The sequence below is a fragment of the Rutidosis leptorrhynchoides genome, chromosome 1 (genome assembly GCF_046630445.1).
Source record: "Rutidosis leptorrhynchoides isolate AG116_Rl617_1_P2 chromosome 1, CSIRO_AGI_Rlap_v1, whole genome shotgun sequence".
Taxonomy (NCBI): domain Eukaryota; kingdom Viridiplantae; phylum Streptophyta; class Magnoliopsida; order Asterales; family Asteraceae; genus Rutidosis; species Rutidosis leptorrhynchoides.
The window spans coordinates 718,314,535-718,386,623 of NC_092333.1; the positions used below are offsets into that span (position 1 = coordinate 718,314,535).

General features: G+C 33.7%; 1 protein-coding gene across 1 annotated transcript; it reads right to left on the reverse strand.

Annotated features, from left to right (window-relative positions):
- Positions 1–3,906: 3,906 nt before the first annotated feature.
- Positions 3,907–32,684, reverse strand: LOC139854590 (uncharacterized). Its single transcript, XM_071843890.1, has 15 exons — positions 32,318–32,684; positions 31,652–32,212; positions 31,475–31,561; positions 31,329–31,399; positions 31,157–31,233; positions 30,889–31,033; positions 30,157–30,318; positions 29,922–30,058; positions 28,860–28,926; positions 28,640–28,758; positions 27,993–28,077; positions 4,711–4,776; positions 4,228–4,367; positions 4,046–4,118; positions 3,907–3,939 (listed from the first exon to the last, which is right to left on the reverse strand). The coding sequence occupies exons 1-15, from the start codon at positions 32,682–32,684 to the stop codon at positions 3,907–3,909; spliced, it is 2,190 nt and encodes a 729-aa protein (XP_071699991.1).
- Between the last annotated feature and the right edge of the window lie 39,405 nt (positions 32,685–72,089).

Below are 72,089 nucleotides of genomic sequence, written 5' to 3' on the forward strand. Positions count from 1 at the left end.
ATTACTCAAACAGCACTCCGTCGTAATATTTTATGTATAATACTAATAATAATAATTCTCATAACCATAAGATTAATAATAATAATAATCTTAATAATAATAATAATAATAATAATAATAATAATAATAATAATACGAAGTAATATTTGAATGATTTAAAGAAATGGAACAAGACATCGCGTTTTATAGTGTGGCCTGAATTCAGACACCATGCGATCGCATGAGTTTTCAGTGTTTTTGCCATGCGATCGCATGACCGCCTTTTCCGTTTTTGTTTGCTAGTTCGTCGACATCAAATAGTGTTTTGCTGTAGCAAATAGTGTTTACTGTAGCAAATAGTGTTTACTGTAGCAAATAGTGTCTACTATAGCAAATCATTGTAGCGAAGTCGTTTTCACTGTAGCGCTGTAGCAAAGTACGGTTTCACTGTAGCAAATCGTGTTTTACTGTAGCAAATAGTGTTTTACTGTAGCAAAGTCATTTTTACTGTAGCAAATAATGTTTTACTGTAGGAAAGTCGTTTTTACTTGTACATATATATATATATATATATATACATACATATAATTGTTCATGAATCGTCGATAGTAGTCAAAGGTAATTGTATATATGAAACAGTTCTAAAATTTTGAGACTCAATCTAACAGACTTTGCTTATATTAAATCATTTAAAGATAAAGTTTAAATTTGGTCAGAAATTTTCGGGTCATCACATATGACATGTTGAATATTTGAGTGGAGTTTATTTAAGATATTTTATGAAAATTTTGATTTGACGCTTTAACCCCCTGTGTTGGGGCCGATTTTAATTTTTGAACAAAGGGTGGGGAGCTTTTTTTGTGGTGTTACTTGAAAGAAAGAAGGGAAAAAAGTGAAAAGACGAAAATACCCCTGGTACTATTCATAAGTTTTGTCTAATAGTTAATATGGTGATTATACAAAATACACTTCGTGTACAATTTTTTATTTATTTATTATTTTTTCCTTTTTATTTTTATCAATTATCATATTGTATTAAACAAAAATGATGAATAGTACTAGGGGCAGTTTCGTCTTTTTACCTATTTTACTATAGCAACGGAATCACTGTAGCCCGTTAACACTGTAGCAACAGAATCACTGTAGCAACGGCATCATTGTATCAATGGTACTGTAGCATCTTTTTGTTTATATATTTTTTTTCTACCCGTTATAATAATTTTTTTTTTTATTTTATCCTTTTTGGTTTCCTTTATATTTTTCTCCACAAAATAACGATTTAATTGCGTTAAATTTTTAAAAGTCAATAATTTCATAGCGAAACGCGGAGATGCACGTATATTGTTAATTTAAAATAACATTTAAATCTTTGATGGGTTATACCTTTTAGTTCGACTCGAGTTGCGCTTCAACGACATCATCGTTAGCCATGAAATAATTTTACAAACTAAACGCAATAAAATACATTGAAAACCGAACCCCCGGCGCGAAGCGAGGGTTCGACAACTAGTTTACACTATTGGGTAGCTTTACGTACATGTGTCCGAACGAAATTGTACTAAAAAATTGATTAGATGACCAAGAGAGCTCCCAACGGATCTGTCTTGAAATCCGCCCAGGCCACCGCCCACCTGGGCGTCGATGGCAGCGGCTCGCCCAGGCCACCGTCTACCTTTTCGTCCCTCGTTTAGTGCTTTTATGAATTATCTCAGGACGGAAGTATGTGTATATATTGGTGTATTTGTTGATTAAATTTCTTATTTTTTAATTTTTGTTGAAGCTTCAAACCCATTTTCATGGGTTATGTGTACAAGGTTGAAGATGAAGAAACTATATCTTTTCTAGCTGTATATCGATATCCAGTACATATTTATTTTGTTTTATCTTTTTAATAATTAATCGAATTACTTATTTAGTTTTAAATTATATGTAGTTTAATGTAATTAATAATAATTAAAAATTATAATATTAATATTAATATTAATAAAAGTATTTTTAATTTAGTTAAAATAATTAAATGTGGGTCCCAATTATTGTGAAGAAATGTGTAACTGTTTGGAGTGTTTAGTACTGAGTTTAGTCCTGAGAAGAAAGTGCTGATGTGGCGTTTAGTCCTGGAGGACTAAGACGAAACCATTGGGAGCTCTCTAACATAAAGGTGCGTTCGCATCCCATGCCACCGTGTGAATCAAAGCGTGCTTTCGCTCAAACCGAGTGAATCAAATGTTGCTTTAACACAACCCTTGTATTTTATGAGAGTTTATTTATTTATTTTTTTTGAACGCCTGTTTATGAGAGTTTATTGAGTTGTTCTTCAATATTTTTTGTGAGTTTACGGGGTAGTTCTCCCCTTTTTGTGAGTTCGCGGCATCGTTCTTCCCTACATGAACTAGGTGGAGCAAAAGTTTCCTTCACACAACCCTTGTATTTTGTGAGGGTTTATTCGTTCTTTTAATATTTTATGTGAGTTCACGGGTTCGTTATCCCATTTTATATGTGAGTTAACGAGGTCGTTCTCTCCTAAATGAACTAGTGGAGTTCACATGGTCGTTTAAAGGTTGTGCGAAGGTAGCCTTAGATTCGCTCGGTTGTGCGAAAGTGTGCTTTGTTTCACACGGTGGTACGCAAACTTGAGTGAACACACCTTTATATTGGTTATCTAATCAATTTTTCAATAACTACTTCACAGACATGCACGCGAACCGATAATGTAGATTGCCATTTTTTTTTCAAAACGTGTATTTTGATATAATCATTTTTTTAAAAACTGTAAGTTAATTAACTTCCCTTGAAAATTTATTATCATAAATATAACAGTTTAATTATATTCCTGTAACGAACTTGCCGTAAAGATTGTTAATTACTAGATCGATTTAGCTTTAATTTGTTCTTTGCGTAGTAGTCAAGTTACATTTAGCATATTGATCAATAATTCTTATTCTTATAGTACAAAAAGTTAATTTCATATGGATTCACTAGATTTTAGAGCCCGTGCGTTGCACGGCAGCTCTTAATAAGAGAAATCAAAAATGTTAAAATTAATAACAAATTACCGTTTGATAAAATCACGAAATTCAAAACCTCCAATACATAGTTTTTCAATAGATAACTACATAACCATAATTTGTTATTTACATAACAACATCACCAACAGTAGCACGTTTATAAGTAACTACATAACCAAATGCCTAATAACTCGTTTTAGCGTTATCCAACATTTCATGTCGCCTTTGCAACTATAGTTTTCCATATAATGCTCTTCCCTGAAAAGATTAAAACAACCATTAATAATCCTATATCAAAAAGCTTGATCATTCATTTAAAATCATAAATGGTATGAAAGTCAATATTTTAAAAAGTTGACTTTTCACTCAAGAGTCAAGAATCATTCTTTTACTAAATAAAATCATGCTTTTTCCTACACAACAGATTAGAATTCAAGGAGTTTCTTGACTGCCCATTTGGTTAGCAAGTTAAAATTATGATAAGTATGAAAATTTAATCAACAAATTAAAAGGGTAGTAAGAAGTCAACATCCTGCAAAGTTGACTTTTTGCATAAACATCAGTTTGTCACTGCACTATAGAAGAGATTTAGGATATCTTTTTGACTATCCACTTGGTTCAACTTAAAGAAATTAAGGAAAACATAGTTAGACCTCCCAAGACTCTAATACAAAATTATAGCAATCAGACAAGATTTTACACGTTGACTTTTTACTAAACAAACAAAGAAGTAAAAGTCGTTTCCATGATTAATGATGTACCTTGTCATCAAACCATCGTCCCCGTCTTAACCATGCAGTGACCAATGCAAGTAAAAATCTTGGAGGAGTTAAGTAATTAATCGCTTTTCCACGTTCCTTTTACAACCCTCATTCGTGGAACCAGTGTTCTAGCAACCGTCTCGAGTAGTTCACAGATTATGTTAAACATTTGCTTGTTCTGAATCGTCGATCCACTGCTCAAAAGAAATTCAAAGTAAATTTTTTACTAAAAGATTTCGCATCAAAACAAAAAATATCATGGAGTGCAAGTTGCTTATATTTTGTACCTCAAGAGAGAACCATGCCGGGAGAGGCAGTATGAACTACAACTCTAGACTTTTTGTACTCTTTCAATAACGACGATTGAAGTTGTCTAAGACCACATTTGGTTAACCCATAATTGGAATAGCATAAAAAATTCATACAAAAACAACAGTCATTACAAAAGGTACAAACTTTATATGATAAGTGAAATAACTTACACGGTTGTCAAGGGTGTGCTTGATCCACCAGATCCAGCACCATCCATGTTAAAAATATGACCCACTTTATGCTGGTTACTCATCACATGCATCGCTTCACGAGTGCAAAGTATTGACCCAACCAAATTTGTAGACACAATCTATTCAAGTCATAAAAAGGAAAGAAATGTTGTATAAGCAATATGTTTGCAAAACACTTAATGTCCAACAAAAATATACTTGGAAAACGAACCGGGGTTGGGTCAAGAATAAAATGGGTTTGGGTCGAAATGGGCCATGGGTCGAAACGGGTTAGCAATTTAGCATTTTCTCAATTTAATAAAAATTTAAAATTTCACAGCATGTGTAAGTGAATCAAGATATTAAAAATGGGTTACAACATTGGAACTACAACAAAAAGGCTAACATGGGATAATTATTATTTTAATTTATTTACACTACAAAATCATGCTATACAAACTAATCTGATAGGCAAACACATACTTGTATATCTATGTCAGTGAACTCCAACAATGGTTTGAAACCTTTGTTAGTCCCAGCATTGTTTATCTGAAAAACAACAGTATGATTACAAATCAAGAACGTGATGTAGGTTCAAACTTCATTACTCATGAAGCTTTGAAAAAAACTTCGTTAACAACAAAATTTGGCCAAATTTCGAAAATCATCATGATCACAAACATCACATGAAATGCCAACCACTTTTGCCTTTTTTTTGTTTTATCTTAAATGAACTAAAAACACGTATCGTTTAATCAGGGAGCTGCATACAGTAAAAAACTAAAACAACAACAGTTAAAAATCAGACATTTGTAGCAAATCACCTTGTCAGGATCAGAAAAAACCCCGTGAGTATCCATTCTGCAGGTCAATTGTGTAACATCCCGCCTTTTTCCGTTTATTTTTCCTTTATACTATTTCAAACTCCGTTATATGTTTATAACATCTCCCGTTAATACGCGTTTCAAAATACCTTGTGTAGGTAATTTAACGCACCCGATTCAAAGTTGAGGGACTAGTTTTGCCAAGAGGCCAAAGATTTGACTAGGTCAACTAGTCAAACCTTCAACCTCATCCACTCATCATTTTCTCATTTTCTTTTCTCTTTTCTTCTCCTACTTTCACATTTTCTTTCAATTCACCACATCAAGGAATCATCATCCATTTAATTTCTAGCAAGCTTCAATTCAAACAAAATACATATTTGGAATCCTTGCAACATCCTCTTCGATTCCATACCGATTTCATCAATTTTGGGTAACTTTCTAAAATCACTAATTTTATGTGTTCTTGAGATTTTTGAGTTAAAAGGTTGTTGATTAGTGTCTATGGCTCAAGTCTAGTATGATTATGTGATTTGTATGCTTGTTCTTGTTATTTTGATGTAACTAGTTCATATTGAAAGATAACATGCTTAACCTTGAGATTTGAGTGTTTATATGTTGTTAGATGCTAAGACTTCATGTTTTAATTATGCTCCTAGTGTTACTAGCTTTATTTTGATGTAAAGTTTGATTAAGGAAACCTCCTAAACTTGATTATGAAATTTGGTGAATTTAGTTTAGGGTTTGATGAACTTGAAATGAATCTTAGATGCATTGAATGATTGCCATGTTGTTTTGTTTGCATTTAGTTGTATTGTATGCTTGATTATCTTCAAAACGGCGTATTACACATGTGCATTAATTTCCCGAATCATAATATGGCATTTATGAACTTGGAGTAATAAATGATGAGCATTAATGGTGATTTTGATATGAGTTTGTTTGGTTTTGATTGAGTAAATGCGTTTAGTTATTCTCCTTGTCAAATTACCTTTCTAATGATATATGATATGCGTTTTAAGTGTTTTCGGTGCATGAGATGTGTTAAATTGTATTTTGGTTCGTGACTTGGACCATTTTTCTGCAAACTGCATGTTTCCCAGGTATTGCGCGCCGCGCATATACCCGCGCGCCGCGCAGAATTAGAAATCCCAGATGTTTGTCTTCGTGGTTAAGTTCTGACCAGGATTTACACTTGGGTGCGCGCCGCGCAACCCATAGCGCGCCGCGCATACTGCCCAGCTCATTTGTCTTTGTTTTTCATGTCACAAAAATGTTTCCCGCTTTACTATAACCCCGTTTACCATGAAACTTGACTATTATGCTCGTATATGACTTCTCATCATGAGAAAATTGTCGGACACCCGACCCGACCCCGTTGACTTTGACTTTGACCAAGTTTGACTTTTAGTCAAACTTAACCAAACGATTATACAATCGTTCTAACATGCTTAACTACTTGTGTCGTGCATGAAACTTGACAAATTGATCCACGTGCTATATTAATCGAGTCGTAACGAGCCATAGGACTAATTGAACATCTTTGACCCTTCGTGACTATCGTTATTGATACAACCTATTTGTTTAGGTCAAGACTAGCATTGTTTCTTGCACGTTTACTTGTCGAAGTACTTTGTGGTTCGTGCATACAAGGTGAGATCATAGTCCCACTTTTACTCTTTTAAACTTACTTTTGGGATGAGAAAACATAAACGATTCTTTTGAACTAAGTGAACACAAGAACGGGAAAACAAACATTCTACATACGAGTTTAGAACGAAAATCCTCAATCCGATTATCATTAGTTACATCAGATGGTGTAAGCGAGAACTTATGTTATATGGCCATATGGGTTGACAACCCTCATCTTTGACGGTTCGCTACCGTCTACGGATGAAATATATTTTCGGGAAACAGTGTTGTTCTAGCACTAATTTATGGGGTATTCAACGGACGGAATGTTAAGCTTTGATAATTGGGTGCTCGTGAATATTAACTTTAGAATGTATTACTATTATTTCAACTTTACAAATCTTGTGGTTCGGCTTACTTTACTTTTACTCACATACTTACTTAAACCTATGATTTCACCAACGTTTTCGTTGACAGATTTCTATGTTTTTCTCAGGTCTTACACGATATGTGAAACATGCTTCCGCTCATTATTTGATACTTGCTTTGGATGTCGAGTATACATGCTTTTCATGGAGCGTCTTATGACTTTACTTTAAACCGTGTCGCCTAGATTTCCTTTGTACTTATAACCTTGTAACTTAACTTTTGGTTGAACAATTCTTGTAAACTTTGGGAACAATCTTTATTTTGAAATGAAGGCGACATATTTTGGTCAAACTTTGTCTTAAAGACTTATGACCATGCAATGGGACCTACGTAGATGACGCCGTCACTTGACGATTTGTCGGGGTCGCTACAAGTGGTATCAGAGCTTTGGTTGTAGGGATTTAGAGTTCATTTGTGTCCACCCCGAGTCATAGGGTACATAGGTGAATCTAGACTACAACCGGCATATAGACTGAAGTAGGAATTACTTGACTATTTGTGCATTTATACTCGAACTCTTCTATCATATCTAACTCGTATTCGATCTTGATCTTACGTTGATAAATTTTGTTGACGCGCCACCTTGACTTTATGAAGTAATGTTAAATGCACATGAGAATCAGGGTAATATAATTTCCGGGATTATATTACGGTGATTCACATGGACGTTCCGACATTATGACATAAAGAATTTAAGGCGAGTCAAGGAAATTTTTTTTCTCTCTATCCTTATTCCATATCATGGTTAGTATTGTTAAGAATACTAATCGACGATATTCTTGTGTCATGAAGGAACAATGGCTCCCCAAGGTCAACACAATACCCCTCTCGAAACTCTAGAACAAGCTCTTCAACGAATGATAACCACCGCCGTGGGTACGGCCGTGGCCGATCACTTTTCCAACAACACCAATCGTGGAGCCGGTAATTCAAGCGAAGGTTGCTCCTACAAGAACTTCATGAAGTACAACCCTCCCACTTTCGATGGAACCGGAGGACCGGTTGTTCTCACCCGATGGTTTGAACAAATGGAGACCGTTTTTAACACAAGCGGTTGTCGAGACCAAGATAAGGTCAAGTTTTCCACCCTCACTTTCACCGGCTTTGCTCTTTCGTGGTGGAACAAGTACGTACAATCGGCGGGTATCGATGAAGCCCACTCACTCTCTTGGACCGAATTAAGAGAAAGAATGATCACCGAATATTTTCTGCGCGACGAGACTCGAAGGCTCGAGCAGGGTCTAAGGAATTTAAAAACGGCCGGGAATGACCTCGAAGCTTATAATCAACGGTTTACCGAACTAGTCACAATGTGTCCAAATCTCATGACTCCCGAATCCCTAAGAGTCGAACTTTACATGGATGGCCTCCCTAAGAGCATTCAACACAGGGTAATGACATCTCGACCCACTAACCTACAAGAGGCTTTAACAACGGCTCGCCAAACTTTAGAAACGGCGAAGGAAATGGAAGCACCGGCACCAATGGTCGAGAACCACCCGAGTAACAACAAAAGAACATGGGAAGCCTCCCAATCAAGCAACCGCAACAATAACAACTTCACCAAAGAGCCCTTTTTCCCCGGCGACAAGAAAGGGTATGCCGGAAAACTACCTTTTTGTAACGAATGCCACAAGCATCACTTTGAAGGATGTGGCAGGTTCCGCCACCGGCGCCAAGGAAGTGGTCACATCGCCAAACATTGTGGAAGTGCCACCCCCGTCACTCAAAAGGGACCCAACCCACGAAAGTCGGTCACTTGCTACGCATGTGGCCAAACGGGTCATTTTAGGAATGAATGCCCAAATAAGAAAATCAACCCCAACGCACGCCGTTAAACTTTCAACATCAACGCCTAGGATGCCCGAGACGACGATGGACTAGTCACGGGTATGTTTCTTCTCGAAATTCTCACGTTTCATGTTTATTCGATTCGGTTACCGTTAGACGTTTTATAAACAAGGCTCTGACTCATACTCTTTGCACTTCACCTTTTTCCCCTAGACACTACTTAGGCAATTTAAGTGACCAACGGAAAATATTGTGTGCCTATAAATTTTATTGGAGGATATACGTTAAGACTTTTGACTTGACACCTATAGAACTAGGGAGCTCGGAACCTATTCGTTAAAAAGAAAATGTTTCCCCATCATCTTGTATAGATTATTGTGAACTGAGTAATTTTCGGTTGGAAACCGATACCCTCTTCCTCGTATCCATTACCTCATGATTACTTGCATGAATCCCGTGTGTATTCCAAAACGACCTCCGTTCCGGTTATCATCAATTGGGGGTTAAGGGAGACGATGTCTCCTAAGCCATTTTTCCAAACTCGCAACGTTAGTTGTAAATCTCTCTTAGTACCATTCGATTTATTTAGGACTCTGCCCGTATTCATGAACCTTCTAAACCGCGTATGCAATTTTCATAGACGAATCCGTTATCGTATTTATAGACAAATCTTAACCTATTCAAGCAAAGAAGAAAACGCGCAACATCACCATCTTACGCTCGAACTTTTGAGAAAAGAGCAACTCTATACCAAATTCTCCGAGTGGGAATTTTTGTGGAACGAAGTCCAATTTTCTAGACCATGATGTTAATGGTCGAGGCATTACAATCAATCTCCAAATCAAGCCACATGTAATCAGGAAACTCTCATGACTCAGACTTACCGCAGATTCATTTTCGACTTTTTCTCGTGATGCTCGTTCTTTACCCTCGATAACTCATTAAGGTAGAAATCTAAACCTCTACGTGCCCGAATCTTGAACGTGATTATTCACACCAACCTTGCTAGCTTAATTCGTATAGCACCAGGTGGAACTCAAATATGGAAATATTTCTACTTGAACGCCGAAAGGCATACTCTCTCGACTCAAAATCAACGTAACTAAAATTCGTTATTTTGCACGAAGAATTCGAATACTAAATTGTGGATCCGATCAATATTCTCGTCATCACGTACCACACTACATACCTCTGTTATTTCACCGTTACCGTCTGATATTACTGGAAATTAAGATAACACACAATCCAACGATACTTCACTCTTCTTTGACTTAACGCCCTTGTGTTTCTGATAATCGGCCAACTATTATTCAACCCCGAACTATACAACTACGTGTACTATCTCGTTTCTCTTTCAGACTTCAACTTTTGACAACTAGAGGCACGTTATGGCAACCTCGAAATGCAAGCTCATCCTATTCTAAGTCCTCATTTCACTCCTATCTTTATCGCTCGCATTTCCGTTTAAAGAAACTCCTTGTAACATTTCTCCATGGATAGAGAAATTCCTCATATTACATTAGTATTCGCCACGAGGGTGAATAGTCCTAACGAACGATTTACGTCTTCGAAAGACATGTTTCAAACTTGCATGGTCGCTTTTAGTAGATCCCTCTTACAACAGTAGTTACCACTCGTGTGTTCACACGCACTTTCCGAAACCCTATATGACCGCTAATGTCATACCCCTATTCGTTGGACCAAAGCATGTGGCAAACAAAACACCGAATCTTAACTCATCCAAGAAACAACAATTGAGATAATCCAAGTCCGAGAAGGGCTCGAGACGACCCGTAGTCGCCCAAAAGAGTCATACCAAACATAGATGAAAACCTCACAAATCCCAGTGTGTAACCGCATAATATTGAGAAACCGCACCTTGGAAAGGTGTAATCCATTTTGGGAAATCGAGAAAGGCTATATCCGCAATATCGAACCTTTTGAAACCTTGGGGCGTATTGGAACCGCTTCCTACCGTTTAGAACTTCCGACTCAATTAAGTTTTCGTTTACCCTACATTTCGTGTAACAAATTTAGAAACGTGTCCTGCGGAACAGGAACGTGCAATCCTTCTAGATGCACCAACTATTGATGACAAACTCCTCCTCATAGGAAAAACCGGCTGAACTTGTGGATCGTAAAACCAAGCCCTAACACAACGTAACACCCCGACTATCCAGATTCGTGGAATGTCCAAGAAAGTACCTTCAATCATTCGTAGAGTTACTACACTAGGTCTCGAGTAAGAGACATCGACTATTACTTCCAACTAAATTTCGGGACGAAATTTCTTTTAAGGTGTAGGTAATGTAACATCCCGCCTTTTTCCGTTTATTTTTCCTTTATACTATTTCAAACTCCGTTATATGTTTATAACATCTCCCGTTAATACGCGTTTCAAAATATCTTGTGTAGGTAATTTAACGCACCCGATTCAAAGTTGAGGGACTAGTTTTGCCAAGAGGCCAAAGATTTGACTAGGTCAACTAGTCAAACCTTCAACCTCATCCACTCATCATTTTCTCATTTTCTTTTCTCTTTTCTTCTCCTACTTTCACATTTTCTTTCAATTCACCACATCAAGGAATCATCATCCATTTAATTTCTAGCAAGCTTCAATTCAAACAAAATACATATTTGGAATCCTTGCAACATCCTCTTCGATTCCATACCGATTTCATCAATTTTGGGTAACTTTCTAAAATCACTAATTTTATGTGTTCTTGAGATTTTTGAGTTAAAAGGTTGTTGATTAGTGTCTATGGCTCAAGTCTAGTATGATTATGTGATTTGTATGCTTGTTCTTGTTATTTTGATGTAACTAGTTCATATTGAAAGATAACATGCTTAACCTTGAGATTTGAGTGTTTATATGTTGTTAGATGCTAAGACTTCATGTTTTAATTATGCTCCTAGTGTTACTAGCTTTATTTTGATGTAAAGTTTGATTAAGGAAACCTCCTAAACTTGATTATGAAATTTGGTGAATTTAGTTTAGGGTTTGATGAACTTGAAATGAATCTTAGATGCATTGAATGATTGCCATGTTGTTTTGTTTGCGTTTAGTTGTATTGTATGCTTGATTATCTTCAAAACGGCGTATTACACATGTGCATTAATTTCCCGAATCATAATATGGCATTTATGAACTTGGAGTAATAAATGATGAGCATTAATGGTGATTTTGATATGAGTTTGTTTGGTTTTGATTGAGTAAATGCGTTTAGTTATTCTCCTTGTCAAATTACCTTTCTAATGATATATGATATGCGTTTTAAGTGTTTTCGGTGCATGAGATGTGTTAAATTGTATTTTGGTTCGTGACTTGGACCATTTTTCTGCAAACTGCATGTTTCCCAGGTATTGCGCGCCGCACATATACCCGCGCGCCGCGCAGAATTAGAAATCCCAGATGTTTGCCTTCGTGGTTAAGTTCTGACCAGGATTTATGTAGTGACCCGAACTTTTCCATGTTTATATATATTAATTGAGATTGATATTTACATGATTAAATGTTTCCAACATGTTAAGCAATCCAACTTGTTAAGACTTGATTAATTGAAATATGTTTCATATAGACAATTGACCACCCAAGTTGACCGGTGATTCACGAACGTTAAAACTTGTAAAAATTATATGATGACATATATATGGATATATATATAGTTAACATGATACTATGATAAGTATACATATCATTAAGTATATTAACAATGAACTACATATGTAAAAACAAGACTACTAACTTAATGATTTTTAAACGAGACATATACGTAACGATTATCGTTGTAAAGACATTTAATGTATATATATCATATTAAGAGATATTCATACATGATAATATCATGATAATATAATAATTTAAAATCTCATTTGATATTATAAACATTGGGTTAACAACATTTAACAAGATCGTTAACCTAAAGGTTTCAAAACAACACTTACATGTAACGACTAACGATGACTTAACGACTCAGTTAAAATGTATATACATGTAGTGTTTTAATATGTATTTATACACTTTTGAAAGACTTCAATACACTTATCAAAATACTTCTACTTAACAAAAATGCTTACAATTACATCCTCGTTCAGTTTCATCAACAATTCTACTCGTATGCACCCGTATTCGTACTCGTACAATACACAGCTTTTAGATGTATGTACTATTGGTATATACACTCCAATGATCAGCTCTTAGCAGCCCATGTGAGTCACCTAACACATGTGGGAACCATCATTTGGCAACTAGCATGAAATATCTCATAAAATTACAAAAATATGAGTAATCATTCATGACTTATTTACATGAAAACAAAATTACATATCCTTTATATCTAATCCATACACCAACGACCAAAAACACCTACAAACACTTTCATTCTTCAATTTTCTTCATCTAATTGATCTCTCTCAAGTTCTATCTTCAAGTTCTAAGTGTTCTTCATAAATTCCAAAAGTTCTAGTTTCATAAAATCAAGAATACTTTCAAGTTTGCTAGCTCACTTCCAATCTTGTAAGGTGATCATCCAACCTCAAGAAATCTTTGTTTCTTACAGTAGGTTATCATTCTAATACAAGGTAATAATCATATTCAAACTTTGGTTCAATTTCTATAACTATAACAATCTTATTTCAAGTGATGATCTTACTTGAACTTGTTTTCGTGTCATGATTCTGCTTCAAGAACTTCGAGCCATCCAAGGATCCATTGAAGCTAGATCCATTTTTCTCTTTTCCAGTAGGTTTATCCAAGGAACTTAAGGTAGTAATGATGTTCATAACATCATTCGATTCATACATATAAAGCTATCTTATTCGAAGGTTTAAACTTGTAATCACTAGAACATAGTTTAGTTAATTCTAAACTTGTTCGCAAACAAAAGTTAATCCTTCTAACTTGACTTTTAAAATCAACTAAACACATGTTCTATATCTATATGATATGCTAACTTAATGATTTAAAACCTGGAAACACGAAAAACACCGTAAAACCGGATTTACGCCGTCGTAGTAACACCGCGGGCTGTTTTGGGTTAGTTAATTAAAAACTATGATAAACTTTGATTTAAAAGTTGTTATTCTGAGAAAATGATTTTTATTATGAACATGAAACTATATCCAAAAATTATGGTTAAACTCAAAGTGGAAGTATGTTTTCTAAAATGGTCATCTAGAAGTCGTTCTTTCGACTGAAATGACTACCTTTACAAAAACGACTTGTAACTTATTTTTCCGACTATAAACCTATACTTTTTTCTGTTTAGATTCATAAAATAGAGTTCAATATGAAACCATAGCAATTTGATTCACTCAAAAAGGATTTAAAATGAAGAAGTTATGGGTAAAACAAGATTGGATAATTTTTCTCATTTTAGCTACGTGAAAATTGGTAACAAATCTATTCCAACCATAACTTAATCAACTTGTATTGTATATTATGTAATCTTGAGATACCATAGACACGTATACAATGTTTCGACCTATCATGTCGACACATCTATATATATTTCGGAACAACCATAGACACTCTATATGTGAATGTTGGAGTTAGCTATACAGGGTTGAGGTTGATTCCAAAATATATATAGTTTGAGTTGTGATCAATACTGAGATACGTATACACTGGGTCGTGGATTGATTCAAGATAATATTTATCGATTTATTTCTGTACATCTAACTGTGGACAACTAGTTGTAGGTTACTAACGAGGACAGCTGACTTAATAAACTTAAAACATCAAAATATATTAAAAGTGTTGTAAATATATTTTGAACATACTTTAATATATATGTATATATTGTTATAGGTTCGTGAATCAACAGTGGCCAAGTCTTACTTCCCGACGAAGTAAAAATCTGTGAAAGTGAGTTATAGTCCCACTTTTAAAATCTAATATTTTTGGGATGAGAATACATGCAGGTTTTATAAATGATTTACAAAATAGACACAAGTACGTGAAACTACATTCTATGGTTGAATTATCGAAATCGAATATGCCCCTTTTTATTAAGTCTGGTAATCTAAGAATTAGGGAACAGACACCCTAATTGACGCGAATCCTAAAGATAGATCTATTGGGCCTAACAAACCCCATCCAAAGTACCGGATGCTTTAGTACTTCGAAATTTATATCATATCCGAAGGGTGTCCCGGAATGATGGGGATATTCTTATATATGCATCTTGTTATTGTCGGTTACCAGGTGTTCACCATATGAATGATTTTTATCTCTATGTATGGGATGTGTATTGAAATATGAAATCTTGTGGTCTATTGTTACGATTTGATATATATAGGTTAAACCTATAACTCACCAACATTTTTGTTGACGTTTAAAGCATGTTTATTCTCAGGTGAATATTAAGAGCTTCCGCTGTTGCATACTAAAATAAGGACAAGATTTGGAGTCCATGTTTGTATGATATTGTGTAAAAACTGCATTCAAGAAACTGATTTCGATGTAACATATTTGTATTGTAAACCATTATGTAATGGTCGTGTGTAAACAGGATATTTTAGATTATCATTATTTGATAATCTACGTAAAGCTTTTTAAACCTTTATTTATGAAATAAAGGTTATGGTTTGTTTTAAAAATGAATGCAGTCTTTGAAAAACGTCTCATATAGAGGTCAAAACCTCGCAACGAAATCAATTAATATGGAACGTTTTTAATCAATAAGAACGGGACATTTCAGTTGGTATCAGAGCGTTGGTCTTAGAGAACCAGAAAATTTGCATTAGTGTGTCTTATCGAGTTTGTTAGGATGCATTAGTGAGTCTGGACTTCGACCGTGTTTTCTTTAAAAATGATTGCTTAACATTTTTGTTGGAAACTATATATTTTTAACATATGAATATTATGTGATATATTAATCTCTTAACGTGTTTGATATTATGTGATAGATGTCTACCTCTAGAACAAGTCCCATTGACTCACCTAATAATAATGAAGAGTCAAATGTAAATTGGAATGATTTGTGGACTGATTCACAAGTTCCCGAAGAGGAACCGGAAGAAGAGTCGGAACCGGAAGAAGAATCGGAACCGGAAGAAGAGTCGGAACTGGAAGAAGAATCGGAACCGGTGGGGGAAATAATAAAACGGTTAAGTAAAAGAAAATCCTCAACCAACCGACCAAAGTTAATTATGGTCAATGGTGTTTCCGCCAAGGAAGCAAAATATTGGGAGGATTACCAATTCTCCGATGAATCGGATTCCGACGAGAATTCCGATGATGTTATAGAAATTACCCCAACTGAATTTAAAAAGGCAAAAGAAAATAATAAGGGAAAGGGCATAAAAATAGAGAAATCTAATTCCAACCCCGATGAACTTTATATGTATCGTCAACTCCCGAAGTCCTTAAGTTGTAACAATGACCCGGGAACCTCTAAACCACCAGGTTTTTCTAAACCAATGTGGATAACGACGGCTCGTATTAGGGGAACATCATATATCCCTAAAAACTTGGCAAAACGAACCAAAACCGAAGAAGAAGAAACGAGCGAGTCGGAATAAGATAGTTGTATTCATGTGGTGTAATATATGTAATATAGTGTTCTTATGCTTAATGATATATGTAAAAATTGCTTGTATTAATAAGTATTTTTTTTATGAATCTAACTCTTGTCTATTTTACAGTTTAAAAACACAAAATGGATAGACAACCCAATATTTTAAGAGACCTACCCGGAGACATGATTGATGAAATCTTGTCTAGAGTCGGCCAGAATTCTTCGGCACAACTATTTAAGGCGAGATCAGTTTGTAAGACATTCGAAGAACGTTCCAAGAATGTCTTGGTTTATAAGAGACTTTCGTTTGAAAGATGGGGGATATCACATTGGGAAACCCATAAGTTACGATGTGTTTACTTTGACGCATATATTGCGGGGAACCCAAATGCTATTTTACGCAACGGGTTAAGAAATTATTTTGACTCAATATATCCGAATATTGGACTTCGTGATTTAGAAAAAGCGGCTAACATGCAACATAAAGAAGCATGTTATGCTTACGGATTAGTAATGTTCGCTTCTCACCAAAGTGAGAACAAGAACATCGGGCTACAACTATTAAACAAAACGTTTCCACAAGTGACAGAGTCGGTAATTGGGGTAAGAAATGAGGTTTTTAGATTATTACGGGACTGTTGGACATTACGTAACCCTCGTCCCTTTGATGACGTTACAACACGCTGTCTTATCAACGGCCATAACGGTTATGTTGCACAAGACCAAGGATGGGAAGTAGTCCTAGTAAAACCAGAATGCATGACTTGTTTCTGGACGTATGAATTACGTGTCTTTATTGCCTTTGCTGAACGACTTGTGTACTAGCTAGAATTATCTTCACAACTATATTGTATCAAAGTTATTGTGTGCTATATTTCATGCTTTATGTAAAATAAGCGGTATTGTAAGTTTGTAAAATATTGTATAAAAGTTTGAACGCGAAATATTATTATAATCAGTTTTTCATATAGAATTGTAGTAGTTGAATTGTATATTAGCTACTAAGTATGAACTTAACGGGTAGGTACTACCCGAATTTAAACTTATAAAATGCTAATATGAAGAAAAAGCTTTTATAAATGAGTTCATATTATGCTACGAAATACTATTAACTACTCTTAATATTCTGTATGATTAACTTGTTCCATTTGATAATTTTGAAGGAAATGGCACCGACTACTCGACACACCGTGAATATGAATGAAGAGGAATTCCGTACTTTTCTAGCTTCAAACATAGCCGCAGTACAGGCTGCGTTACATACCAACAATAACCTTGGATCTAGCAGTACAGGAAATCGTGTAGGATGCACCTACAAAGAATTCACTGCCTGCAAACCTTTGGAATTTGATGGAACCGAAGGACCGATCGGATTGAAACGGTGGACCGAGAAGGTTGAATCGGTGTTTGCCATAAGTAAGTGTACTGAAGAGGACAAAGTGAAGTACGCTACGCATACCTTCACAGGTTCTGCGTTAACATGGTGGAATACCTATCTAGAGCAAGTGGGACAAGACGATGCGTACGCACTACCGTGGTCAGCATTTAAGCACTTGATGAACGAGAAGTACCGTCCCAGAACCGAGGTCAATAAGCTCAAGACAGAACTTAGAGGGTTACGAACCCAAGGATTTGATATTACCACGTACGAAAGACGATTCACAGAATTGTGCCTATTGTGTCCGGGAGCATTCGAAGATGAGGAAGAGAAGATCGACGCGTTTGTGAAAGGATTACCGGAAAGAATCCAAGAAGATATAAGTTCACACGAGCCCGCCTCTATACAACAGGCATGTAGAATGGCTCACAAACTAGTGAACCAGATTGAAGAAAGAATTAAAGAACAGACTGCTGAAGAGGCCAATGGGAAGCAAGTCAAAAGAAAGTGGGAGGAAAACGGTGATAAGAATCACCAATACAACAACAACAGCAATTACAACAATAATCGTAACAATTATCCCAACAATCGCAACATCAATCGCAACTACAACAAACGGCCCAACAACAACAATAACAACAACAACAACAACAGCAACTACAACAATCATCCCAACAACAATAATAACCGCAACAACAACAACAATCAGAAGCAGCTATGCCAAAGGTGTGAAAAGTACCACTCGGGGTTCTGCACCAAATTTTGCAACAAGTGTAAAAGAAATGGTCATAGCGCGGCGAAGTGTGAGGTCTACGGACCAGGGGTTAATAGAACGAAAGGAACAAATGGTGTCGGAACGAGTAATGGCGGAGCAAGTAGTGTCGGAGCAAGTTATGCCAATGTAGTTTGTTATAAATGTGGAAAACCGGGCCACATTATTAGAAATTGCCCGAACCAGGAGAACACGAATGGACAAGGCCGCGGAAGAGTTTTCAATATTAATGCGGCAGAGGCACAGGAAGACCCGGAGCTTGTTACGGGTACGTTTCTTATTGACAATAAATCTGCTTACGTTTTATTTGATTCGGGTGCGGATAGAAGCTATATGAGTAGAGATTTTTGTGCTAAATTAAGTTGTCCATTGACGCCTTTGGATAGTAAATTTTTACTCGAATTAGCAAAAGGTAAATTAATTTCAGCAGATAATATATGTCGGAATCGAGAAATTAAACTGGTTAGCGAAACATTTAAGATTGATTTGATACCAGTAGAGTTAGGGAGTTTTGATGTGATAATCGGTATGGACTGGTTGAAAGAAGTGAAAGCAAAGATCGTTTGTTACAAAAATGCAATTCGCATTATACGAGAAAAAGGAAAACCCTTAATGGTGTACGGAGAAAAGGGCAACACGAAGCTACATCTTATTAGTAATTTGAAGGCACGAAAACTAATAAGAAAAGGTTGCTATGCTGTTCTAGCACACGTCGAGAAAGTACAAACTGAAGAAAAGAGCATCAATGATGTTCCCGTCGCAAAAGAATTTCCTGATGTATTTTCGAAAGAATTACCGGGATTACCCCCACATCGATCCGTTGAATTTCAAATAGATCTTGTACCAGGAGCTGCACCAATAGCTCGTGCTCCTTACAGACTCGCACCCAGCGAGATGAAAGAACTACAAAGCCAATTACAAGAACTTTTAGAGCGTGGTTTCATTCGACCAAGCACATCACCGTGGGGAGCTCCTGTTTTGTTTGTCAAGAAGAAAGATGGTACATTCAGGTTATGTATCGACTACCGAGAGTTGAACAAACTTACCATCAAGAACCGCTACCCACTACCGAGAATCGATGACTTATTTGATCAACTACAAGGCTCGTCTGTTTATTCAAAGATTGACTTACGTTCCGGGTATCATCAAATGCGGGTGAAAGAAGATGATATTCCAAAGACTGCTTTCAGAACACGTTACGGTCATTACGAGTTTATGGTCATACCGTTTGGTTTAACTAATGCACCAGCTGTGTTCATGGACCTTATGAACCGAGTGTGTGGACCATACCTTGACAAGTTTGTCATTGTTTTCATTGATGACATACTTATTTACTCAAAGAATGACCAAGAACACGGTGAACATTTGAGAAAGGTGTTAGAAGTATTGAGGAAGGAAGAATTGTACGCTAAGTTTTCAAAGTGTGCATTTTGGTTGGAAGAAGTTCAATTCCTCGGTCACATAGTGAACAAAGAAGGTATTAAGGTGGATCCGGCAAAGATAGAAACTGTTGAAAAGTGGGAAACCCCGAAAACTCCGAAACACATACGCCAGTTTTTAGGACTAGCTGGTTACTACAGAAGGTTCATCCAAGACTTTTCCAGAATAGCAAAACCCTTGACTGCATTAACGCATAAAGGGAAGAAATTTGAATGGAATGATGAACAAGAGAAAGTGTTTCAGTTATTGAAGAAAAAGCTAACTACGGCACCTATATTGTCATTGCCTGAAGGGAATGATGATTTTGTGATTTATTGTGATGCATCAAAGCAAGGTCTCGGTTGTGTATTAATGCAACGAACGAAGGTGATTGCTTATGCGTCTAGACAATTGAAGATTCACGAACAAAATTATACGACGCATGATTTGGAATTAGGCGCGGTTGTTTTTGCATTAAAGACTTGGAGGCACTACTTATATGGGGTCAAAAGTATTATATATACCGACCACAAAAGTCTTCAACACATATTTAATCAGAAACAACTGAATATGAGGCAGCGTAGGTGGATTGAATTATTGAATGATTACGACTTTGAGATTCGTTACCACCCGGGGAAGGCAAATGTGGTAGCCGATGCCTTGAGCAGGAAGGACAGAGAACCCATTCGAGTAAAATCTATGAATATAATGATTCATAATAACATTACTACTCAAATAAAGGAGGCGCAACAAGGAGTTTTAAAAGAGGGAAATTTAAAGGATGAAATACCCAAAGGATCGGAGAAGCATCTTAATATTTGGGAAGACGGAACCCGGTATAGGGCTGAAAGGATTTGGGTACCAAAATTTGGAGATATGAAAGAAATGGTACTTAGAGAAGCTCATAAAACCAGATACTCAATACATCCTGGAACGGGGAAGATGTACAAGGATCTCAAGAAACATTTTTGGTGGCCGGGTATGAAAGCCGATGTTGCTAAATACGTAGGAGAATGTTTGACGTGTTCTAAGGTCAAAGCTGAGCTTCAGAAACCATCAGGTCTACTTCAACAACCCGAAATCCCGGAATGGAAATGGGAAAACATTACCATGGATTTCATCACTAAATTGCCAAGGACTGCAAGTGGTTTTGATACTATTTGGGTAATAGTTGATCGTCTCACCAAATCAGCACACTTCCTACCAATAAGAGAAGATGACAAGATGGAGAAGTTAGCACGACTGTATTTGAAGGAAGTCGTCTCCAGACATGGAATACCAATCTCTATTATCTCTGATAGGGATGGCAGATTTATTTCAAGATTCTGGCAGACATTACAGCAAGCATTAGGAACTCGTCTAGACATGAGTACTGCCTATCATCCACAAACTGATGGGCAGAGCGAAAGGACGATACAAACGCTTGAAGACATGCTACGAGCATGTGTTATTGATTTCGGAAACAGTTGGGATCGACATCTACCGTTAGCAGAATTTTCCTACAACAACAGCTACCATTCAAGCATTGAGATGGCGCCGTTTGAAGCACTTTATGGTAGAAAGTGCAGGTCTCCGATTTGTTGGAGTGAAGTGGGGGATAGACAGATTACGGGTCCGGAGATTATACAAGAAACTACCGAGAAGATCATCCAAATTCAACAACGGTTGAAAACCGCCCAAAGTCGACAAAAGAGCTACGCTGACATTAAAAGAAAAGATATAGAATTTGAAATTGGAGAGATGGTCATGCTTAAAGTTTCACCTTGGAAAGGCGTTGTTCGATTTGGTAAACGAGGGAAATTAAATCCAAGGTATATTGGACCATTCAAGATTATTGATCGTGTCGGACCAGTAGCTTACCGACTAGAGTTACCTCAACAAATCGCGGCTGTACATAACACTTTCCACGTCTCGAATTTAAAGAAATGTTTTGCTAAAGAAGATCTCACTATTCCGTTAGATGAAATCCAAATCAACGAAAAACTTCAATTCATCGAAGAACCCGTCGAAATAATGGATCGTGAGGTTAAAAGACTTAAGCAAAACAAGATACCAATTGTTAAGGTTCGATGGAATGCTCGTAGAGGACCCGAGTTCACCTGGGAGCGTGAAGATCAGATGAAGAAGAAATACCCGCATCTATTTCCAGAAGATTCGTCAACACCTTCAACAGCTTAAAATTTCGGGACGAAATTTATTTAACGGGTAGGTACTGTAGTGACCCGAACTTTTCCATGTTTATATATATTAATTGAGATTGATATTTACATGATTAAATGTTTCCAACATGTTAAGCAATCCAACTTGTTAAGACTTGATTAATTGAAATATGTTTCATATAGACAATTGACCACCCAAGTTGACCGGTGATTCACGAACGTTAAAACTTGTAAAAATTATATGATGACATATATATGGATATATATATAGTTAACATGATACTATGATAAGTATACATATCATTAAGTATATTAACAATGAACTACATATGTAAAAACAAGACTACTAACTTAATGATTTTTAAACGAGACATATACGTAACGATTATCGTTGTAAAGACATTTAATGTATATATATCATATTAAGAGATATTCATACATGATAATATCATGATAATATAATAATTTAAAATCTCATTTGATATTATAAACATTGGGTTAACAACATTTAACAAGATCGTTAACCTAAAGGTTTCAAAACAACACTTACATGTAACGACTAACGATGACTTAACGACTCAGTTAAAATGTATATACATGTAGTGTTTTAATATGTATTTATACACTTTTGAAAGACTTCAATACACTTATCAAAATACTTCTACTTAACAAAAATGCTTACAATTACATCCTCGTTCAGTTTCATCAACAATTCTACTCGTATGCACCCGTATTCGTACTCGTACAATACACAGCTTTTAGATGTATGTACTATTGGTATATACACTCCAATGATCAGCTCTTAGCAGCCCATGTGAGTCACCTAACACATGTGGGAACCATCATTTGGCAACTAGCATGAAATATCTCATAAAATTACAAAAATATGAGTAATCATTCATGACTTATTTACATGAAAACAAAATTACATATCCTTTATATCTAATCCATACACCAACGACCAAAAACACCTACAAACACTTTCATTCTTCAATTTTCTTCATCTAATTGATCTCTCTCAAGTTCTATCTTCAAGTTCTAAGTGTTCTTCATAAATTCCAAAAGTTCTAGTTTCATAAAATCAAGAATACTTTCAAGTTTGCTAGCTCACTTCCAATCTTGTAAGGTGATCATCCAACCTCAAGAAATCTTTGTTTCTTACAGTAGGTTATCATTCTAATACAAGGTAATAATCATATTCAAACTTTGGTTCAATTTCTATAACTATAACAATCTTATTTCAAGTGATGATCTTACTTGAACTTGTTTTCGTGTCATGATTCTGCTTCAAGAACTTCGAGCCATCCAAGGATCCATTGAAGCTAGATCCATTTTTCTCTTTTACAGTAGGTTTATCCAAGGAACTTAAGGTAGTAATGATGTTCATAACATCATTCGATTCATACATATAAAGCTATCTTATTCGAAGGTTTAAACTTGTAATCACTAGAACATAGTTTAGTTAATTCTAAACTTGTTCGCAAACAAAAGTTAATCCTTCTAACTTGACTTTTAAAATCAACTAAACACATGTTCTATATCTATATGATATGCTAACTTAATGATTTAAAACCTGGAAACACGAAAAACACCGTAAAACCGGATTTACGCCGTCGTAGTAACACCGCGGGCTGTTTTGGGTTAGTTAATTAAAAACTATGATAAACTTTGATTTAAAAGTTGTTATTCTGAGAAAATGATTTTTATTATGAACATGAAACTATATCCAAAAATTATGGTTAAACTCAAAGTGGAAGTATGTTTTCTAAAATGGTCATCTAGACGTCGTTCTTTCGACTGAAATGACTACCTTTACAAAAACGACTTGTAACTTATTTTTCCGACTATAAACCTATACTTTTTCTGTTTAGATTCATAAAATAGAGTTCAATATGAAACCATAGCAATTTGATTCACTCAAAAAGGATTTAAAATGAAGAAGTTATGGGTAAAACAAGATTGGATAATTTTTCTCATTTTAGCTACGTGAAAATTGGTAACAAATCTATTCCAACCATAACTTAATCAACTTGTATTGTATATTATGTAATCTTGAGATACCATAGACACGTATACAATGTTTCGACCTATCATGTCGACACATCTATATATATTTCGGAACAACCATAGACACTCTATATGTGAATGTTGGAGTTAGCTATACAGGGTTGAGGTTGATTCCAAAATATATATAGTTTGAGTTGTGATCAATACTGAGATACGTATACACTGGGTCGTGGATTGATTCAAGATAATATTTATCGATTTATTTCTGTACATCTAACTGTGGACAACTAGTTGTAGGTTACTAACGAGGACAGCTGACTTAATAAACTTAAAACATCAAAATATATTAAAAGTGTTGTAAATATATTTTGAACATACTTTAATATATATGTATATATTGTTATAGGTTCGTGAATCAACAGTGGCCAAGTCTTACTTCCCGACGAAGTAAAAATCTGTGAAAGTGAGTTATAGTCCCACTTTTAAAATCTAATATTTTTGGGATGAGAATACATGCAGGTTTTATAAATGATTTACAAAATAGACACAAGTACGTGAAACTACATTCTATGGTTGAATTATCGAAATCGAATATGCCCCTTTTTATTAAGTCTGGTAATCTAAGAATTAGGGAACAGACACCCTAATTGACGCGAATCCTAAAGATAGATCTATTGGGCCTAACAAACCCCATCCAAAGTACCGGATGCTTTAGTACTTCGAAATTTATATCATATCCGAAGGGTGTCCCGGAATGATGGGGATATTCTTATATATGCATCTTGTTATTGTCGGTTACCAGGTGTTCACCATATGAATGATTTTTATCTCTATGTATGGGATGTGTATTGAAATATGAAATCTTGTGGTCTATTGTTACGATTTGATATATATAGGTTAAACCTATAACTCACCAACATTTTTGTTGACGTTTAAAGCATGTTTATTCTCAGGTGAATATTAAGAGCTTCCGCTGTTGCATACTAAAATAAGGACAAGATTTGGAGTCCATGTTTGTATGATATTGTGTAAAAACTGCATTCAAGAAACTGATTTCGATGTAACATATTTGTATTGTAAACCATTATGTAATGGTCGTGTGTAAACAGGATATTTTAGATTATCATTATTTGATAATCTACGTAAAGCTTTTTAAACCTTTATTTATGAAATAAAGGTTATGGTTTGTTTTAAAAATGAATGCAGTCTTTGAAAAACGTCTCATATAGAGGTCAAAACCTCGCAACGAAATCAATTAATATGGAACGTTTTTAATCAATAAGAACGGGACATTTCAATTTACACTTGGGTGCGCGCCGCGCAACCCATAGCGCGCCGCGCATACTTCCCAGCTCATTTGTCTTTGTTTTTCATGTCACAAAAATGTTTCCCGCTTTACTATAACCCCGTTTACCATGAAACTTGACTATTATGCTCGTATATGACTTCTCATCATGAGAAAATTGTCGGACACCCGACCCGACCCCGTTGACTTTGACTTTGACCAAGTTTGACTTTTAGTCAAACTTAACCAAACGATTATACAATCGTTCTAACATGCTTAACTACTTGTGTCATGCATGAAACTTGACAAATTGATCCACGTGCTATATTAATCGAGTCGTAACGAGCCATAGGACTAATTGAACATCTTTGACCCTTCGTGACTATCGTTATTGATACAACCTATTTGTTTAGGTCAAGACTAGCATTGTTTCTTGCACGTTTACTTGTCGAAGTACTTTGTGGTTCGTGCATACAAGGTGAGATCATAGTCCCACTTTTACTCTTTTAAACTTACTTTTGGGATGAGAAAACATAAACGATTCTTTTGAACTAAGTGAACACAAGAACGGGAAAACAAACATTCTACATACGAGTTTAGAACGAAAATCCTCAATCCGATTATCATTAGTTACATCAGATGGTGTAAGCGAGAACTTATGTTATATGGCCATATGGGTTGACAACCCTCATCTTTGACGGTTCGCTACCGTCTACGGATGAAATATATTTTCGGGAAACAGTGTTGTTCTAGCACTAATTTATGGGGTATTCAACGGACGGAATGTTAAGCTTTGATAATTGGGTGCTCGTGAATATTAACTTTAGAATGTATTACTATTATTTCAACTTTACAAATCTTGTGGTTCGGCTTACTTTACTTTTACTCACATACTTACTTAAACCTATGATTTCACCAACGTTTTCGTTGACAGATTTCTATGTTTTTCTCAGGTCTTACACGATATGTGAAACATGCTTCCGCTCATTATTTGATACTTGCTTTGGATGTCGAGTATACATGCTTTTCATGGAGCGTCTTATGACTTTACTTTAAACCGTGTCGCCTAGATTTCCTTTGTACTTATAACCTTGTAACTTAACTTTTGGTTGAACAATTCTTGTAAACTTTGGGAACAATCTTTATTTTGAAATGAAGGCGACATATTTTGGTCAAACTTTGTCTTAAAGACTTATGACCATGCAATGGGACCTACGTAGACGACGCCGTCACTTGACGATTTGTCGGGGTCGCTACAAATTGAAGTGCCCACAAAGCTCTTTTAAGTCAACAAACACGAAAAGAAACAAACCGTATTCATTGATAATATGGCTCGATTGTTTGAAATGGTAAAATATGATTAATTAGCCTCTACTCTCTTGAAATGAAACAGATGAAATATGTTACTAAAATATTATACTATATGAAATCTAAGAAAACAAATATAAATGAGAAATATGGATAAACTAAGAAAACCTGGCCCAGATTTTTGGGTTCATAATGGATTAAGGCTCTGAAACAATCAGCCACAAAGATGATACCAGGTTCGTAAAGAGACCACTGTGGGACAGAGTCTATTTTCCAACTGTCATTAAAAACTAAAATATGATTTTACCACCAATAATGTTTTAGACAAAATGTTCAAAGTGAGGTACATCTTTTACCCATTTCGACACTTTGTTGCAAAACATGGCCAATGAATTTGGGCATAGAATCTGACAATAAAATGCAGTGTATGTATATATATGAAACGAAGTATTATTTTAAAAAGCAATACATAAATACCTATAATGTTATTTGTAATGTTGTATGTCGATGACACGAGATTTATCTTCCTTAGTGAACCTGTATGTGTTTGATTTCAAGGGTGTCATGTATTGCTTTGACTAATATTCGACCTTATTGATTGTCGTCTCTGCAGTCCATCATATTTTTGGTGGGTATTCTCCATGCATACTATGAAAACCTTTATAGATGAATCTGAATTAGTTAACGTCGTATAATGCATCGCGCAGATTATAAAAGGAAGCAAATTAGCTTCAGATATGAAATAATGTTGACACGACATGTCTCTACTAAAAGACATGTATCAATCAGCTTGTGAACACCAAATGTAGTCGTACTGGCGTCTTTATGAAAACGTACCGCTAACAATAATCTATTTAAAGCTTTAAACAACCCAAATAGGTAGACCACAAGCTTAATTTTTTTTTTTTTTTAAAAAGGATCAATTTACGCGGTTTGTTTTAAGCATTATAGACTAAAGAGTTATGGAAGGATTTAACTTTTTTCAAAAGGCCGGATTATTTATATGTTAAAAAACACAAAAAGTAAGCATTGAAAAAAAAACTGGAAGAGAACAAAAAATAGCCACTATGGTCATGAAGTAAATACATGAACCCTTATCGCGAAATTGACGATTTTAGGTTTAATATTCCTAATATGAATGATAGATGCTGAGAAGACATGTAAGAAACGTTTAGTAACAAAAATACAACTGAAATAGGTTGGACCACAGGTGTATTAAAAATAATAATTTTATCAAAAACCTTATATTCCTCCAACAGATCCTTCAATCTCTCCGTGGTACTTTGTGCCAGCAATAAGTCAACCTTATGATGCCAGGCTAATCCCCTGAAAATCAAGAATATTAAATATGACCTTTGAGGTTTGCAAAACATTATGATGCCAAACTTTACAAAACGAAATTAGTTCAATATGAGATAAAAGTTACAACCTTGCTAGGTTTGTCAATTTGGTACCATAATCTTCTGATCTTGGCATCTTGTTACCAGAGGTCCCACCAACAACTCCAGCACCTACAACTTATGCACTCTCACCAACAATTCTTATCACCTACTCAAAGAAGTGAAGATTGGATATAACGTACGTACGAATTTGGTACATGTAATTAAGCTTGAAGCATAAATGATTTAAATTCATTGATATACAAATCAATAAGATATTGAAACACGTAAATAGTTTAATTCTTCTAGTCTAAATTGTTCCATATTTAATCAAATCGATAAAACAAACCAAATCAAAGAAAACAAAGAAATTTATTCGAATCAAAGAACCGAATTACTGAGTTACTAAACAAATCAAGAACCACATGAATTCAGCATCTACGTAAACCAATGAGCCCCCAAAAAAATCAAAAGCAATCAGTAGGAACAAACTGAATAAAAAACCTAACCTTAAATCATGTTCAATCGCTTCAACCGGCAGGAAAATCGCAGTAATTGGAACCAAAACAGCAGTTGGTGCTTTCAATAAACAGAAAGATGAACATAAAATCAATGATACATCAATTATCTATCAAAGTACCGACTTATAACGATAATACCTGCAAAATTAATTAGCAACTCATAACGATACTACCTACAAAAATAATGAGAAAATCATAACAACAATACCTGGACACGCAATGAACGATTGAAAAGAATTGTATGCATAATCAACTCATGATCGATCATGTGAACCCTAATTTCAGATTAAATATAAATAAATAAAAATAGCTATACCTTATGTTCATGATGAACAAATCGTCATACCTGATTCGGTATTCTCTTATGATGCCCTACTTTTTTTAGATCAATTTCAAGTATACAAACAGATTAGAAAACGAATTTCGTGTTACTGATAGTTCACCGATATCATGAGATTAAAGGCGATTATATGAATTAGATATTTTAATATCTCTTAATCGTCTCGTAATCAATTGAGGATATGATGAAGATGAATAGATGATGATGATTTTGAGTTCGTAGGAGAATAAAGATTGGGGATTTATGTAGAGCGTTTTGTGTTTGTCGATTGAAGATGCCAGCATGGATAATAGAGAGATTAATTATTGTTAATTGTGATTAATTTTGGGATTAACACGTAAGCAAAAGTGATTAAGAGGTACTGAAAGTTTGACATGTCAGATATACCTTTACGATTTATAGAATGTAATAGATTTATCATCATTAATGTAAACTATACTTCAATAAAAATCAATATCGATATTTTTAGTAAAATTTAGAGACGGAATTGTGATATAATTGTTTATGAAAACCTACTTAAAGCTCTGAACTAAACCAAACAAACAAATTAGATAATATCCGTTGGTATTTAGTAGCTTGATCAAGCTCAAAAGGTACAATAACTCTATAGTTTCTCTATACATCAGAGTAAGCTAGTACATCCCAAGGACAAATTTTACCAGAATCTATAACTTGATCGGCTAATCCAAATTCATTCACCAACATGTGTCTAATCATGTTATGTACTCCGTAATACCTAAATCAGTTATTCCTAATCACTATAAAAATCGTTAGCGTAATGTATTTCCATGCATATTCACATCCGATTCATTGAGCATTTTCAATTCGTGTATGTCCCTTGGCCTGGCTTTTAAAATTCTTGATACTTCCATTTATAAATCAATTTTCGTTTGATGGTTGCGGCTTGCATATCACGAGATTCATTTTGACCTGCTATACTCGTTGCTAGAGAATTCACCACTTGTCATATCTCCATTCTTATCGTAATCTAAGTTTCCTTTACGCACGTTTTTCCCTACATCGTTTAAGTCATCCGATGGGCCGTCACCTTCAAGCATGCGTACAATCTATTTCATAACATCACACCGTATAAGTGTTAGTTATGCTATTTGATATAGCCAAGGAATTATTATAAGAGTAGATATGTTTCGTTTATTAATAATACCTGTCTCATGGTTGGTCGCATTCTTCCTGAATGTTTAATGGCGGAAGCAGCACACGCTACCATGCGATGCATTTCATCTCGATCGTAATTGTTTTCCAGTCGCGGATCAACCAACTCTTCAAAACTTCCTCCGTTTGATGCCTGCATTAGTATCGGCCTAGCCTATACCAACAAGAATTGAACACGAGATTATCTTAGATGAGAACATATAGTTTGTTTTATGCCAAATTACCCAAAAGATTAATGAACTATTGTATAATTATCAACTCTAGAAATCAACTAGTAAAATTAATCAAAAATATGATTCGTATTTTGAAAATGTTGCAATTGAGGTAATATATGCAATGTGTCATTCATGTCATTCATGTCGGCATCCACGTGGCTCCCACCTCGTAAATCAATGAGATGACAACCACGTAATCGAAATATTGCCAGAATTTTGATCAAAAAACAACAAAATTGACAATTTATTTTATTGAGAAATATTAACTTTTATGTATATTTCTCCAGTATAATACCAACGAGTTAGGAAGCCTACATGTTTCGGCAGTGTAATGTTTTTATAAGAAAAATTAAAAAAAAAATTGAAAAAGAAAATAGGAAAAGAAAAAGATAGTTGACGTCAGCACGTACTCTTCACTTCATCTTTGTGTTTTAGTAAGGAGTATAATAATATAACTAGACAATACTGCTCATTTTGTATTTGTATTTGGGACTCGTAGTTGAACTTACCCAATCAATTAAGTTATCTTCATCATCACTATGTCTGTTTATGGGTCGTCTCCCAGTAATCAATTCCAAAAGCACAACTCCATATGAAAACACATCTGATTTTTCTGTAAGTTTACCGGTGGATGCATACTCAGGTGCCAAGTACCTTTTTTTAACAAACATTATAGTGTTACATTAATCATATAGTTCACTCTTCAAATAAAACAAACAACAAGAATAGAACACTAGAACAAGTTCAATTTCTAGGTAAATATTACTTCTTACGTACCCAAATGTTCCCATTATTCGTGTCGATACATGAGTGATTGTTTCTGATGATAGTTTTGCTAATCCAAAATCTGCCACCTAATCGGTAAAGTAGTATTTTAAATCAGCATTGATCATGTAAAATCCTTTCATAATTCGGCATATATAATTGCTATATTCAAATAATTTGATACCTTGGCCTCATAATTTTCATCAAGTAGTATATTTGCAGCTTTGATATCTCTGTGAATAATTCGAGGATTACCTGAATACTTTTATATTTGAATTATTGATATTGATATACTTACATGTATAAAAACATGTTAAACAATATACTTACAATCTTCATGTAGATAAGCAAAGCCTTTAGCTGCTCCTAAAGCAATTTGTAACCTTGTTGAACAATCAATAATACGAGCGCCTTCTCCTAATCATACATCAAAATTGCAATATTAAGCCTGCTATAAATTGTGTAAATTGATTAAAATAGGACTACTCGGCTTTGATCAAGGCTTACCATGAATGTGGTAATATAGGGTTTTATTAGGAATAAATTCATAAACCAAAATCCTTTGTTGTCCCGCAATACAATATCCAACAAGAGACACAAGATGACGATGATGTACACGACTAATGATTTCAACTTCGGCTTGAAATTCTCGCTCTCCTTGACCACTATCGATTTTAAGACTTTTAACGGCTACTTCTTTTCCATTTGATAACACTCCTTTATGAACATACCCGAATCCACCTTGTCCTAGAAGTAGAGACCGATCAAAACCTTTTGTGGCGGCTGCTAACTCATCGTAGCTAAAATTGTTTGTGTTAAGATTCACCGATATGCCTGGGTGAGGCGGAGGTAACGGGGCTTGGTAGGGCCCAGAGTAAGACGATGAGCTCATCTCACTACTGAACATTCCAGGCGGTGGCGGTGGTGGTACCGCCACCCATTGTTCTGAGTTTGGTGCAGAACTGCTAGCTGACGGTGGTGGCGGCATTTTTAGGTGAAGATCTATGTTTTGTTGATGTTGATTCGAATCATGTGGTTGTTTGTTATAGTAACCATTATTATTATTATCTACATCAACAAACAAAGTAAATTTAATAACCTTTATACTAACTTATAATCATGATAAAAGTTATAAATAATGCATAGATTATTTTGTTCAACTAAATTCAATACCTTTAGTTATACCATGATTGTTGAAAGAGTATTCTTTATTATTTTTTTGTTTTCTCTTTTTTCGTCTACAACAACATACCATGCATAATATCATGAATAAGAAGAACAATGCTGCTCCAATTGCTGCTCCAATTAGGATAATATTACTTTTATTTTCGCCTTTACGTGGAGGAGACAACGCATGACGTGCATTAGAAGGTAACCATGACAAAGGTAACGATGACGATTTGTCATCGTTATTCTTCTTGTCGTCGGATTTTTTCTTTTTCTTTGAATTTTTTTCTTTATCGGTTGATTTCCTTTTCTTTTTGTTGTTCTTTTTCTTTGATGATGATTTGAAGGAATCTTGGGTATCAGGTGAGGGCATTATGAGATTATCAAAGTTTCAAAATTTCGTCGAAATTGTACTCCGAATTGGTTTGTTTTGTGTTAAACGTATACATGCCCTTTCATCTAGATGTTGACCCTGATAATGATGATCACAAATGAAGAAACATAACTAGCAAATTCAATGGTATTCATAAGCTATATATAATGTGATATTATTTGGGTCGACCTGATTTTGAAAAATGTCTGATTTTAATAAAAATATGAACTTTTTATTGTAGATGATTGAAAGGGAACAAAATATAGAGGCACAATCAAGAGAAGATTCAGGTGATAGGTGAAAGAAAGTAGGGATGAAGAAATCTAATTGCAGAAATTTTTGAGAAAAAGAAAATGGTGATATTGTATCTAAGGCAAGACTTATGCGAAATCCATGGAGGGAATGGTATAATAGTTAATAGATAAATATTGTTTGAAAGTTAGTGACCGCTTTTAAATTTATTGAAGCTAATGTTATTTTTTTCCCGAAATATATGAATCAAATCAATAGGGAGGGACGACTTCCTCTACCTGGGGATCGATAGGTATCCGTGGGTGGAGGAATGACTTCCCTTTTACTTTAGGGTAGAGGAAATGACTGTCTACATCTGATAATGCTAAAAACGAACATATATTTCATAGCATTATTCTTCAAGAAAGACAAGCTTTTAGTTCCAATTGTTCTATTTAAAAGTGATATTCGTTTAACTAATAAAAGGTGAAGACAAAAGACAGATTCGACGAATTGAAGACGCAAACGACCAAAAAGCTTAAAAGTACAAAATACAATCAAAGAGGTTCCAATTATTGATAAGAAACGTCTCGAAATTACAAGAGTACAAGATTCAAAACGCAAAGTACAAGATATTAAATTGTACGCAAGGACGTTCGAAAATCCGGAACCAGGACCAGCGTCAACTCTCAACGCTCGACGCAACGGACTAAAAATTACAAGTTAACTATGTATATAAATATAATATAATATATAATTAATTATATTAATTATATATATATTATATTTATAAAATAAACCGTCGGTAAACAAAGAGCCAAAATGGAGTGAGCTGTAATTACAAACTCCGCGACTCGCGGAGTTTGAAGGCAAAAGTTGCCGCAAGTCGCGGAGCCCCAAAAACTGAAACTCCCTATAAAAGCAAACGAATTCTGATCGTAAAAACCACAGAATATATATCCATCCATCTATCTAAACGTATATATTTATATTTATATTTTAATTTTAATTTTAATCCTAATAATAAGGGTATGTTAGCGAATGTTGTAAGTCGAAATTCTGTCCGTGTAACGCTACGCTATTTTTAATCATTGTAAGTTATATTCAACCTTTTTAATTTAATGTCTCGTAGCTAAGTTATTATTATGCTTATTTAATCCGAAGTAATCATGATGTTGGGCTAATTACTAAAATTGGGTAATTGGGCTTTGTACCATAATTGGGGTTTGGACAAAAGAACGACATTTGTGGAAATTAGACTATGGGCTATTAATGGGCTTTATATTTGTTTAACTAAATGATAGTTTGTTAATGTTAATATAAAGATTTACAATTGGGCGTCCCTATAAATAACCATTTACACTCGATCGGACACGATGGGCGGGGTATTTATATGTACAAATAATCGTTCATTTAACCGGACACGGGAATGGATTAATAGCCACTAGAATTATTAAAACAGGGGTGAAATTATGTTCAAGAACAATTGGCATAATTGATAACAAAGTATTAAAACCTTGGGTTACACTCAGTCGACATCCTGGTGTAATTATTAAACAAAGTATTAAAATCTTGTAACAGTTTAAGTCCCCAATTAGTTGGAATATTTAAACTTCGGGTATAAGGATAATTTGACGAGGACACTCGCACTTTATATTTATGACTGATGGACTGTTATGGATAAAAACCAGACGGACATATTAAATAATCCAGGACAAAGGACAATTAACCCATGGGCATAAAACTAAAATCAATACGTCAAACATCATGGTTACGGAAGTTTAAATAAGCATAATTCTTTTATTTCATATTTAATTTCTTTTATTTTATATTTAATTGCACTTCTAATTATCGCATTTTTATTGTTATTGTATTTAATTGCACTTTTAATTATCGTACTTTTTAATTATCGCACGTTTATTTTATCGCACTTTTATTATTCGCAATTTCATTATCGTTATTTACTTTACGCTTTAAATTAAGTCTTGTATTTATTTATTATTTTACATTTGGTTTTAAATGCGACTAAAGTTTTAAAATCGACAAACCAGTCATTAAACGGTAAAAACCCCCATTTATAATAATAATATTACTTATATATATATTTGTATTTTTATAAAAGTAAACTAATATAGCGTTAAGCTTTGTTTAAAGATTTTCCCTGTGGAACGAACCGGACTTACTAAAAACTACACTACTGTACGATTAGGTACACTGCCTATAAGTGTTGTAGCAAGGTTTAAGTATATCCATTCTCTAAATAAATAAATATCTTGTGTAAAATTGTATCGTATTTAATAGTATTTCCTGCTAAAATATAAAGCTATTTTATATACACCTCGCATAACATCAAGTTATTTTTGGCGCCGCTGCCGGGGAACAATCTAGCTTAAAAGCCGGAAGCGCAACGCTACATAAAAAAAAAGATTTTTATTTTTAGTTTACTTTTATTAAAATTCGTTTTTGTAAAAAAATACGTTTTTAATTATTCAAAAATATAAAAAGAAAACAAAAATATAAATATTTTTAAGAGTTTGTTAAATATTTAAGTTTTATAAAGTTTCTTTATTTTTATTTTATAAAAATATAAGTTTTATTTAAATATTTTGTGTTTATTTAGAACATAAAAAAAACCGAAATTTTTTTTAATATATATATAAATCTATTTTTAAGATATTTTTAAAATTATAAAGTAGTTCTATTTTTATTTTAGTTTTTAAATATAAGTTTTTATTATATAAATATTTTGATTTAAACAGAAAATATAAAACAGAAAAAAAAAACGTCGAATTAAAAAACTGTACCAGAGTTGAATTTTGGAACCCCGCGACTCGCGGAGTTTGCAGCCTCGAATACCGCGACTCTCGGAGACAGTCTGACACGGGTACACAGAAGCCGTAGCAGCATTAATTACGGGTTTTTATTAATTATATTTAAACTTAAACCCTAATTAGGGTATATTTATTATAATATTTAGTTTTTATTAGTTTATTTTGTTTTAATTAGTTTAATAAAATTTAAAATTAATAGTTTTAATAAATAATTAATATAAAAATAATATTTTTATAAAAATTATACTTTTTACAACTTTTTGTATATTTTTATATTTTGTCCCTTTTTAATCGTTTTAGCGTAATATTTGTATTTTTCGCTCGTATTTAGTTTTAATTCATAGTTTTTGCCATAGTTATTTTTATTTATAGATTTTTAGGCTTTGCCATAAAATCCCTTAAGTGTTTTTCTTTAGACTAAGATTTAGGTACTTTAGAATTTTGCGACACCTTTTTAAGTTTTAGTTTCTTTTTAAGTTATTGCCATTTGGGATATAGTTTTTCTTGTAAGCTTTAATATTTTTAGACACCTTTTACTATGTATCAATTATCATTCCAATTAGTAATCTCAATTTGCGATTATAATTTTAAGTTAGTGGTAGTAATAAGGTTGGGTTAGTCTAGTGTTTTTAAGTTCTATAAGTCATTCTTTTTCTTTCTTATTTTTATTTTTCGATCTTTTTCCGACACGCTCTTTTTCTTTTTTATTTCTCGCTATTCTAGTTTTTAGGACATAGATTTTTATTCTACTTCTTATCTAAATTTCTTAAAATTACGAAAATTTATTTTAAGTGGTTAAATTGATAGACATCAAAATTTTCTGGTTCGTAGTAATAGTTGGATTTGTACGTGGACCGGGTTATTGGAGCCAAACAGTCCTCAATTATATTGAGACCAAACGAATCCTGCCCCTCTGCTGCATCTTTTGGCTATTCGAAACGTGGGCAAAATCAGAAAAGTCTATTGATTGGATAACTTATTATAATTTTTCTTTCCTTTTAAAAACTAATAGGATATTCAGTGAATGCACCGAGCAAGACGTTCACCACCTTTTGTACGTTCACCACCTGTAACTAGATCAAGACATTTAGCAAATATTACTGCCGTTGATTTTTCTTTAGAATCGTCATCCAGTCGACCAAGTACTCCAGTTCAAATTTCCGATAATCCATTTTTTGAACCCGACCTCATAATTGAGAATCCGGAGAATATTCAGGGACGATTCGTAGATCCTGAACCACTAAACTTTCCTCCGGAACCACCAATCATTCAAACAGAGATTGTTGAGGAATGAATCATTAAATCAGAATCCTCTAGTGATTCCGATTCAATAAATTCAATTATGGAAGTAACAGAACCATTAAGTATGGAAGACCGAATGAGAGCTAAACGCACTGGCCAAGGTCACGTAATTACTCATCCAGACATTAATGCGCCAGATTATGAAATTAAAGGACAAATTCTACACATGGTGACTAATCAATGCCAATTTAGTGGTGCGCCGAAAGAAGATCCAAATGAACATCTACGTACCTTTAATAGGATATGCACACTATTTAAAATCCGAGAAGTAGAGGATGAACAGATATATCTCATGTTATTTCCCTGAACTTTAAAGGGAGAAGCCAAAGATTGGTTGGAATCGTTACCTGAAGGGGCGATTGATACATGGGACGTTTTAGTTGAAAAATTTCTTAAACAATTCTTTCCTGCATCTAAAGCCGTAAGACTTCAAGGAGAAATTGTTACATTCACACAGAAGCCGAATGAAACTCTATATGAGACGTGGACTAGATTTGGAAAGTTGTTAAGAGGATGTCCGCAACATGGTTTAGACACCTGTCAAATAGTACAAATATTCTACCAAGGATGCGACATCACTACAAGGAAAGACATAGATATAGCAGCTGGTGGTTCTATTATGAAGAAAACCGAAACTGATGCTTACAAAATTATTGATAACACTGCTTCCCACTCACATGAGTGGCACCAAGAAAAAGATATCGTTAGATCATCTAAAGCAGCTAGAGCCGATTCTAGCCATGACTTAGATTCCATTTCCGCAAAGATAGATGCTGTGGAGAGACGAATGGAAAAGATGACTAAAGATATTCACTCAATACGAATTAGTTGTGAGCAGTGTGGAGGACCACATTTGACAAAAGATTGTCTCAGTATTGAATTAATAATGGAACAAAGAGAGAATATTTCATACATAAACCAAAGGCCTGGAAATAATTATCAGAATAATTATCAACCGCCAAGACCGATTTACAATCAAAACCAGAATTATAACCGAAATATTCCATACAACAACCAACAAGGTCCTAGCAATCAACAAGTATCCAATAATAATTACAATCAGCAAAGACCTAATTTTCAAAACAAACCACCACAACAAACCGATGATAAAAAGCCGAATTTAGAAGATATGATGACGAAGCTAGTTGAAACTCAAACGCAGTTTTTCACATCTCAGAAACAAACTAATGAACAAAATGCTCAAGCATTTAGAAATCAACAAGCTTCTATTCAAAATCTGGAACAAGAAGTAAGTAACCTAGCAAGATTAATAGGTGAAAGAAAACCGGGAAGTCTATCTAGTGATACAAATGCTAACCCCCGGAATGAAACAGCTAAAGCCATTACCACAAGAAGTGGTACAACACTTAAACCACCTGAAATACTTGTAACTTCTGATGAAGCTATTCCTACTCTACAAGAACCACAACCTAATCAAGATAAGGAAAAAGAACCGGTAGTTGAAAAGGTTAATGAAGATAACACAATTAAGGATAAACCTTATGTTAAACCATACCAACCACCACTTCCTTACCCGAGTAAAATGAAGAAAGAGAAACTTGAAGCCGAGCAATCCAAATTCTTGGATATGTTTAAACAGATAAATGTAAATCTTCCTTTCATTGATGTGATTTCAGGAATGCCTAGATATGCTAAATTCTTGAAAGATCTAATCTCAAATAGAAAGAAAATGGAAGAACTCTCGGCTGTTACCATGAATGCTAATTGTTCAGCAGTGCTGTTGAATAAGATACCAGAAAAATTATCTGATCCAGGAAGTTTCACAATTCCATGTTTTCTGGGTAGTCTTAGTTCAATAGAAGCATTGGCAGACTTAGGTGCTAGTATAAATCTAATGCCGTATTCACTATTCGCTAAACTAGACCTTGGAGAATTGAAACCAACCAGAATAAGCATACAACTAGCCGATAGATCAATAAAATATCCTAGAGGGATAATGGAGAACATGCTAGTTAAAGTTGGTACTTTAGTATTTTCAGTAGATTTTGTTGTTCTGGACATGGAAGAAGATTCTCAAGTTCCTCTCATATTAGGAAGACCATTCTTAAATACGGCTAAAGCAATGATAGACGTGTTCGGTAAGAAATTGACCCTAAGTATAGAGGACGAGAGTGTTACCTTTTCAGTTGATAGAGCAATGCAACAACCACAATCTGCAGATGATACATGTTATTATATTCAAACTATAGATGCACATGCAGAATTATTAGAAGAATTTCCAGAATTACAAGGAACAGGAGAATGTTCTTTAGGAGAAGGAACAGAACAAATTGATGAAGCTGAAATGTTAGCTACACTTATAGCTAATGGATATGAACCAACAACAGAAGAAATTCAAATGCTAAAAGAAGAAGACAGATATCGATATAAATCATCGATAGAAGAACCACCGAAATTAGAGTTAAAGCCACTTCCAAACCATTTAGAATACGCTTATTTACATGGTGAATCTGAATTACCTGTAATAATATCGTCTTCTCTTACTGAAAATGAGAAATCACAACTCATTTCTGTGTTGAAAGCTCATAAACCAGCCATTGCATGGAAGATTCATGATATTAAAGGAATAAGTCCTTCGTATTGCACACATAAAATTCTTATGGAAGAAGGTCATAAAACGTATGTGCAACGCCAACGAAGACTAAATCCTAATATACAATATGTAGTTAAAAAAGAAATTATTAAACTGCTAGACGCAGGTCTAATTTATCCAATTTCTGATAGTCCATGGGTAAGCCCAGTTCAATGCGTGCCTAAGAAGGGTGGCATGACTGTCATTACAAATGAGAAAAATGAGCTTATTCCTACTAGGACTATAACAGGATGGCGTGTATGTATTGATTATAGAAAATTAAATGACGCCACCAGAAAAGATCACTTTCCCCTACCTTTCATTGATCAAATGTTGGAAAGATTAGCCAGAAATAGTTACTATTGTTTTCTAGATGGATTTTCCGGATATTTTCAAATTCCAATAGCACCCGAAGATCAAGAGAAAACCACATTCACGTGCCCTTATGGTACTTTTGCTTACAAACGCATGCCATTTGGACTTTGCAACGCCCCTGCAACCTTTCAAAGGTGTATGATGGTATTTTTCATGACATGATAGAAGAATGCATGGAAGTTTTCATGGATGACTTTTCAGTCTTCGGTGATACATTTGAAACATGTCTAGCTAATCTTGAACGAATGCTTATTAGATGCGAACAATCAAATCTAGTACTTAATTGGGAGAAATGCCATTTCATGGTTAAAGAGGGCATCGTTCTTGGACATAAAATTTCAAAAGAAGGAATTGAAGTGGATAGAGCTAAAGTAGATGTAATTGCTAAACTTCCACATCCCACCAATGTTAGAGGAGTTAGGAGTTTTCTAGGGCATGCCGGTTTTTACCGACGTTTCATAAAAGATTTTTCTAAAATTGCCACTCCTATGAATAAACTCCTAGAAAAGGATGCTCCATTCATCTTTTCAGATGAGTGTATCAAATCTTTTAATATTCTTAAAGAGAAACTCACTAATGCGCCGATCATGATAACACCAAATTGGAATCTACCGTTTGAATTAATGTGCGATGCAAGTGATTTTGCAATGGGAGCCGTTTTAGGACAAAGGATTGAAAAACGATTTCAACCTATATATTATGCTAGTAAGACGTTACAAGGAGCACAAACGAACTATACAACTACTGAAAAAGAACTCCTTGCTATTGTCTTTGCTTTTGACAAATTTCGATCATATCTCGTTCTAGCAAAAACAGTGGTTTATACCGACCATTCTGCTCTTAGATACCTATTTTCGAAACAAGATGCTAAACCAAGATTAATCCGTTGGATCTTACTCTTACAAGAGTTTGATATTAAAATCCGAGATAAAAGAGGAGCAGAAAATCTCGCCGCTGATCATCTTTCTCGTCTTGAAAATCCCGAATTAGAAGTTCTAAATGAATCGGCCATACAAGACAACTTTCCTGATGAATATCTATTGAAGATAGATTATAAAAAAATTCCATGGTTTGCAGACTATGCAAACTACTTAGTTTGTGGATTCCTTGAAAAAGGATTATCGTACCAAAAACGAAAGAAATTCTTCAGTGATATAAAACACCATTTTTGGGAAGATCCACATCTGTTTAAAAGTTGTCCCGATGGAATAATACGCCGATGTGTATTTGGAGATGAAGCTAGTAAAATTTTAAACCATTGTCACACAGGACCAACAGGAGGGCATTATGGGCCTCAACTAACAGCAAGAAAAGTTTATGATGCTGGATTCTATTGGCTTACAATTTATAAAGACGCACACCTTCTTTGCAAATCCTGTGATACTTGTCAAAGGGCCGGAAAAATAAGTCAACGTGATGAAATGCCACAAAATGTCATCCAAGTATGTGAAGTATTTGACATTTGGGGTATTGACTTTATGGGTCCATTTCCAAAATCTCATAATAATCTAGATATACTCGTAGCCATTGATTATGTACGTAAATGGGCGGAAGCACAAGCTCTCCCAACTAACGATGCACGAGTTGTAGTCAACTTTTTAAAAGGTCTTTTTGCAAGGTTTGGAACACCGAAAGCTTTAATAAGTGATCGGGGTACTCATTTCTGTAATAATCAACTTGAGAAAGTTCTTAAAAGATATGGAGTAACTCATAAAATCTCCACCGCATATCATCCACAAACAAGTGGACAAGTTGAAAATACCAACCGAGATTTAAAACGTATTCTAGAGAAAACCGTAGGATCAAATCCGAAGGAATGGTCCATTAAATTGGAGGATGCACTCTGGGCTTTTAGAACAGCCTACAAAACTCCAATTGGAACCACACCTTTTAGACTTGTTTATGGAAAAGCATGTCATCTTCCAGTAGAAATTGAACACAAAGCATTTTGGGCTTTGAAGACATGTAATCTTGATTTACATGAAGCCGGACGTCTACGATTAAGTCAACTAAACGAATTAGAAGAATTAAGACATGAAGCATACGAAAATTCGTTAATCTATAAAGAAAGAACGAAGAAATGGCATGATAAAAGAATCAGAAGTTCAAAAGAATTTAAAGAAGGAGACAGAGTTCTTCTTTTCAATTCACGATTCAAGCTATTTCCTGGAAAATTGAAATCAAGATGGTCTGGACCATTCATAGTCAAAAGAGTTTTCCCATACGGAACGATAGAATTAATAAATTCAAATGGGATTGAATTTAAAGTTAATGGTCACAGAGTTAAACATTACATACATGGTCCGATGGAAGTTGACAATGAAGTTAATCACAATTTCGACACCACAGCTAACTAAGTGTGGGGAGAATCAAGTCTTTAAAGGATAATATGTATTTCTGTTAGAGTTAGATTGTCTGTTTTCGTGTAGTTCTCGAAAATGGAACCCGAACGGTCTTTCCCTAGCAGACCCTAAAGAACTAGTCTTCTCCCCCCATTCTGAATTTTTATTTTTTTAGGAAATGAAGACTGCCTGTGAACTAAACCATGGTCTAATGCTACACGCTTTGATCACTAAACGTAATAATGACACACTTCCGAGTGAAATAGTATCAGTAATCAGAGAAAGATTGAACGGAGTTAGAAAAGAATCCAGATGCGAAGATAATAAGTTACAATTTGGTAAAGGAAAATCAAAATGCCGCAGCGAAAAGAAGAGCACGACACCTAGAAAGATGTCACAAATGCGGAAAATGATCACATGGAGGTAAATGTTCAAATTATCAAACCTATTCAAACACCGAATTTGTTACTTTATGCAGAGACGGACCGTTCATATGTTTAGAAGAAAAAACACTGAATGCTCGAGGTTACGCCTATGTAGCCATGGAAAACCAATTAAACCGACTATCTTATGAATGGGATAGATCATATAACTAAGAATACTATCTCACAGGTAAGTCTGTACAGTTTATTTTTTTTATTTTTATTTTTAACCTTTTGATAATAAACGCTAATTTGTTCGCTATAAAGTATTAAATTGGTATTGAATAAAATTAGGTTTGGAGACCGAAATTATTGATATCATACAAAAATTTTTTACATCACTGCGAAATTTAACGTTTATTCTAAGGTATAAATATCTTTAATCAATCAACCCAAAATATTTCAAAAATTCGTCATGAGTTAAATTAGGTCTTGGAACCGAAATTACTTTACCGAAAAGAGGGGCGCATATTTTTGATAATATTTGATTGATTAAAGTGGGATAAAAAGCCAAAAAGATTTTTAATTTTATTTTTACCATGTTTTTAAAATTAATATATAAATCTTAAATTAATATTGTAAACTTTGTAAAATCAATATATTTAAAATTGTAAATATTTGAAAAATTAATATAAGTTTGGTGTGAATTTATAATATGAATTTTTAAATTAAGTTTGGTGTGAATTTTTAATTTTTAAAATATGAATTTTATTTTTATGCATTTTAAATTGTAAGTTTGGTGTGAATTTTTAATATTAATTTTGAATTTTATATTTAAATTGTGTGAATTTAAAAACAAAAATTTACTTTATCTCATTAAGTTAAAAATATGATTTTTAAAATTCGTTATAAGTTGAAGACTAGGTCTTTGAACCGAAATTGCTTTACCCAAGGGAGGGACGAGAACTTTTATTATCATTATTTTTAATCTTATTGAATTAAAGTATGCCAAAAACATTAAAAAACCCCAAAAATCTTAGCTTTTAAAACAATCGCTACAAAAAGACAAATTTTAAAATTTTGTCGAAGGACGGACTAGGACATCGATCCGAAACGACATCGTCCTAAATAACAAGGGAAACAAAATTTTAAAATTAAATACTTAATTGTTTTAATTAGTATAAGATGTTAAAAAAAAAAAAAATACAAACTCCGCGACTCGCGGAGTTTGAAGGTTCAAACACCGCGACTCGCGGAGGGACCGAATTACAGAAAAAAATAAAGGAGCTGGAACAGCTCAGTCCACACAACACCCACAAAACATACTGCGAAAAAACCCGAAAATATCACACAAAAATCGAATTTTTTCACCATTAATCATCAAATCTTTTACTAAAATCATGTTGAGAAGGATGCTATCAAGGAATTACTCAAGAAAAACGGTAAATTTCTACACCTAAACACCATTTAATCCGAAAATTAGTGTTCTTGGGCAATTTTATACCCAATTCGATTTTGATGCTTTTTAGTGTAATTATGCTTAAATTGCTTATGTATTATGCTTGTATAACCTAGATTGATGCTATTTAACATGATTAGAAGCCTTAAACTTCAAATTTTGAGTAATCTAGGGTTTGTGTTCTTGAGCAATTTGGGGCTTTTTGATATAAACAGGTTATGGCCGATTTTTGTCATGAATTGTTGCTAAATTAAGTAGTGTAACATGTTTAGGTAGTTAAATGATCCAAACTTGGAACCTAAACATGATTTTGAGAATTAAAGTGGACTTTTTCAAGTCTAAAATTCATGAACTTGATTTTTGAGAGATAATGTCATTTGAAACTTTTTTAATTGCTAGTGATGATTATTTTGACATGTTATTTGAGTTGAATGCTTATGAACTTGGCGAACATTTTCGTATATGCTTATTTGAAAAAGTGTAGATTTGATGAAAATATGAAAATGAGCTTAAGTTTGATATAAATTGATCATGTCATTTTAATTATTTTGATTGATGATTTTGCTGACACTAATGCATATTTGGATGCACAAAAATTGTGTTTCATGTGTTTTGCAGACTGAAAGGGGTGAATCTTCATCCCAAGCTCGCAATGCTCCTGCTGAGAATGCAGAACAACAGGAGGTGGATAACTACTACAAACAAGATATACCTCATCCAGTCATGACATTTTCTGATATGCACTTGGAAGATTTGCACCCGAACCTGAGATTTGACAGAATTTGGATAGATTATCCAAAATACCAAAGGGGTTTGCATACTCTTCATTCTAAAGTTGTTGAGGTACCTAGTGTAGTGACCCGAACTTTTCCATGTTTATATATATTAATTGAGATTGATATTTACATGATTAAATGTTTCAAACATGTTAAGCAATCAAACTTGTTAAGACTTGATTAATTGAAATATGTTTCATATAGACAATTGACCACCCAAGTTGACCGGCGATTCACGAACGTTAAAACTTGTAAAAACGACATGACGATATATATATGGATATATATATGGTTAACATGAGATTATGATAAGTAAGTATCTCCATAAGTATATTAACAATGAGTTATATACATATAAACAAGACTACTAACTTAAGGATTTCGAAACGAGACATATATGTAACGATTATCGTTGTAACGACATTTAAATGTATATATATCATATTAAGATATATTAATATATCATAATATCATGATAATATAATAATTTAACGTCTCATTAGATATAATAAACAATGGGTTAACAACATTAATTGAGATCGTTAACTTAAAGGTTTCAAAACAACACTTACATGTAACGACTAACGATGACTTAACGACTCAGTTAAAATGTATATACATGTAGTGTATTTAGATGTATTAAAATACTTTTGGAAGACTTCAAGACATATATCAAAACACTCATACTTAACGAAAATGGTTACAGTTACTTTCCCATTCTTTTCTTTCATCAAGAATTCTAGTCGTATTCTTACCCGTATTATACACAGCTTCAAAACATACTTACTATGGGTATATACCAATAGGAACTAGCATGGGATTCCACTCTTGATTATGTCATGTATGACTAATCAATTTTAACATCTACCATGAGCTAGTCAACTAACTAGAACTCCTTTTAACCCCACTCACCACTCACCAATTACCACTCATCATTCACTCCATTTCACTTCCAATTCTCTTTCTAATTCTCTCTCAACACACACACACACACACACTATTATGAACGTATTTTTCCAGTAGTTAATCATCATCTTCATCAAAAATCACTTCAAGAATCAAGCTATAATCATCATAGGAAGAACACTTCAAGAACACTTCAAAAATCCCTTCAAGTTTACTAATTTACTTCCAAGCTTTCTAATCCATTCCAAGTAATCATCTAAGATCAAGAAACCTTTGTTATATACATTAGGTTATCTTTCTTATTCAAGGTAATATTCATATTCAAACTTTGATTCAATTTCTATAACTATAAACTATCTTAATTCGAGTAAAAATCTTACTTGAACTTGTTTTTGTGTCATGATTCTACTTCAAGAACTTTCAAGCCATCCAAGATCCTTTGAAGCTAGATCATTTCTTGTCACTTCCAGTAGGTTTACCTACTAAACTTGAGGTAGTAATGATGTTCATAACATCATTCGATTCATATATATAAAACTATCTTATTCGAAGGTTTAAACTCGTAATCACTAGAACATAGTTTAGTTAATTCTAAACTTGTTCGCAAACAAAAGTTAATCCTTCTAACTTGACTTTTAAAATCAACTAAACACATGTTATATATCTATATGATATGCTAACTTAATGATTTAAAACCTGGGAACACGAAAAACACCGTAAAACCGGATTTACGCCGTCGTAGTAACACCGCGGGCTGTTTTGGGTTAGTTAATTAAAAACTATGATAAACTTTGATTTAAAAGTTGTTATTCTGAAAAAATGATTTTTATTATGAACATGAAACTATATCCAAAAATTAAGGTTAAACTCAAAGTGGAAGTATGTTTTCTAAAATGGTCATCTAGACGTCGTTCTTTCGACTGAAATGACTACCTTTACAAAAACGAATTGTAACTTATTTTTCCGACTATAAACCTATACTTTTTCTGTTTAGATTCATAAAATAGAGTTCAATATGAAACCATAGCAATTTGATTCACTCAAAACGGATTTAAAATGAAGAAGTTATGGGTAAAACAAGATTGGATAATTTTTCTCATTTTAGCTACGTGAAAATTGGTAACAAATCTATTCCAACCACAACTTAATCAACTTATATTGTATATTATGTAATCTTGAGATACCATAAACACGTATACAATGTTTCAACCTATCATGTCGACACATCTATATATATTTCGGAACAACCATAGACACTCTATATGTGAATGTTGGAGTTAGCTATACAGGGTTGAGGTTGATTCCAAAATATATATAGTTTGAGTTGTGATCAATACTGAGATACGTATACACTGGGTCGTGGATTGATTCAAGATAATATTTATCAATTTATTTTTGTACATCTAACTGTGGACAACTAGTTGTAGGTTACTAACGAGGACAGCTGACTTAATAAACTTAAAACATCAAAATATATTAAAAGTGTTGTAAATATATTTTGAACATACTTTGATATATATGTATATATTGTTATAGGTTCGTGAATCAACCAGTGGCCAAGTCTTACTTCCCGACGAAGTAAAAATCTGTGAAAGTGAGTTATAGTCCCACTTTTAAAATCTTATATTTTTGGGATGAGAATACATGCAGGTTTTATAAATGATTTACAAAATAGACACAAGTACATGAAACTACCTTCTATGGTTGAATTATCGAAATAGAATATGCCCCTTTTTATTAAGTCTGGTAATCTAAGAATTAGGGAACAGACACCCTAATTGACGCGAATCCTAAAGATAGATCTATTGGGCCTAACAAACCCCATACAAAGTACCGAATGCTTTAGTACTTCGAAATTTATATCATATCCGAAGGGTGTCCCGGAATGATGGGGATATTCTTATATATGCATCTTGTTAATGTCGGTTACCAGGTGTTCACCGTATGAATGATTTTTATCTCTATGTATGGGATGTGTATTGAAATATGAAATCTTGTGGTCTATTGTTACGATTTGATATATATAGGTTAAACCTATAACTCACCAACATTTTTGTTGACGTTTAAAGCATGTTTATTCTCAGGTGAATATTAAGAGCTTCCGCTGTTGCATACTAAAATAAGGACAAGATTTGGAGTCCATGTTTGTATGATATTGTGTAAAAACTGCATTCAAGAAACTGATTTCGATGTAACATATTTGTATTGTAAACCATTATGTAATGGTCGTGTGTAAACAGGATATTTTAGATTATCATTATTTGATAATCTACGTAAAGCTTTTTAAACCTTTATTTATGAAATAAAGGTTATGGTTTGTTTTAAAAATGAATGCAGTCTTTGAAAAACGTCTCATATAGAGGTCAAAACCTCGCAACGAAATCAATTAATATGGAACGTTTTTAATCAATAAGAACGGGACATTTCAGTTGGTATCAGAGCGTTGGTCTTAGAGAACCAGAATTTTGCATTAGTGTGTCTTATCGAGTTTTTTAGGATGCATTAGTGAGTCTGGACTTCGACCGTGTTTACTTGAAAAATGATTGCTTAACAAATTTTGTTGGAAACTATATATTTTTAACATGTGAATATTATGTGATATATTAATCTCTTAACGCGTTTGATATTATGTGATAGATGTCTACCTCTAGAACAAGTCCCATTGACTCACCTAATAATAATGAAGAGTCAAATGTAAATTGGAATGATTCGTGGACTGATTCACAAGTTCCCGAAGAGGAACCGGAAGAAGAGTCGGAACCAGAAGAAGAATCGGAACCGGAAGAAGAATCGGAACCGGATGAAGAAATAGAACCGGTGGGGGAAATAATAAAACGGTTAAGAAAAAGAAAATCCTCAACCAACCGACCAAGGTTAATTATGGTCAATGGTGTTTCCGCTAAGGAAGCAAAATATTGGGAGGATTACCAATTCTCCGATGAATCGAATTCTGAAGAGAATTCTGATGATGTTATAGAAATTACCCCAACTGAATTTAAAAAGGTAAAAGAAAATAATAAGGGAAAGGGCATAAAAATAGAGAAATCTAATTCCAACCCCGATGAACTTTATATGTATCGTCAACCCCCGAAGTCCTTAAGTTGTAACAATGACCCGGGAACCTCTAAACCACCAGGTTTTTCTAAACCAATGTGGAAAACGACGGCTCGTATTAGGGGAACATCATATATCCCTAGAAACTTGGCAAAACGAACCAAAATCGAAGAAGAAGAAACAAGCGAGTCGGAATAAGATAGTTGTATTCGTGTGGTGTAATATATGTAATATAGTGTGCTTATGCTTTATGATATATGTAAAAATTGATTGTATTAATAAGTATTTTTTTTTTATGAATCTAACTCTTGTCTATTTTACAGTATAAAAACACAAAATGGATAGACAACCCAATATTTTAAGAGACCTACCCGGAGACATGATTGATGAAATCTTGTCTAGAGTCGGTCAGAATTCTTCGGCACAATTATTTAAGGCGAGATCAGTTTGTAAGACATTCGAAGAACGTTCCAGGAATGCCTTGGTTTATAAAAGGCTTTCGTTCGAAAGATGGGGGATATCACATTGGGAAATCCATAAGTTACGATGTGTTTACTTTGACGCATATATTGCGGGGAACCCAAATGCTATTCTACGCAATGGGTTAAGAAATTATTTTGACTCAATATATCCGAATATTGGACTTCGTGATTTAGAAAAAGCGGCTAACATGCAACATAAAGAAGCATGTTATGCTTACGGATTAGTAATGTTCGCTTCTCACCAAAGTGAGAACAAGAACATCGGCCTACAACTATTAAACAAAACGTTCCCACAAGTGGTCGGTAATTGGGGTAAGAAATGAGGTTTTTAGATTGTTACGGGACTGTTGGACATTACATAACCCTCGTCCCTTTGATGACATTACAACACGCTGTCTTATCAATGGCCATAACGGTTATGTTCCACAAGACCAAGGATGGGAAGTAGTCCTAGTAAAACCAGAATGCATGACTTGTTTCTGGAAGTATGAATTACGTGTCTTTATTGCCTTTGCTGAACGACTTGTGTACTAGCTAGAATTATCTTCACAACTATCTTGTATCAAAGTTATTGTGTGCTATATTTCATGCTTTATGTAAAATAAGCGGTATTGTAAGTTTGTAAAATATTGTATAAAAGTTTGAACGCGAAATATTATTATAATCAGTTTTTCATATAGAATTGTAGTAGTTGAATTGTATATTAGCTACTAAGTATGAACTTAACGGGTAGGTACTACCCGAATTTAAACTTATAAAATGCTAATATGAAGAAAAAGCTTTTATAAATGAGTTCATATTATGCTACGAAATACTATTAACTACTCTTAATATTCTGTATGATTAACTTGTTCCATTTGACTATTTTGAAGGAAATGGCACCGACTACTCGACACACCGTGAATATGAATGAAGAGGAATTCCGTACTTTTCTAGCTTCAAACATAGCCGCAGTACAGGCTGCGCTACATACCAACAATAACTTTGGATCTAGCAGTACAGGAAATCGTGTAGGATGCACCTACAAAGAATTCACTGCCTGCAAACCTTTGGAATTTGATGGAATCGAAGGACCGATCGGATTGAAACGGTGGACCGAGAAGGTCGAATCGGTGTTTGCCATAAGTAAGTGTACTGAGGAGGACAAAGTAAAGTACGCTACGCATACCTTCACAGGTTCTGCGTTAACATGGTGGAATACCTATCTAGAGAAAGTGGGACAAGACGATGCGTACGCACTACCGTGGTCAGCATTCAAGCACTTGATGAACGAGAAGTACCGTCCCAGAACCGAGGTCAATAAGCTCAAGACAGAACTTAGAGGGTTACGAACCCAAGGATTTGATATTACCACGTACGAAAGACGATTCACAGAATTGTGCCTATTGTGTCCGGGAGCATTCGAAGATGAGGAAGAGAAGATCGACGCGTTTGTGAAAGGATTACCGGAAAGAATCCAAGAAGATATAAGTTCACACTAGTGAACCAAATTGAAGAAAGAATTAAAGAACAGACTGCTGAAGAGGCCAATGTGAAGCAAGTCAAAAGAAAGTGGGAGGAAAACGGTGATAAGAATCACCAATACAACAACAACAACAATTACAACAATAATCGCAACAATTATCCCAACAATCGCAACATCAATCGCAACTACAACAAACGGCCCAACAACAACAACAACAACAACAACAACAGCAACTACAACAATCATTCCAACAACAATAATAACCGCAACAACAACAACAATCAGAAGCAGCTATGCCAAAGGTGTGAAAAGTATCACTCGGGGTTCTGCACCAAATTTTGCAACAAGTGTAAAAGAAATGGTCATAGCGCGGCGAAGTGTGAGGTCTACGGACCAGGGGTTAATAGAACGAAAGGAACAAATGGTGTCGGAACGAGTAATGGCGGAGAAAGTAGTGTCGGAGCAAGTTATGCCAATGTAGTTTGTTATAAATGTGGAAAACCGGGCCACATTATTAGAAATTGCCCGAACCAGGAGAACACGAATGGACAAGGCCGCGGAAGAGTTTTCAATATTAATGCGGCAGAGGCACAGGAAGACCCGAAGCTTGTTACGGGTACGTTTCTTATTGACAATAAATCTGCTTACGTTTTATTTGTTTCTGGTGCGGATAGAAGCTATATGAGTAGAGATTTTTGTGCTAAATTAAGTTGTCCATTGACACCTTTGGATAGTAAATTTTTACTCGAATTAGCAAATGGTAAATTAATTTCAGCAGATAATATATGTCGGAATCGAGAAATTAAACTGGTTTGCGAAACATTTAAGATTGACTTGATACTAGTAGAGTTAGGGAGTTTTGATGTGATAATCGGTATGGACTGGTTGAAAGAAGTGAAAGCAGAGATCGTTTGTTACAAAAATGCAATTTGCATTATACGAGAAAAAGGAAAACCCTTAATGGTGTACGGAGAAAAGGGCAACACGAAGCTACATCTTATTAGTAATTTGAAGGCACAAAAACTAATAAGAAAAGGTTGCTATGCTGTTCTAGCACACGTCGAGAAAGTACAAACTGAAGAAAAGAGCATCAATGATGTTCCCGTCGCAAAAGAATTTCCCGATGTATTTCCGAAAGAATTACCGGGATTACCCCCACATCGATCCGTTGAATTTCAAATAGATCCTGTACCAGGAGCTGCACCAATAGCTCGTGCTCCTTACAGACTCGCACCCAGCGAGATGAAAGAACTGCAAAGCTAATTACAAGAACTTTTAGAGCATGGTTTCATTCGACCAAGCACATCACCGTGGGGAGCTCCTGTTTTGTTTGTCAAGAAGAAAGATGGTACATTCAGGTTGTGTATCGACTACCGAGAGTTGAACAAACTTACCATCAAGAACCGCTACCCACTACCGAGAATCGATGACTTATTTGATCAACTACAAGGCTCGTCTATTTATTCAAAGATTGACTTACGTTCCGGGTATCATCAAATGCGGGTGAAAGAAGATGATATTCCAAAGACTGCTTTCAGAACACGTTACGGTCATTACGAGTTTATGGTCATGCCATTTGGTTTAACTAATGCACCAGCTGTGTTCATGGACCTTATGAACCGAGTGTGTGGACCATACCTTGACAAGTTTGTCATTGTTTTCATTGATGACATACTTATTTACTCAAAGAATGACCAAGAACACGGTAAACATTTGAGAAAGGTGTTAGAAGTATTGAGGAAGGAAGAATTGTACGCTAAATTTTCAAAGTGTGCATTTTGGTTGGAAGAAGTTCAATTCCTCGGTCACATAGTGAACAAAAAAGGTATTAAGGTGGATCCGGCAAAGATAGAAACTGTTGAAAAGTGGAAAACCCCGAAACACATACGCCAGTTTTTAGGACTCGCTGGTTACTACAGAAGGTTCATTCAAGACTTTTCCAGAATAGCAAAACCCTTGACTGCATTAACGCATGAAGGGAAGAAATTTGAATGGAAGGATGAACAAGAGAAAGCGTTTCAGTTATTGAAGAAAAAGCTAACTACGGCACCTATATTGTCATTGCCTGAAGGGAATGATGATTTTGTGATTTATTGTGACGCATCAAAGCAAGGTCTCGGTTGTGTATTAATGCAACGAACGAAGGTGATTGCTTATGCGTCTAGACAATTGAAGATTCACGAGCAAAATTATACGACGCATGATTTGGAATTAGGCGCGGTTGTTTTTGCATTAAAGACTTGGAGGCACTACTTATATGGGGTCAAAAGTATTATATATACCGACCACAAAAGTCTTCAACACATATTTAATCAGAAACAACTGAATATGAGGCAGCGTAGGTGGATTGAATTGTTGAATGATTACGACTTTGAGATTCGTTACCACCCGGGGAAGGCAAATGTGGTAGCCGATGCCTTGAGCAGGAAGGACAGAGAACCCATTCGAGTAAAATCTATGAATATAATGATTCATAATAACCTTACTACTCAAATAAAGGAGGCGCAACAAGGAGTTTTAAAAGAAGGAAATTTAAAGGATGAAATACCCAAAGGATCAGAGCTGCATCTTAATATTCGGGAAGACGGAACCCGGTATAGGGCTGAAAGGATTTGGGTACCAAAATTTGGAGATATGAGAGAAATGGTACTTAGAGAAGCTCATAAAACCAGATACTCAATACATCCTGGAACGGGGAAGATGTACAAGGATCTCAAGAAACATTTTTGGTGGCCGGGTATGAAAGCCGATGTTGCTAAATACGTAGGAGAATGTTTGACGTGTTCTAAGGTCAAAGCTGAGCATCAAAAACCATCAGGTCTACTTCAACAACCCGAAATCCCAGAATGGAAATGGGAAAACATTACCATGGATTTCATCACTAAATTGCCAAGGACTGCAAGTGGTTTTGATACTATTTGGGTAATAGTTAATCGTCTCACCAAATCAGCACACTTCCTGCCAATAAGAGAAGATGACAAGATGGAGAAGTTAGCACGACTGTATTTGAAGGAAGTCGTCTCCAGACATGGAATACTGATCTCTATTATCTCTGATAGGGATGGCAGATTTATTTCAAGATTCTGGCAGACATTACAGCAAGCATTAGGAACTCGTCTAGACATGAGTACTACCTATCATCCACAAACTGATGGGCAGAGCGAAAGGACGATACAAACGCTTGAAGACATGCTACGAGCATGTGTTATTGATTTCGGAAACAGTTGGGATCGACATCTACCGTTTGCAGAATTTTCCTACAACAACAGCTACCATTCAAGCATTGAGATGGCGCCGTTTGAAGCACTTTATGGTAGAAAGTGCAGGTCTCCGATTTGTTGGAGTGAAGTGGGGGATAGACAGATTACGGGTCCGGAGATTATACAAGAAACTACCGAGAAGATCATCCAAATTCAACAACGGTTGAAAACCGCCCAAAGTCGACAAAAGAGCTACGCTGACATTAAAAGAAAAGATATAGAATTTGAAATTGGAGAGATGGTCATGCTTAAAGTTGCACCTTGGAAAGGCGTTGTTCGATTTGGTAAACGAGGGAAATTAAATCCAAGGTATATTGGACCATTCAAGATTATTGATCGTGTCGGACCAGTAGCTTACCGACTTGAGTTACCTCAATAACTCGCGGCTGTACATAACACTTTCCACGTCTCGAATTTGAAGAAATGTTTTGCTAAAGAAGATCTCACTATTCCGTTAGATGAAATCCAAATCAACGAAAAACTCCAATTCATCGAAGAACCCGTCGAAATAATGGATCGTGAGGTTAAAAGACTTAAGCAAAACAAGATACCAATTGTTAAGGTTCGATGGAATTCTCGTAGAGGACCCGAGTTCACCTGGGAGCGTGAAGATCAGATGAAGAAGAAATACCCGCATCTATTTCCAGAAGATTCGTCAACACCTTCAACAGCTTAAAATTTCGGGACAAAATTTATTTAACGGGTAGGTACTGTAGTGACCCGAACTTTTCCATGTTTATATATATTAATTGAGATTGATATTTACATGATTAAATGTTTCAAACATGTTAAGCAATCAAACTTGTTAAGACTTGATTAATTGAAATATGTTTCATATAGACAATTGACCACCCAAGTTGACCGGCGATTCACGAACGTTAAAACTTGTAAAAATGACATGACGATATATATATGGATATACATAAGGTTAACATGAGATTATGATAAGTAAGTATCTCCATAAGTATATTAACAATGAGTTATATACATATAAACAAGACTACTAACTTAAGGATTTCGAAACGAGACATATATGTAACGATTATCGTTGTAACGACATTTAAATGTATATATATCATATTAAGATATATTAATATATCATAATATCATGATAATATAATAATTTAACATCTCATTAGATATAATAAACAATGGGTTAACAACATTAATTGAGATCGTTAACTTAAAGGTTTCAAAACAACACTTACATGTAACGACTAACGATGACTTAACGACTCAGTTAAAATGTATATACATGTAGTGTATTTAGATGTATTAAAATACTTTTGGAAGACTTCAAGACATATATCAAAACACTCATACTTAACGAAAATGGTTACAGTTACTTTCCCATTCTTTTCTTTCATCAAGAATTCTAGTCGTATTCTTACCCGTATTATACACAGCTTCAAAACGTACTTACTATGGGCATATACCAATAGGAACTAGCATGGGATTCCACTCTTGATTATGTCATGTATGACTAATCAATTTTAACTTCTACCATGAGCTAGTCAACTAACTAGAAGTCCTTTTAACCCCACTCACCACTCACCAATTACCACTCATCATTCACTCCATTTCACTTCCAATTCTCTTTCTAATTCTCTCTCAACACACACACACACACACACACACACTATTATGAATGTATTTTTCCAGTAGTTAATCATCATCTTCATCAAAAATCACTTTAAGAATCAAGCTATAATCATCATAGGAAGAACACTTCAAGAACACTTCAAAAATCCCTTCAAGTTTACTAATTTACTTCCAAGCTTTCTAATCCATTCCAAGTAATCATCTAAGATCAAGAAACCTTTGTTATATACAGTAGGTTATCTTTCTTATTCAAGGTAATATTCATATTCAAACTTTGATTCAATTTCTATAACTATAAACTATCTTAATTCGAGTAAAAATCTTACTTGAATTTGTTTTTGTGTCATGATTCTACTTCAAGAACTTTCAAGCCATCCAAGATCCTTTGAAGCTAGATCATTTCTTGTCACTTCCATTAGGTTTACCTACTAAACTTGAGGTAGTAATGATGTTCATAACATCATTCGATTCATATATATAAAACTATCTTATTCGAAGGTTTAAACTCGTAATCACTAGAACATAGTTTAGTTAATTCTAAACTTGTTCGCAAACAAAAGTTAATCCTTCTAACTTGACTTTTAAAAGTAACTAAACACATGTTCTATATCTATATGATATGCTAACTTAATGATTTAAAACCTGGAAACACGAAAAACACCGTAAAACCGGATTTACGCCGTCGTAATAACACCTCGGGCTGTTTTGGGTTAGTTAATTAAAAACTATGATAAACTTTGATTTAAAAGTTGTTATTCTGAGAAAATGATTTTTATTATGAACATGAAACTATATCCAAAAATTATGGTTAAACTCAAAGTGGAAGTATGTTTTCTAAAATGGTCATCTAGACGTCGTTCTTTCGACTGAAATGACTACCTTTATAAAACGACTTGTAACTTATTTTTCCGACTATAAACCTATACTTTTTATGTTTAGATTCATAAAATAGAGTTCAATATGAAACCATAGCAATTTGATTCACTCAAAACGGATTTAAAATGAAGAAGTTATGGGTAAAACAAGATTGGATAATTTTTCTCATTTTAGCTACGTGAAAATTGGTAACAAATCTATTCCAACCATAACTTAATCAACTTGTATTGTATATTATGTAATCTTGAGATACCATAGACACGTATACAATGTTTCGACCTATCATGTCGACACATCTATATATATTTCGGAACAACCATAGACACTCTATATGTGAATGTTGGAGTTAGCTATACAGGGTTGAGGTTGATTCCAAAATATATATAGTTTGAGTTGTGATCAATACTGAGATACGTATACACTGGGTCGTGGATTGATTCAAGATAATATTTATCAATTTATTTCTGTACATGTAACTGTGGACAACTAGTTGTAGGTTACTAACGAGGACAGCTGACTTAATAAACTTAAAACATCAAAATATATTAAAAGTGTTGTAAATATATTTTGAACATACTTTAATATATATGTATATATTGTTATAAGTTCGTGAATCAACAGTGGCCAAGTCTTACTTCTCGACGAAGTAAAAATCTGTGAAAGTGAGTTATAGTCCCACTTTTAAAATCTAATATTTTGGGATGAGAATACATGCAGGTTTTATAAATGATTTACAAAATAGACACAAGTACGTGAAACTACATTCTATGGTTGAATTATCGAAATCGAATATGCCCCTTTTTATTAAGTCTGGTAATCTAAGAATTAGGGAACAGACACCCTAATTGACGCGAATCCTAAAGATAGATCTATTGGGCCTAACAAACCCCATCCAAAGTACCGGATGCTTTAGTACTTCGAAATTTATATCATATCCGAAGGGTGTCCCGGAATGATGGGGATATTCTTATATATGCATCTTGTTAATGTCGGTTACCAGGTGTTCACCATATGAATGATTTTTATCTCTATGTATGGGATGTGTATTGAAATATGAAATCTTGTGGTCTATTGTTACGATTTGATATATATAGGTTAAACCTATAACTCACCAACATTTTTGTTGACGTTTAAAGCATGTTTATTCTCAGGTGAATATTAAGAGCTTCCGCTGTTGCATTATAAAATAAGGACAAGATTTGGAGTCCATGTTTGTATGATATTGTGTGAAAACTGCATTCAAGAAACTGATTTCGATGTAACATATTTATATTGTAAACCATTATGTAATGGTCGTGTGTAAACAGGATATTTTAGATTATCATTATTTGATAATCTACGTAAAGCTTTTTAAACCTTTATTTATGAAATAAAGGTTATGGTTTGTTTTAAAAATGAATGCAGTCTTTGAAAAACGTCTCATATAGAGGTCAAAGCCTCGCAACGAAATCAATTAATATGGAACGTTTTTAATCAATAAGAACGGGACATTTCACCTAGGGTCATAGAATGGGGACCATTAGAAGCTGTAGAATTGGCCGGGCCAATTAGGGAATTACTTGCACAGAGGTATGGTAATTCTACTTTTAACGACTGGGTACGTTTATTCACCATGCGTAGACCTGTATATAAAGTATGGTGTGAAGAATTGTTGTGTAGTATAGAATTAAATGATCGGGTAGCTAGTTTAACCGATCGATCTTTTATTAGATTTTTGTTAGGAGGTTCGATGCGCCACATGTCTTTACTAGACATGGCTCAGGCTTTACGTATATATACGCCTGAGGAGTTAGCATCTGCCGATTGTAGAGGGTTGATACTAAATGGTAGAAAGATAGATGAAAATTTTTATACACATGGTGTATGGAGTCAAATGATAAGCCATCACCGATTCAAAGGGAGAAATTACTCTTATTTGGATATAGATAGAGCTGAATTAAGAGTAATTCATTGGTTTTTAGCTAATTCGATTACACAAAGAGGTAAGAACAAGGAAAAGGTAAATGAACAGGATTTATTTTACCATATGTGTATTCGAGACCCACAAAGCGCTGTAAGTATACCTTATTGTGTGGGTTATTATTTATCAGCTATGGTTAGGGGGATGAGACCGCATAGCATAATAGGAGGTGGTATATTTATTACTTTGATTGCTGAATATCTCGGTGTGGATATAAGTCGGGGGGGATTATTAGTCGAAGAACCAGAACCCCGCGATACAATAGGTTTAAATGTATACCATGGTGCGAAAGTTTTGAAGAGGCGAAATAACGCCGCAGTACAATACCATGGTAGACATCCACAGGTTGAGAGAAACTGTGACGACCCGGAAATTTCCGACTAAATTTAAATTTTATCTTTATATTATTCTGACACGATAAGCAATGTTTGTTAAGTTAAATCTCAAGGATTTTAAACTATGTTTATACATTCATTTAAACCTCGACCAAATTCTAATGATTCACGAACCATTAAATGAACATATATGAATATGTATGTATATGTGTATATGTTATAAATTGAAAATGTCAACAAAGTATTTAAATGTATAATGCTTTATATGAACGTATTTGTTTCAATATGATTATCGACAAAATTAAAAAAATATATATATTAAATGACTGAATTATCAGAAACATTGAATTATGATTACAAGTCTCTGTTGAGAGGTCCACTATGATTTGAGAAAATCTATTCCTCTTAACGATATTCGGAATAATTTGTAAAGCTATTTATAAATAAAAATAAAAAGTGTCATTTACGAAAGTTAGACAAAAGCTGGTGGAGAATTGGTTTCCATAATATTCTATTAATCTATTTTCAAACGTACAAAAACGTTTTCAGTTTAAAAAGAACTTTATTATTAAAATATATATAACTTTTATAAATATCTAGAATCACTTTTGATAACTCATTACTTAACCAGTATAATAAATATAACGATATTTATATTTTATTTCATTAAATATATATAACGATTTAAATTAATATTATATATATTTATACGCGTATTATACATACATAGTTTTTATACTTTTACTATACTTTAACTTTACCTTTACTTTACTTTTACTTTACTTTAACTTTAATAATTCACTTTAATAATTCATACTTTAATAATTCACTTTAATAATTTAAAAATCTATTATAAATAGAATTCAATAGGTTTCATTATTTCATAGAAACTTGAAAATATATTTCTCTAAACTCTCTCAATCGATTTACATATATATATATATATATATATATATATATATATATATATATATATATATATATTTTTGCTCTGTATTATTTCAAGATATTATTAGTATACATAAAATATTACGACGGAGTGATGTCCGAGTGATTTCAAAATAGTTTTTTGAATGAGTCGAAGCTAAGGAAATTATGGGTTATAGCTATGGAGGTGATGGGTATGGTTCATGGGTATGCTCGTGAGGTCAATCTAGTGTTTATCATCTCCGTTGCGTCTACGTACTTTCCTGCAATATTGAATCTCAATATTGATACGTGAGCACTCATAACTTAACTTTTATATATCAATAGTGTATCCCTGACTAGTGCTCGAGTATATAGGATTATGCATGCTTGTACATTCGATATTGTCCTTAGATAGGTTTGTTGAATCCTGAATTAGATACATATGCTACTGAGATAGGGTATATGATATGCATGTCATTGGAAAGCTAGCGAAAAATTAAGAACTTTTCATTTAGATATTGAATGGTTTCGATGAACGGATTATAAGTTATAGTCAACTGAATTTTAGTATTATTGTTAAAATGATTATTATTACTATCGTCGTTATTATTTTAATAGAAATATCATTGTTATTATAAAATATCATTATTACTATTATGTTAGTATTATCATTTTATCATAATACCATTTTTAGTAAATATAAATATTGTTATTTTTTTATAGAATAATAATAATTATTATTACAAAATAATACAACTTTTACTTATTATTATTATGATCAATATTATTTTATCAAATAAATAGGGGATACAAAGATATTTTCACCACGCGTAATATAATTACATTAATAATACTTACCACTATAGTTTTACGATATTAAGTGAACTTTATAAATTTTACTACTTAAGATATATAAAAGTATATTTTATCATATATAAACGTTAATATAAATTTTTATTAATAAATGACTTTTATTATTATAAAATCTAATAAATATATTTAAATATATAAAACGACTATAGTTAAGTTATATAATAAACACGTATAAATTTTAGAAGTCATTTTGGGTCAAGTTGACTTTTGTTGACTTTTGCATATTAGTCTCGAGCATTAGGATTGTGGTATACTATGACTTGACCAAAAATTGTTAGACAAATATTGACCAACATATAAATATATATAATTAATATAGGTTCGTGAATCCGAGGCCAACCTTGCACTTGTTAAATGACGTTATATGTATTTTTACTACGAAATACAGTATGGTGAGTTTCATTTGCTCCCCTTTTAATTGCTTTTGCAATATATATTTTTGGGCTGAGAATACATGCGCTGCTTTTATAAATGCTTTACGAAATAGAGACAAGTGATCAAAAATGATAATTCTGCGGATTGATGTGCTAGGTAATTTAGTTACATGTTATAAGAGCATGTGAGCGCGAATCCTAAAGATAGATCTTGGCTTAACACCCCCATCCTGTAGGCTGCACTAGACATAAGAGCTAGTGGGCGGATGTTTAGTACTTCGAGGATTATTTATACACTTGCGAGTGTACGTATCCATCTTTGCGAAGATGACTTATTATATTATTGTTAAGGTTGGTTACTGAGGCCTCAACATAAGCAGAACGGTTTTATACACTTGCGAGTGTACATATATTTATAAACGGAAATCTTGTGGTCTATTAATATATTGAAATGATTGTTATGATAAACTTATGAACTCACCAACCTTTTGGTTGACACTTTAAAGCATGTTTATTCTCAGGTATTAAAGAAATCTTCCGCTGTGCATTAGCTCATTTTAAGGATATTACTTGGAGTCATTCATGGCATATTTTGAAAGACGTTGCATTCGAGTCATTGAGTTCATCAAGATTATTATTATGTCAATTATAGTTGGATGTATTATGAAATGGTGTGCATGCCGTCAACTTTCGTTGTAAAGAAAGTTTGTCTTTTAAAAACGAATGCAATGTTTGTAAAATGTATCATATAGAGGTCAAATACCTCGCGATGTAATCAACTATTGTGAATCGTTTATAATGTATATGAACGGGTCCTTTCAGTTGGTATCAGAGCGGTGGTCTTAGCGAACCAGGTCTGCATTAGTGTGTCTAACTGATAGTCGTTAGGATGCATTAGTGAGTCTGGACTTCGACCGTGTCTGCATGTCAAATGTTTTGCTCATCATTCTTGTCAGAAATTACTTGCTTATCATTCTTAGTCTAGACACATCTTATTGCATTGATTGCATGAATAGTGTATAGACAAAATTCATATCTTAGCGTATCTGCTAATTCATATCTTAGCGTATCTGTTACTGTAAACTTTGCCTGACATATTCCGTAAATTCCTCCATAATCTACGAAATCTTTTGCGCTATATATATATAGATATTCTATGTAATTAGAATACCACCCGATAGCCGAAAAATCATTTCATATCGAAAAATCCTTTATTCAATCGAACGAAATGGAATTCGTCATTAGTTCAAATCCCTCGAATTCCGATATGGAATCCCACTCAAGTTCCGAAAGCAGTGTGACCGGAATGGATCAACCAATTAGTCATCATCTATTCTGGATGAATTGGGGATGGGTTCGTAGCCTCCTTAATCATTGGAGACAAGAAGAAGGTGATCCCTTCCATCCACCACATTGCCCTCTTGGCGAAGAACCTGAAGCACTTACCGGCGAACCTATCCGAAACACCATTTTCTCTCTTATTTCTAGAGTATCTCGTCACGATTATATACTACACCAAATTCTAGATTTTATTTATCCGCTCGTCCGAACCGACAATCACCCCGGTGTAACAGAAGAAGTCAACGCGCTTCGCGCTCGAGTAGTGGCTTTAGAGAATATAGTGCAAAGGTTACAAACACCAACAAATAACGAAGTATTAATTCATAATTTCAATTTTATTGAATAAATACTCCGTAAAAGTTATGTAATTTCTAAAGTCTTTAGGGATTATTCAGTTCTAGTTTCAACCGTAAATCAAATGAGTTTAATTTAATATTAACTCATTAAATCTATGTTACATCTGAAGAAAATATGCACATATATATTTTCATAAAGACTGTAATAAAATTCTGTTGTACAAAATATTAATTGTGAAAAAAAAAAATTTAACGGGTAGGTAATACCCGAGAGATATATAAATTCACAATTAATATGTTACATTTTTCGAATCTGATTAAGCAAATCATCAACTATACTCCCAAAATCTCACAACCATATACATTCTTGTATAGTAATCAAAACAACCATTCTCACCCAAATTTGATTACGCATTCTGATTTTGACAAATCAAAATTCAAGTCATGATTTAACAGAAGACATCACTCTTAGATTCCTACATCTTTCAAAGCTATACTTTGACTTCAAAACTGTGTTAGAACATCATATGTATTAACGATTACAATATGTGCTCAAACCCTTCGAAATTCCCGAAGACACTTCAACTAAGGAACAATCGAGATGATGATCCAACCACATGTTACCCACAGTTATACATCTGAAAAACTCTCAAAACCCAAGTCATAGTTCGACACGTATCCGTGTTAGACCCTTTGGCATTTACTAGCTAAAATAACTTTTCAATTCCGTTTCAAAATAGACAGTTTTGTCACAGCTCCAGCAAGTCATCTTCGACTTCTCAATCAAAACAGTCTTATTATAACCTCGATAGATACATTGCCCTTTTGCCAACGTTACCGGGGAATCGTTTATATTCACCACATTAGCAATAAACTTACCAACAACTTCATTGATCTTTGACTTTCCAAAAAAAAAAAAAAGCATTATAATTATCGAAACCCTATCATATACTCATTCGTACCTTATAACAAGAATTGTCATACCAATTATTGAGAATCAGCAATCAGTATTTTGAAACCTCGCAGCATGTCTACATCAACAATTACATATACACACAACGTCTACCTCCAAGACTTACATTCTTTGAATCAGAAATTTCTGAAAAACACCCTAAACTGCGAACCAGTTCTCGAAATTTTGAAAAATGCTGATGAAGCAGCAAAAACTGTAAACGACCTTAACAGTAAAAAGTTGGATGATAAAGGATAGTATATTGGCAAAGCTCAGAAAAAGAGAAGCTTTGGAACTGGAAAACGGATTGAGCAAAGTATGAAGGAGGCTGTGGACAAATCACAAAGGCTGAACCTGCCTTCAAAGAATCCAAATGATTCAGTACTTGCTGAAGTCATTAACGAATACCTTGCTCCTAACTCTAAACCCTGCGGACAATATCCTTCATCATCCTCTGATATTAGACATTCTAAGATATCATCGTATCTTTCATTATAAATATCATCCATACTTCTGAAGATATTTTTATAATTATTCTTATCTGAAATCATTTACCTCTTCACGCTATCTGTATTATATCATAAAGGAAACTATTTTAGTTTCTAAATTCTGAAACATTCGAGTTTAAAATAGGAATATTCTTGAAGAAGTGTTGGGAGCTGAAGCATGAGTTAGTATAATATAATGACACTTGATCAACGTGATTATATTACAGTAATTCATGCTGAGTTTCTAAATGGAACATGATGATTCACAGATCATAACATCATCATGTGCTATGTTGACTCTTGTATTCTATTTAATCTCTAAAAATATCAAGAATATATTTTCTTGATGATTCGGTCTTTTCAGGGTATTTTGGTAAATTAACAAATCAAGATCGTGTCATTACAATTTCTTTCCTAGAACATTAACAATGTTCATTCCAAAATTTATATCTGCGAATTCTGGACCATTACAAGCGATGCTTAATCGCAAGAAGAAGAAACGAAAGGACAAAGCTCCGAACTAGAAATGGGAGTATAAATCATAGCAAATAGAAGAGAGCATTAACTGTGGATGACAATGATTATAGAAGAAGCAAGGACTTTGAAATATAAGGGAAGATATAAAACCCAACAACAACCCAGAAATCACAAACCGTATATATCAATGCATATAGCAATATAAAGACACGGGAGAACTAAAAACACTATAAAACCAAGAGTATAGTAGAAGTAAATAGATTCTTCTGGAGGCAGATGAAAAAGAAGAATGACAGATATGAAAGTGAGGAGTATATCGAGAATCAGTACTGGATGAAGCATATTGATAAATACTTTAAAATATGAGTTGAGGGAGAAAGAATAGAAGGTGTGAGTTGTAAGGAAACGAAGGAGGTGGATTTATAGTGAAATACCCTACAGAGAAATCAAGATGGATTATCGTATTAATTCGAAGAGAATCATAATCTCCTTAATCACCGAAGCATCAAATCCAACATAGATTACAAAGATTTTTTTTAAATTCGGAGATCAATTGTGATGACGTCAAAAGATATGACGAATCACTATAATCTTATTTCCTTCATTTACGATAACTTCTCTCATACGCTTCAAGTAATCGAATTATTTTATCCATACTTCTTAGACATGATAAAACTTCATAACGTTACGTCGTAATAATATTCTTATTGTTAGCCATAACGACCTCTATCAAATTTCGGGGACGAAATTTCTTTAACGGGTAGGTACTGTGACGACCCGAAAATTTCCGACTAAATTTAAATTTTATCTTTATATTATTCTGACACGATAAGCAATGTTTGTTAAGTTAAATCTCAAGGATTTTAAACTATGTTTATACATTCATTTAAACCTCGACCAAATTCTAATGATTCACGAACCATTAAATGAACATATATGAATATGTATGTATATGTGTATATGTTATAAATTGAAAATGTCAACAAAGTATTTAAACGTATAATGCTTTATATGAACGTATTTGTTTCAATATGATTATCGACGAAATTAAAAAAATATATATATTAAATGATTGAATTATCAGAAACATTGAATTATGATTACAAGTCTCTGTTGAGAGGTCCACTATGATTTGAGAAAATCTATTCCTCTTAACGATATTCGGAATAATTTGTAAAGCTATTTATAAATAAAAATAAAAAGTGTCATTTACGAAAGTTAGACAAAAGCTGGTGGAGAATTGGTTTCCATAATATTCTATTAATCTATTTTCAAACGTACAAAAACGTTTTCAGTTTAAAAAGAACTTTATTATTAAAATATATATAACTTTTATAAATATCTAGAATCACTTTTGACAACTCATTACTTAACCAGTATAATAAATATAACGATATTTATATTTTAATTCATTAAATATATATAACGATTTAAATTAATATTATATATATTTATACGCGTATTATACATACATAGTTTTTATACTTTTACTATACTTTAACTTTACCTTTACTTTAACTTTAATAATTCACTTTAATAATTCATACTTTAATAATTCACTTTAATAATTTAAAAATCTATTATAAATAGAATTCAATAGGTTTCATTATTTCATAGAAACTTGAAAATATATTTCTCTAAACTCTCTCAATCGATTTACATATATATATATATATATATATATATATATATATATATATATATATATATATATATATATATATATATATATATATATATATATATGTATATATATATATACATATATATATATATATATATATATATATATATATATATATATATATATATATATATATATATATATATATATATATATATTTGCTCTGTATTATTTCAAGATATTATTAGTATACATAAAATATTACGACGGAGTGATGTCCGAGTGATTTCAAAATAGTTTTTTGAATGATTCGAAGCTAAGGAAATTATGGGTTATAGCTATGGAGGTGATGGGTATGGTTCATGGGTATGCTCGTGAGGTCAATCTAGTGTTTATCATCTCCGTTGCGTCTACGTACTTTCCTGCAATATTGAATCTCAATATTGATACGTGAGCACTCATAACTTAACTTTTATATATCAATAGTGTATCCCTGACTAGTGCTCGAGTATATAGGATTATGCATGCTTGTACATTCGATATTGTCCTTAGATAGGTTTGTTGAATCCTGAATTAGATACATATGCTACTGAGATAGGGTATATGATATGCATGTCATTGGAAAGCTAGCGAAAAATTAAGAACTTTTCATTTAGATATTGAATGGTTTCGATGAACGGATTATAAGTTATAGTCAACTGAATTTTAGTATTATTGTTAAAATGATTATTATTACTATCGTCGTTATTATTTTAATAGAAATATCATTGTTATTATAAAATATCATTATTACTATTATGTTAGTATTATCATTTTATCATAATACCATTTTTAGTAAATATAAATATTGTTATTTTTTTATAGAATAATAATAATTATTATTACAAAATAATACAACTTTTACTTATTATTATTATGATCAATATTATTTTATCAAATAAATAGGGGATACAAAGATATTTTCACCACGCGTAATATAATTACATTAATAATACTTACCACTATAGTTTTACGATATTAAGTGAACTTTATAAATTTTACTACTTAAGATATATAAAAGTATATTTTATCATATATAAACGTTAATATAAATTTTTATTAATAAATGACTTTTATTATTATAAAATCTAATAAATATATTTAAATATATAAAACGACTATAGTTAAGTTATATAATAAACACGTATAAATTTTAGAAGTCATTTTGGGTCAAGTTGACTTTTGTTGACTTTTGCATATTAGTCTCGAGCATTAGGATTGTGGTACACTATGACTTGACCAAAAATTGTTAGACAAATATTGACCAACATATAAATATATATAATTAATATAGGTTCGTGAATCCGAGGCCAACCTTGCACTTGTTAAATTACGTTATATGTATTTTTACTACGAAATACAGTATGGTGAGTTTCATTTGCTCCCTTTTTAATTGCTTTTGCAATATATATTTTTGGGCTGAGAATACATGCGCTGCTTTTATAAATGCTTTACGAAATAGAGACAAGTGATCAAAAATGATAATTCTGCGGATTGATGTGCTAGGTAATTTAGTTACATGTTATAAGAGCATGTGAGCGCGAATCCTAAAGATAGATCTTGGCTTAACACCCCCATCCTGTAGGCTGCACTAGACATAAGAGCTAGTGGGCGGATGTTTAGTACTTCGAGGATTATTTATACACTTGCGAGTGTACGTATCCATCTTTGCGAAGATGACTTATTATATTATTGTTAAGGTTGGTTACTGAGGCCTCAACATAAGCAGAACGGTTTTATACACTTGCGAGTGTACATATATTTATAAACGGAAATCTTGTGGTCTATTAATATATTGAAATGATTGTTATGATAAACTTATGAACTCACCAACCTTTTGGTTGACACTTTAAAGCATGTTTATTCTCAGGTATTAAAGAAATCTTCCGCTGTGCATTAGCTCATTTTAAGGATATTACTTGGAGTCATTCATGGCATATTTTGAAAGACGTTGCATTCGAGTCATTGAGTTCATCAAGATTATTATTATGTCAATTATAGTTGGATGTATTATGAAATGGTGTGCATGCCGTCAACTTTCGTTGTAAAGAAAGTTTGTCTTTTAAAAACGAATGCAATGTTTGTAAAATGTATCATATAGAGGTCAAATACCTCACGATGTAATCAACTATTGTGAATCGTTTATAATGTATATGAACGGGTCCTTTCAGAAACCAACAGCAAGGTAATGTAGGAGGGGGAAATGAAATGCAAGAAATGCAAAGGTTTATAGCTTCACAGGAGTACGAAAATGCTAGACATAGAGCATTTGAAGATTGGCAAGTTCATCAAAATCAAATTATAGCTTATTGCCAACATATAGGTAGAAACTATATTCCTACTCCAAAGCCCATATTCCCTCCCTGGTCTATAGAGATTCAACCACCGTATCCTACGTATAACCCAGCCGAAGCATTTTATAGCACCTATGGTTATGCATGGAACCCCTACTGGTATCAGTATCATCCCTAGTCTACTTAGTTTTTTATTTTATTTTATTATTTGTAATGTTGATACGTTTAATACTTATTTAATATTGTAATAGTTTTTATAATTTTCTAACTTTTATTCTTAGATTTTAATAATTTTTGATTGTGGGGTAATATACCAAACTTCAAAAATATGTATATATGTATGCAGTTTATCTTATGTACACAACAGGGTAAAACAACGCATTTTCAAAGACTGGCATTAAGTTCAGCAAAAGCAACTAATTTTGAAGACAAGATGCAAAATATATGTGAAATAACAACAAGACGGAATGAACAAATGATGTGCACCATTTATCATTCAGCAAACAAACACAAATATGTTTGGAAACTTTGGTAAAATTTAATCATTTTCACACAAATCACCCTCAATAATTTAAATTGTTACTGATTTCTTGCAAATGAGGGCATTGCAAGATCTTAAGTGTGGGAAGGGGTTAAATTCTTTCGGATTTTAAAATTTTTACTTTATACACTTGGTTTCCATTAGAAATACTAGTAAAGTAGTAGTTGTATTAGAATCTAGTGCTCTCTGATAATAAAGAACAGCCCTAGTCTTATATACTGACTACCCAATTCTAGTAAAATTTTTCAAAATTTTCAATTAAATGAACTCAAAATCATGTTTATACATATTTATGAACGATAAAACTAGGTTTTAACACCGAAATTATTGTTACCTCGGAAAGGACATAAATTGATAAACAAACCAAAATGTTAAAATTTATTTAAAATGGAATAGAGGACAATAAAAAGGAAAATAAAAGCCAAGTGTGGGAAAATTCTCCAAGTTATTCAAAACATATGTCACATATTTTTGTACAAATAACTGAAAATACTTTTGCTTTGGACTAAACTAAACTGTTTTACCCGATGAAAGAAAAGAAGAGATGGATCTACACGATGAATCAATTCCATCATTAAAAGGAAGTAAAGTCTTCAGAAAAAGAAACGCGCTTCTTGATTTAGGTCAGGAAGTTGTCGTCCAGACCAACTATAGGTTGACGAAAAACCTAGAAAAGTCATCACTAAAATCAGCAGGAAATCCACGGACCTCAGCATTAAACAGGGTCACCAAGTGGTCAGATTTATCCTAACCATGAGAAGGATTTATCTCGTACAATGGGGGGGGGGCACCATGCAAATTAGCTGGATAAGACTAATGAATCAGATCCCCAGAAAGGATAATCTCCTTAAAAGATCAAAAATCAGCTTTTAAGCCTGATATTACTCAATCCTTGAGATTGACCTTAAAGATTGAGAATTACAAACTCATGGAATTCAATGATATCTAAACTCGAGCCTGAACGAGAAAATATTTTGATCAAAATTACAAACCGATTTGTTTTCTAAAAACCCATTTTCAATGCGTTCATTACCATTGAACGTAAAATCCTAGGAATTCACCTGGAATTCATTAGGTCACCTGAACCAAATCGGGTGTCAACCGTAAGAACGGTGGTTGCATAGTGGTCAAAGACAGGACCTTGGGCCAAACCTACAAATTATAAGGGTGAGCTTTACTATTGCTCCTACCAAGGATAGTAATTGCGTCTGACACGTTATAGACCATAATTAAAAGCATGTCAGGGGACATTGCCTTAACAGTTGCTTGTTCAACGCTTTCCTTTACAACCGGACGGTAGTTTACCGAAAGGTAATATACGGGACAAGTAAACTGGACGTGTTGCTTTCCAAATACAAGGTTAGCAAGTGGGTGACACAAAACCATAAGTTTTGAGCTAAAATTTTCAAATCTGAAACCCACCAAACCCACAAAAATATTTTGCAAACACCGGTGAAGGGTTATTCCGGAAAACTTATCTAGGGTAAAAACTAGATTTAATTTTCAAAAGATCAAATGTTTTTATAAAGATCCACTTTCCTTAATGGATCTAAATTTTTATAGTCATGTGGGACTGTAAACCATATCGTTACTACCATTGTTTATACCGCCGTATAGAAATCACTGATGTACAAAGTGTGAAGAATAAAGAAGTGATTCTAGTATTTCAAGACGATATTGCTTGAGGACAAGCAACGCTCAAGTGTGGGAATATTTGATAATGCTAAAAACGAACATATATTTCATAGCATTATTCCTCAAGAAAGACAAGCTTTTAGTTGCAATTGTTCAATTTAAAAGTGATATTCGTTTAAATAATAAAAGGTGAAGACAAAAGACAGATTCGACGAATTGAAGACGCAAACGACCAAAAAGCTTAAAAGTACAAAATACAATCAAAGAGGTTCCAATTATTGATAAGAAACGTCTCGAAATTACAAGAGTACAAGATTCAAAATGCAAAGTACAAGATATTAAATTGTACGCAAGGATGTTCGAAAATCCGGAACCAGGACCAGAGTCAACTCTCAACGCTCGACGCAACGGACTAAAAATTACAAGTTAACTATGTATATAAATATAATATAATATATAATTAATTATATTAATTATATATATATTATATTTATAAAATAAACCGTCGGTAAACAAAGAGCCAAAATGGAGTGAGCTGTAATTACAAACTCCGCGACTCACGGAGTTTGAAGGCAAAAGTTGCCGCAAGTCGCGGAGCCCAAAAACTGAAACTCCCTATAAAAGAAAACGAATTCTGATCGCAAAAACCACAGAATATATATCCATCCATCTATCTCAACGCATATATTTATATTTTAATTTTAATTTTAATTTTAATTTTAATTTTAATCCTAATAATAAGGGTATGTTAGCGAATGTTGTAAGGGTGTAAGTCAAAATTCTGTCCGTGTAACGCTACGCTATTTTTAATCATTGTAAGTTATGTTAAACCTTTTTAATTTAATGTCTCGTAGCTAAGTTATTATTATGCTTATTTAATCCAAAGTAATCATGATGTTGGGCTAATTACTAAAATTGGGTAATTGGGCTTTGTACCATAATTGGGGTTTGGACAAAAGAACGACACTTGTGGAAATTAGACTATGGGCTATTAATGGGCTTTATATTTGTTTAACTAAATGATAGTTTGTTAATGTTAATATAAAGATTTACAATTGGGCGTCCCTATAAATAACCATTTACACTCGATCGGACACGATGAGCGGGGTATTTATATGTACAAATAATCGTTCATTTAACCGGACACGGGAATGGATTAATAGCCACTAGAATTATTAAAACAGGGGTGAAATTATGTACAAGGACAATTGGCATAATTGATAACAAAGTATTAAAACCTTGGGTTACACTCAGTCGACATCCTGGTGTAATTATTAAACAAAGTATTAAAATCTTGTTACAGTTTAAGTCCCCAATTAGTTGGAATATTTAAACTTCGAGTATAAGGATA

What these genes read in the sequence shown, in the direction of transcription:
- LOC139854590 (XM_071843890.1), bottom strand. Translation starts at nt 32,684, where the DNA reads ATGCCCTCACCTGATACCCAAGATTCCTTCAAATCATCATCAAAGAAA. An exon ending in CGAATAATGGGAACATTTGG is followed by an intron (nt 31,034 to 31,156) that starts GTACGTAAGAAG and finishes TGTTAAAAAAAG; the next exon opens with GTACTTGGCACCTGAGTATG. An exon ending in ATCTGTTGGAGGAATATAAG is followed by an intron (nt 4,777 to 27,992) that starts GTTTTTGATAAA and finishes GTTGTTTTTCAG; the next exon opens with ATAAACAATGCTGGGACTAA.